The sequence below is a fragment of the Drosophila biarmipes genome, chromosome 2R, assembly GCF_025231255.1.
Source record: "Drosophila biarmipes strain raj3 chromosome 2R, RU_DBia_V1.1, whole genome shotgun sequence".
In the NCBI taxonomy this organism is placed as follows: Eukaryota; Metazoa; Arthropoda; class Insecta; order Diptera; family Drosophilidae; genus Drosophila; species Drosophila biarmipes.
Window position 1 is genome coordinate 85,117 of NC_066615.1, and position 72,089 is coordinate 157,205.

Below are 72,089 nucleotides of genomic sequence, written 5' to 3' on the forward strand. Positions count from 1 at the left end.
TATTTACCTCCCTTGTCCGTCCTATTTTGGAATATTGTTCGTCGGTTTGGAGTCCACAATATCAAGTGCACATCGACCGTATTGAGTCGGTATAAAAAAAATTCTCTTATTTGCCCTGCGTAGTTTGAACTGGGATAAAAACGTAAGGCTACCTTCCTACGAGAGTAGATTACAATTGCTTAATTAACCTATACTTGTAAATCGTAGGACAATGCTTAGTACTATTTTTATACAAAATCTTATAAGAGGTGACATTGATGATTTTAATCCGCCTAACATTCAATGTTCCTGTTAGACTAACACGAATTTTGTATCCTCTAAATTTGCCGCGATGTACATCAAATTTTTGTCTGTACGAGCCTTTTCGCGTTCTATGTAATAACTATAAAAAACTTTATCATTTAATTTGCATTTCAACATCTATCCCGCTATTAAAAAATTATTTTTTAGCTCATTTGCTTAATTCTTAGTTGTGCCTTTTATTTTCATTTGTGTCCCGTCTCTATTTACTCTATGTATATATCTTCCTCGCGAACTCGCGTGTTGCCCAAATTAATAAAAGGGCCCCACGCGTAACAAGCACGGGCTTGTCGTCGTGCCACTTGTTTGTACTGTTCAAACTGCATCAACGTCCATATATAAAAAAAAAATAAAAATAATAAAAATAAATTTGGAGGAATTACCTTTTATAATTTTGTACAAAACTGGACTGATCACAAGCAAAGTGCGAAATAAACTGACGCTCGGTCGAAAAACAACAGCGTAGGTAAAAAGGGAGAGGAATTTTCAGAAATAAAGAGTAACGGCAATTATCGTGTTCTCCTTTTTCCCAGTATCTTTGTTTTTGTATCATCTATCTATCGTCCAGAAGTGTCTGAGAAGATACTTCTTCGATATCGCGACCCTTTTTTTTGTAAAATGTGTGCTATCGTCTAACTATTGTCCAGAAGTGTCTGAAAAGATACTTCTTCGATATCGCGACCCTTTTTGTTTTTGTAAAAAGTGTGCTATCGTCTAATTATCGTCCAGAAGAGTCTGAGAAGATACTTCTTTGAGATCGCGACCCATTTTGCGTTTGTAAAATGTGTACTATCGCCTATCAGTTCAGAAGATAGACGTTACTTCTTTGCGATCGAAATGTGTGCTATCGCCTTTGTAACTTCCAGAAGTGACTTAGAAGTTACTTCTACGCGATATATGTATATTTTGTTTTTGTAAAATGTGTACTATCGCCTTTCTATCTTCTAGAAGTGACTTAGAAGTGACTTCTGAACGATAGGCGACAGAAATATCGCCTTTTTGCTTGCAGGTGGGTGCAAGGGTATACAAAGTTCGGCTTGCCGAAGTCAACTTCCATTCTTGTTTACAATGAATTTATTTTCGATTCCAAGGGAATGACTTTAGTATCCATACACACAACCACTGAAATATAACTTAATATTTATAATATTAAAATATTCATTTTTTTTGCCCTGATTTATTGAGCGTTTACGGCTATATGGTTCCGCATAGTCAATTCCTGTATTAACTGTTTACCTGTACATTTCGATATCTTCCACATGTAACATATTCTCTTAAAAATTTTTTGAAAGAATTTCTTATTTTAAAAATGCAATACATTCTTGAAACTTGATTTTTTATGAGATTAATTCTTGCATGCCAGGTCTATGTGGGAGCCTTTTTAATTATATTTTTTTTTTTATCTAAAATATAAATTATCTAAAATTATTGGGTTTTTAACATGAAACTGATTTTTTGTAGCGCCCTCTCTAAGAATTCCATCTTTGCCTAAGAATGGTGTCAAGCCTAATATTTGACTTGTCGATTCGATTTCATTGCCGCCTCTGAAGCATTTTATTTTCTAAATAAATTGACCCACTTGTTGTTTCGTAATAATCAGTATTCTAGCGTCTTTCATTTGATCAACTGTCATTAAATCTGTATATGAAGCCTTTTTAACTTGAATATCTATAAATTTGAATTCAGAGACTACGGTCCGCTTTAATTTTTGAAAACTTGAATTTCTTTCAAGTAGCTTAGATATGTTTTTATGTGCGGTCGTAGTTACAGCATTAACAACTATGTCTTGGCACATTGCATCAAATTGAACAATCTTTTAACTTGGTGGCACATACGAGTATAAGTCTCATGCTGAATTTCCTGCTTCAAAATCAATACACTGTCTTCTGCTGAATCTTTTTGAATTTTTTGGACAACTTGCCGGCAGAATTATGGAGTTGTTGTCAGAGATGTATCTTATCTTATTGGAACAAAAATTTGATATCTCAAGTTATTATTGTGATCCAGACTTGAACCAGATGGCATATAATCTAATTGTCAGTTGTATTTTTAAAAAAAATCTATTCCCAGTACTCCATCACAAGGAATAGCGAATTGTTAATGTACTATATAAAAATCATGTTGGATTATATATTTAGAAGTTTGTATTTCAATAGAAGTTCTATGTACTTAGTAACGGCTTCAATCATAGTTGAGAAGTTGCTTAACTCTTAAATTGTTTATAGGCGGCCATGCTCACAATTTTTAACCATCGTGGTTAACTTGCTAGCGTGTTTGGCTTGTAGGCCTTTGTTAATGTAGGAATCTTCAAGGATCTTTTGTAAGTTGTCAATTTCTGTTGTAAATTTCTCGGCCGTTTTGCTTTTCTGGCTTGTTTTTGTCATTTTGGCTTTGACTACGTCAGATGTTTTACCGACTATAGTATCTTGCAGTTTTTTAATTATAGCTTCTATTGTTGTTTCGTTTAGGACTCTGTATAATAAAAATCGGACTTCTCTAACATGAAATGGACAGTAATGCTTCTTTCTCTTTATCATTATTTAAAAATAGGGTCACCGGCTTGAGTAGTGCTACTCTTAGAGATTGTAATATTTTATTGCATATTATTTTTAAAGAGAAAAACTTGATGCATAAGCAACTGGGAGCTGTAGTCCATTTTTGTTTTGAGTTGGGACTGCAAACATTAGTTATGTTTTTAAGCATATGAGAAGAATTTGAAGCTGTTATTAAGCCGAATGGTAATCGTGTTAAGCGATTGAGCCATTGCATGTTGAAAAGAAAGTTATATCTCGTAAACTTTTTTCGAGTTCAATTTAATGAAAACCTGACATTAAATTAAGGCATGGAAAATATTTTGGTCTACCTAGTTGATCTAAAATATCTTCAATGCTAGGAAGTGGAAATTTATCTGGTAAGAGTTTTTTATTAATATAACAAATCGTTATTTCTTATTTTCTGAATTGTGAAGTGACTTTTTGGGTACTAATAAAAATGGTGGTTAATGAGTTTTTGGACATGTTTTTGAATTATGAGGATTTTTAGCTTATAAAAATTATTCGTAGTAATCGATTTGGATTCTAGACCGAATACGTCGCTATATTGAGTGCTGAATATTTAATTGTTTTTTTTAAATTGTGGCGGGAAGAATTTATTTCATTTTTTCAGACAACTTGGGATCTTGCTGGCAGGGTTATGGAGTTCTTGCTAGAACTGTGTGTTATTGGATCTTAAATCGGACATTTTGCGGTATTTGGTGTAATTTTAAGCCAGTCTTCAAATGGCTTAAAATTTAATTGGCAGTTGTATTTTTTAATTCGATTCCCAGTATTCCATCACAAGAAATAGCGAATTTTACATTTACTATATGAAAATCTCGTGGTATATCATATTTAGAAGTGATTTGGATGAGATTGATGGTGTGAAATTTAATATGTTTTACTGTTTTGTACTTAAAAGTTGTTGGGAGTTTGCCGAAAAGTTTTGGGCTACTTTAACATTGTTGTTATTATTATTGTTATAACCTCCATTTTGGTGGTTATTTCCTCTATAACTTCCTATATTGTTTTCTCTTTAATTAATGTCATTATCGTTCTATGCGTTGTATATAATATTGTATAATTATTGTTATTGTCCGTTGTTTCGATTATAATTATTATTATATTATTAATTTGATTGTTATATAAATAACCGCGAGCATTGCGTCCACCGCGATAATTAATTCTAAAATTGTTACCGCGACAGTTGTTGCCTGTCTGTGTGTGCAATATTGAGTTGGCGTTGCCTGTTTCCGTACTATATTGTATGTCATTTGTCAGTGTTTAGAAGTTGCTTGCCTCTAAAATTGTTTTTAGGCGGTCATGCTCACAATTTTTAACCATTGTTGTGATGGCTTCCTTCGTGCTCAATTTGTCAGCATGTTCGGCTGGTAGGGCTTCGTCAATGTACGAAGCTTCAAGGAGCTTTCGTAAATTGTCTATTTTCGCCATTTTGGCTTTGACTACGTCAGATGATTCACCAACTATAGTGTCTTGCTATTTTTTTGTGATAGAATTTTATGTTAGCTTATTCTGTACCTTGTATATAACGTAGATCCTATCATTTCGGATTTTATGACTTCCACAAATCTTCAAATATGCCTTAAGTCAAGTTAACCAACTTCAAGGCTGTTACAAATTTTCTCCGTTGAATTTCGTGAAAGCATTCGAAATATCTTTTCTTTATGCCCTTTGGGCTGCTGGATCTGCCACTGTGTTTCCTTTTTTCTTTTTTTGCTTTGTTATAAATGCATAAATTGTTAAATCAAGTTAATCTTTCTTTTTTACACGGTGAGTTCCAAAGTAAATAGGACTTTTATAAAAAAAAAGACAGAACAAATAGTTTTTTCGGCAAAATTAATTTATTTTATAGTCTCCTTCTGCTTTAACACAGCGTTTTGCACGGTCCAAAAGCATTTTGAACGAGTGTTTTAGCTCGTTGTCCGGTATGGCCGCCAGAATGCCGGTGCAAGCCTTTTGAATGGCCTCTACGTCTGCATAACGCATTCCTTTCTTCGGCAAATTCATTTTTCCGAAAAGGTAGAAGTCGCACGGTGCCATATCAGGTGAATACGCGGAGTGGTTGATGGTTAAAATGTGATTTTTGGTCAAATAGTCGGACACAAGCGTCCATCGATGAAACCGCATTATCGTGCAACAAACGTCGCAATGTTCGCAATGTTCGGGCCGAACACGTCGAATACGGTGCACCAAACGCTTCAAAACTCCAAGGTAGAATACCGCATTAACGTTTTGACCGGGTGGATCAAATCCTTTGCGGACAATACCCTTGGAATCATAAAAACAAGTCAGCATTGTCTTCAGTTGTGACTTCTCCAGGTGCGATTTTGTGGGTTTCGGATCGACCGGCGCCTTCCATTCAGCACTCTGGCGTTTCACGTTTCGTCACCAGTCACAATCTTGTAAAGGAAATTCGGGTCATTTTTTTGCCTTTTTAATGATGTCCTTGCTAAAACTCTTTTATTCCCTCTCAATCTCCCTCGCTCTATTTTATGACTGTAACCTGCTCTCTATGCACCCGCTGAATTTCTGGTAGACTTTTTCGGTGCTATTTTCTGCAACTCTCTCTCTTGCCTGATTTACTTTGTATTTCTTCATGTTGAAAGTTGTTAGTGTCGCACAAGCCACGCTCAGTCGATAGAATATTTTTTTCTCTGGTGCTCTCTTACGTTTTTATACATTTTCGCGATCTTGCGCTCTTATTTTTTTTTTGTGTTTTGTGCCTTTGTGATTTTTGAATTTGATCCAAGTGCCAAATTTACTTTGAGATATTTTTGATATTTTATTTTATTTTTCATTTGTTTGTCTTATAATGGCCCTTGTCTGTTCCAAGAAAAACTGCACACTTGCGTCTTCAACGAAAGACCCCTTTATTTTTTGCTGGCTCTGCGTTTCGATGATGCACGTCAAATGTGCAGGATTCACCGGCAGAGTTAAAGATTTTATTGATCTTAACTCTGGTCTTATGTGGTCATGTGGTTCCTGCAAGGAAATGGTGGTTGAGATGAGCGGCTTTATGAAGCACACTCGAGACAGCCTGTTGAATATCTCGGGTGCTTTTAGGCAACTCAATGAGAGGTTCAATACAGTCTGTGCCCTGTTTAATAATAAAAAATTATTAACCGAGTCGCCTAAACGCAAAAAATCCAGCTTAACCGCCGTTAATACCACCAAGAAATCCAACCCAAATCCGAACTTTGTAGCAGCAGTTCCTGCCGACACAGGGGTAAACGAACCAACTGTGCGTATGGATACAGCTAGCTCGAGTGAAGTCCATGTTTCCGGACTAAAAGCTTCTGTACTGGCTAAGCCAAAGAAATCGGTGTCGACCGTTCCTATAGGTACTGCGGGCACAGTTCCTGGATCTCAGCAAAGAGAGGTTCAGACTGCTGCTATTTGTTTCTAGATTCACCCCAGATACCACACCTGAGGATTTTCTGGAATTTATACGTCAAAAATTCCCATCCGAAGATATTGCAGTTGAACAATTTCGATTTTCATATGCTCGTAGGATATCATTTTTAAAATATTTGCTCCCCCTGATGTTTTTAATGTTTTAATTTCTGAAAGCTTTTGGCTTAATAATGGTAATGATAAAGAGTTTGTTCCAAATAAACCGAGAACAAATAACAGGCCCACCACTGTACCAAAAAACTAAAATGTTTAATATTGGCGTATCAAAATGTTAGGGGATTAAACATGAAGCTACCCAAGCTTTATGCTGACTCCTCTGCATTACAGAAGATATTGAATTGAATGAATGAAATTGAATTTCTAAGTCTAAAAGATTCTTTGCAATCTTTATCTGTTTTTTATACATGTTCTTATATTCCACCTGGCTCTGACCTAGTAATTTATGAGCACCATCTGTCTGCAATAAAATCAGTTTTATCCCTTCTTTCTAACAGAGACCTTTTGATTGCCTTAGGTGACTTTAATCTACATGATATTTCTTGGTCTACTGACTCATTTGTCGCTATGCCGTTATCCGCCCATTATTTTGTGGATGGCCTTTTAGAACTATCGTTACAGCAAGTAAGCTTTATAAAAAATTCCTTAAGTAGACAATTGACCTTAAGTTTGTTTCAGACCCGTCTGAAATCACAGTATGTAGAACGGAGTCTCTTGTTGTACCTGAAGACCGATATCATCCAACTATGGAACTGACAATTTGCCTCCCCTGCTCTGATACCCTCTCCCCTTAGTTTCTCCAACTAAACTGAGATGTTTTTGTAAATGTAAATATAATAAACTTAACGATATGATTTCTCATTATAATTGGACAGACTTGTACAATTGTACAGACATTGAAAGTGCCAGTGAACTATTCTATAGAGTCTTAAATACATTTTTTAATGAAGGCGTATCTGATGGGTTTCTTTCAAACCTAAATAGGCCTCCTTCGTTTACCAATGCGCTTCAAAGACTTTAAAACCTTAAATCTAACACTTATAAAAAGTATAAAAAATCGGGTAGACCAGCAGATTTTTACAAGTAGTGGCTCGAACAGATTTTAATGTTCTTAACAGTCATTGCTATTCTATGTATCTAAGTCGATGTAAATCTGAATTTTCAACCGATCCGAAACAGTTTTAAAATTTTGTTAATGCCAAGCGTAAGTCATCGGCGTTGCCTTCATCGGTACGTCTAAACTCAATGGAGGCATCGACGGATTCTGAAATTGCTGATTTATTTGCTGAGTTTTTCCAAACTACTTATAGTTCGACAGCTTGTTCAAATTCTAACTACCCTAATCCCTTAAATAGTGCAAATTGTATTTTTCCTCTGTAATCACCGTAAGCTCTCTCGTAAGAGATTTAGCAACAACAACGCCAACTTGTTCTCGCGGTCCAGATGGACTTCCTGGATGTGTGCTTAAGTTTTGTGCGTCAACCATTTGTCGGCAATTCCTAAAAGATTTGAACGTACTATTACTTCTCATTTGCAACATTTATGTTCCTCGCTTATATCACTGTATCAGCATGGTTTTGTTAAGGGAAGATCGACCACCACCAACCTTCTTGAATTGTCATCTATAGTAATAAATGGGATTAAGAAATAAATGCAGACTGACATTGTATATACAGATTTAGTAAAGCCTTTGACTCCGTTATCCACTTGAGTGATAGGACTCAGAAGGTTATATTCAAGAATGCTGTTTCAAAATTGATCTACGTGACATAGGGTAGTCATTTGGGCCCTTTGCTGTTTACTTTGTTTATTAACGATCTTCCTTATTGATTGTTTTCATGGATGGTGTGAGTTCAACCTTTTAAATTGGAACTGCCTAAAATGCAACGTTATGACTTTTTATAGAGGTACTCCTACGTTTATCAGTTACTTTCTTAAAAATACGCCACTTAATCGTATATATTTAGTTAACGATTTAGGTGTTCTTCTGGACCCTAAACTTAAATTTGACTGCTACATTATGTTCACTGTTAACAAAGCCATTAGTGTTCTTGGGTTTATAGAGCGTTGGTCAAAAGAATTTGATGACCCTTATACGACCAAATTATTATTTACCTCCCTTGTCCGTCCTATTTTGGAATATTGTTCGTCGGTTTGGAGTCCACAATATCAAGTGCACATCGACCGTATTGAGTCGGTATAAAAAAAATTCTCTTATTTTCCCTGCGTAGTTTGAACTGGGATAAAAACGTAAGGCTACCTTCCTACGAGAGTAGATTACAATTGCTTAATTAACCTATACTTGTAAATCGTAGGACAATGCTTAGTACTATTTTTATACAAAATCTTATAAGAGGTGACATTGATGATTTTAATCCGCCTAACATTCAATGTTCCTGTTAGACTAACACGAATTTTGTATCCTCTAAATTTGCCGCGATGTACATCAAATTTTTGTCTGTACGAGCCTTTTCGCGTTCTATGTAATAACTATAAAAAACTTTATCATTTAATTTGCATTTCAACATCTATCCCGCTATTAAAAAATTATTTTTTAGCTCATTTGCTTAATTCTTAGTTGTGCCTTTTATTTTCATTTGTGTCCCGTCTCTATTTACTCTATGTATATATCTTCCTCGCGAACTCGCGTGTTGCCCAAATTAATAAAAGGGCCCCACGCGTAACAAGCACGGGCTTGTCGTCGTGCCACTTGTTTGTACTGTTCAAACTGCATCAACGTCCATATATAAAAAAAAAATAAAAATAATAAAAATAAATTTGGAGGAATTACCTTTTATAATTTTGTACAAAACTGGACTGATCACAAGCAAAGTGCGAAATAAACTGACGCTCGGTCGAAAAACAACAGCGTAGGTAAAAAGGGAGAGGAATTTTCAGAAATAAAGAGTAACGGCAATTATCGTGTTCTCCTTTTTCCCAGTATCTTTGTTTTTGTATCATCTATCTATCGTCCAGAAGTGTCTGAGAAGATACTTCTTCGATATCGCGACCCTTTTTTTTGTAAAATGTGTGCTATCGTCTAACTATTGTCCAGAAGTGTCTGAAAAGATACTTCTTCGATATCGCGACCCTTTTTGTTTTTGTAAAAAGTGTGCTATCGTCTAATTATCGTCCAGAAGAGTCTGAGAAGATACTTCTTTGAGATCGCGACCCATTTTGCGTTTGTAAAATGTGTACTATCGCCTATCAGTTCAGAAGATAGACGTTACTTCTTTGCGATCGAAATGTGTGCTATCGCCTTTGTAACTTCCAGAAGTGACTTAGAAGTTACTTCTACGCGATATATGTATATTTTGTTTTTGTAAAATGTGTACTATCGCCTTTCTATCTTCTAGAAGTGACTTAGAAGTGACTTCTGAACGATAGGCGACAGAAATATCGCCTTTTTGCTTGCAGGTGGGTGCAAGGGTATACAAAGTTCGGCTTGCCGAAGTCAACTTCCATTCTTGTTTACAATGAATTTATTTTCGATTCCAAGGGAATGACTTTAGTATCCATACACACAACCACTGAAATATAACTTAATATTTATAATATTAAAATATTCATTTTTTTTGCCCTGATTTATTGAGCGTTTACGGCTATATGGTTCCGCATAGTCAATTCCTGTATTAACTGTTTACCTGTACATTTCGATATCTTCCACATGTAACATATTCTCTTAAAAATTTTTTGAAAGAATTTCTTATTTTAAAAATGCAATACATTCTTGAAACTTGATTTTTTATGAGATTAATTCTTGCATGCCAGGTCTATGTGGGAGCCTTTTTAATTATATTTTTTTTTTTATCTAAAATATAAATTATCTAAAATTATTGGGTTTTTAACATGAAACTGATTTTTTGTAGCGCCCTCTCTAAGAATTCCATCTTTGCCTAAGAATGGTGTCAAGCCTAATATTTGACTTGTCGATTCGATTTCATTGCCGCCTCTGAAGCATTTTATTTTCTAAATAAATTGACCCACTTGTTGTTTCGTAATAATCAGTATTCTAGCGTCTTTCATTTGATCAACTGTCATTAAATCTGTATATGAAGCCTTTTTAACTTGAATATCTATAAATTTGAATTCAGAGACTACGGTCCGCTTTAATTTTTGAAAACTTGAATTTCTTTCAAGTAGCTTAGATATGTTTTTATGTGCGGTCGTAGTTACAGCATTAACAACTATGTCTTGGCACATTGCATCAAATTGAACAATCTTTTAACTTGGTGGCACATACGAGTATAAGTCTCATGCTGAATTTCCTGCTTCAAAATCAATACACTGTCTTCTGCTGAATCTTTTTGAATTTTTTGGACAACTTGCCGGCAGAATTATGGAGTTGTTGTCAGAGATGTATCTTATCTTATTGGAACAAAAATTTGATATCTCAAGTTATTATTGTGATCCAGACTTGAACCAGATGGCATATAATCTAATTGTCAGTTGTATTTTTAAAAAAAATCTATTCCCAGTACTCCATCACAAGGAATAGCGAATTGTTAATGTACTATATAAAAATCATGTTGGATTATATATTTAGAAGTTTGTATTTCAATAGAAGTTCTATGTACTTAGTAACGGCTTCAATCATAGTTGAGAAGTTGCTTAACTCTTAAATTGTTTATAGGCGGCCATGCTCACAATTTTTAACCATCGTGGTTAACTTGCTAGCGTGTTTGGCTTGTAGGCCTTTGTTAATGTAGGAATCTTCAAGGATCTTTTGTAAGTTGTCAATTTCTGTTGTAAATTTCTCGGCCGTTTTGCTTTTCTGGCTTGTTTTTGTCATTTTGGCTTTGACTACGTCAGATGTTTTACCGACTATAGTATCTTGCAGTTTTTTAATTATAGCTTCTATTGTTGTTTCGTTTAGGACTCTGTATAATAAAAATCGGACTTCTCTAACATGAAATGGACAGTAATGCTTCTTTCTCTTTATCATTATTTAAAAATAGGGTCACCGGCTTGAGTAGTGCTACTCTTAGAGATTGTAATATTTTATTGCATATTATTTTTAAAGAGAAAAACTTGATGCATAAGCAACTGGGAGCTGTAGTCCATTTTTGTTTTGAGTTGGGACTGCAAACATTAGTTATGTTTTTAAGCATATGAGAAGAATTTGAAGCTGTTATTAAGCCGAATGGTAATCGTGTTAAGCGATTGAGCCATTGCATGTTGAAAAGAAAGTTATATCTCGTAAACTTTTTTCGAGTTCAATTTAATGAAAACCTGACATTAAATTAAGGCATGGAAAATATTTTGGTCTACCTAGTTGATCTAAAATATCTTCAATGCTAGGAAGTGGAAATTTATCTGGTAAGAGTTTTTTATTAATATAACAAATCGTTATTTCTTATTTTCTGAATTGTGAAGTGACTTTTTGGGTACTAATAAAAATGGTGGTTAATGAGTTTTTGGACATGTTTTTGAATTATGAGGATTTTTAGCTTATAAAAATTATTCGTAGTAATCGATTTGGATTCTAGACCGAATACGTCGCTATATTGAGTGCTGAATATTTAATTGTTTTTTTTAAATTGTGGCGGGAAGAATTTATTTCATTTTTTCAGACAACTTGGGATCTTGCTGGCAGGGTTATGGAGTTCTTGCTAGAACTGTGTGTTATTGGATCTTAAATCGGACATTTTGCGGTATTTGGTGTAATTTTAAGCCAGTCTTCAAATGGCTTAAAATTTAATTGGCAGTTGTATTTTTTAATTCGATTCCCAGTATTCCATCACAAGAAATAGCGAATTTTACATTTACTATATGAAAATCTCGTGGTATATCATATTTAGAAGTGATTTGGATGAGATTGATGGTGTGAAATTTAATATGTTTTACTGTTTTGTACTTAAAAGTTGTTGGGAGTTTGCCGAAAAGTTTTGGGCTACTTTAACATTGTTGTTATTATTATTGTTATAACCTCCATTTTTGTGGTTATTTCCTCTATAACTTCCTATATTGTTTTCTCTTTAATTAATGTCATTATCGTTCTATGCGTTGTATATAATATTGTATAATTATTGTTATTGTCCGTTGTTTCGATTATAATTATTATTATATTATTAATTTGATTGTTATATAAATAACCGCGAGCATTGCGTCCACCGCGATAATTAATTCTAAAATTGTTACCGCGACAGTTGTTGCCTGTCTGTGTGTGCAATATTGAGTTGGCGTTGCCTGTTTCCGTACTATATTGTATGTCATTTGTCAGTGTTTAGAAGTTGCTTGCCTCTAAAATTGTTTTTAGGCGGTCATGCTCACAATTTTTAACCATTGTTGTGATGGCTTCCTTCGTGCTCAATTTGTCAGCATGTTCGGCTGGTAGGGCTTCGTCAATGTACGAAGCTTCAAGGAGCTTTCGTAAATTGTCTATTTTCGCCATTTTGGCTTTGACTACGTCAGATGATTCACCAACTATAGTGTCTTGCTATTTTTTTGTGATAGAATTTTATGTTAGCTTATTCTGTACCTTGTATATAACGTAGATCCTATCATTTCGGATTTTATGACTTCCACAAATCTTCAAATATGCCTTAAGTCAAGTTAACCAACTTCAAGGCTGTTACAAATTTTCTCCGTTGAATTTCGTGAAAGCATTCGAAATATCTTTTCTTTATGCCCTTTGGGCTGCTGGATCTGCCACTGTGTTTCCTTTTTTCTTTTTTTGCTTTGTTATAAATGCATAAATTGTTAAATCAAGTTAATCTTTCTTTTTTACACGGTGAGTTCCAAAGTAAATAGGACTTTTATAAAAAAAAAGACAGAACAAATAGTTTTTTCGGCAAAATTAATTTATTTTATAGTCTCCTTCTGCTTTAACACAGCGTTTTGCACGGTCCAAAAGCATTTTGAACGAGTGTTTTAGCTCGTTGTCCGGTATGGCCGCCAGAATGCCGGTGCAAGCCTTTTGAATGGCCTCTACGTCTGCATAACGCATTCCTTTCTTCGGCAAATTCATTTTTCCGAAAAGGTAGAAGTCGCACGGTGCCATATCAGGTGAATACGCGGAGTGGTTGATGGTTAAAATGTGATTTTTGGTCAAATAGTCGGACACAAGCGTCCATCGATGAAACCGCATTATCGTGCAACAAACGTCGCAATGTTCGCAATGTTCGGGCCGAACACGTCGAATACGGTGCACCAAACGCTTCAAAACTCCAAGGTAGAATACCGCATTAACGTTTTGACCGGGTGGATCAAATCCTTTGCGGACAATACCCTTGGAATCATAAAAACAAGTCAGCATTGTCTTCAGTTGTGACTTCTCCAGGTGCGATTTTGTGGGTTTCGGATCGACCGGCGCCTTCCATTCAGCACTCTGGCGTTTCACGTTTCGTCACCAGTCACAATCTTGTAAAGGAAATTCGGGTCATTTTTTTTGCCTTTTTAATGATGTCCTTCAAATGTTACATTCTGAGCAATTTTTGGAAGTCAGTCAATTTGTGCGGAACAAACCGTGCACACACCTTTTGTAAGCCCAAATGTTCGGTCAAAATGCGATAAATCGATGTTTTGGAGATGATCAATTCTATTTCCATGAATTTCAATAATGATTTCGGCTGGCGCTACTAAAGGGCGCTAGATTAAAAAAGTCCTGTTTACTTTGGAACTCACCTTGTATTTCAATTCCGTTGCTCAAATTGGAGTCTTAATTTTCCGATAGGTCTATTTCTTGATCTATTGTCAAAGAGGTATTTAAAATTGTCGTTATCGTTATATTTAAATTATTCCTATCTTTGATACTTATTAAATAATACTTTTTTTTTGGTTTATTGTCTTGTAATTTTTAATATAATTATATTATATAATCCTAACATTGGGTTTTTTGCCTATTTCCGAGAAATTGAAATTTCTCACAGTAGACAGTAGTATTGCCTTCTGAGTGCTGTTGTGGGAAAAAAAGGTAAATTTTACCTATCTATACATTCATATTCAAACTCGGAAAATGTTAGAGGTTCTTTTAAGTTCCTCATTATACTAAATGCCCTATTTTCAAAATCTGGTCTCATATCTTACCTAATTCTTAAGCACTCTTGTGTGTTCATTTTTGCTTTATTTATGTATTCAAATTTTTAAAAATTTCTCATATCATATTCAATTTATTTTTATACCTTTGGAGAGGGTGTTATGATTTCAGTCAGATGTTTGAAGTTTGCAAGGCAGTGAAGGAGACCTTTCTGACCTTATAAAGTACATATATTCTTGGTTGTATTCTTGAGACGAGACGATCTAGTCTGCTTGTTAGTCTGTTCGTCCGTTTCTACGCAAACTAGACTAGTTTTTAAGCTATCGGGCTGAAACGTCCCCAAAAGTCTTAATTATTTTATTTTATTAAAGTTGGGCAATGTTATCATATAGCTGCCATAGAAACGATTGGAAAATTAGAAAATAATACGAAACAAAATTTAGCTTGGGCGTTTTTTGACTTATTGTCTTATACTATGACGAATATAATTTTTTGTATTTTTAGGAATTTTGAACTAAATTGAATATGACTTGGACAATTCTTATACGGTCAAAGAAATAATTAATTAATTAATTAACATTTTTTTCCCATATTACTGAAGCTAACAATATTCCTTAAAGTTGGGGCTTTTTGAAATATATTTTCTTATAACTAAGAATTTCGAATTCAGTTTTATAAAAATCGGACTACTCTAATATTTAGATGTCAAGAAAATGGTCTGAAAAAAGAATGAAATAATTGTTTTAATATCACTGAAATCAGCAACAATCCTCAAAAATTTCACATGGTGTTACTAAAGTTGATTATTTCTTCTATCTGCAAGGGTATACAAACTTTGTCTTGCAGAAGTTAATTTCCTTTCCTTATATATCTTTTTTTAATTTTATTTTTTTTTTTTACTTATATATCAAACAAAAACACCCCAGAACGAGGTAAAACATGGAGACGATCGCACTTAATATCATTCCGTAAGCTGTTATTCAATATGCTTGAGTTTAGCTGTATAATTTTCACGTAGCGTGCCGAATGTAAACAAATTTAACTTTTAAATCTGGTAAATGTAGTTATTTTTGTTAAGTAATAACTTTTAAACGGATATTTTTACAATAATGTGTCCTATGCCAAAAGTTGAAGAATTTTATTTTATTTTTTTATTTTTTTTATTTTATTTATTTTTTTTACGTCTTAGTATGCAAATTTTTCCATTTCTTCGTGTATACTCGTATATACTAGTGCCCATCGCACACCCTCCTAGTGCGCTTCGTGACTACGTGAACGTCCTCAGCGATATTTTTTTTTCTTTGAATATATTTTTATGACAATTGTTTGTGCATCTAGTGAATTAGATCTTATCTAGCTTGTCTTACGATCCTTTTTGTTATACACTTATTGTGTAAAATATATGCTTTGTAAAGAATATATGCTCACGTATTTATAGCAATTATCAATAACAATATATTCGTTAAGTTCATTCAATTTTATTAATTACATAAGCAGTGGAGTCCACTATTTTATTAACGTAAAACCCCCTTAAAAGTAACATAATAATTGTACACGAATTTGCTTATAATATTATATTTAATTTATTTCATTATACAAAAAATTGGTTTCCGAAAATTTAAATTTTCGTCTCTATATTTTTACATCATCCTACCTATTTTTTCATATAGCTCTACGGGATGTACTGCTATCGGGCAGAAAGGGTTCCCCTCAATTTTACAAAATTTTCGTTTCCGACCCCATATTCTTGATCAGCATCACCAGACAAGTCGATCCTTTTCTACGCAAACTAGTCTCTCAGTTTAAAAACTATCGGGCTAAAACTTTCCCAAAACTCTTCTTTCTATTGCAGGTAATAAATAAGTCGGAACCAGCCGTATCGGACAACTATATCTTATAGTTCCCATAGAAAAAATAAATGTTTACAAATTATATGTTTGGTGTTTTTTGACATACACCGTTAGACCGTTCTGAGTTTCGAATTTAATTGTATTAAAATCGGACGACTATATCATACGAACAATCAGAAAATTGGTGGGAAAAAAAAGGAAAAACTTATATCTTTGTTGTTTTTTAACATTCAACGCTTGGAAATAACATTTTTTAATTAATTCTGAATTTCAAATTTAATTTTATCAAAATCGGACGACATTACTCCATATCTTTTATAATGTCAAACAATTTTTTTTTTAATTTTTAAATTTAGTTTTCTAAACAATAAACTTTATCCATTTTTACATTTTTTCAGGGTTCTTTACCAGCTATAGAGTTTAAAACCATTTGAAAATAAAGTTTTATTCGTTACAAAGAAGATTAAAAAAAAGAGGGGCCGGACAAAGGTTTTTCGCAATATCGATTTTACGAAGCGCATTCAGCGGTTATTCATACAAAGTCTTCCGCATTCTAAACAGCTTTTTATGTAGTATGCACGCATTTCCTTACCATATTGGTATTGGCTTCTTTAGGGCATTATTTCTCAGCGTGTTTGGTTGATATAAGAAACTTCAAGAAGTTTGGGCAAATTGTCGACATATTCTGTGTAAATTGGGTCGCTACTTTTATAAGCGTTACCGCAGAGTAAAAAGGTATCCCAGATTCGTCGGAAAGTATGTAACAGGTAGAAGGAAGCGTTTCCGTCCGCATACTTTATATACTATATATTCTTGATCAGGATCACAAGCCGAGTCGATCAAGTCCGTCTGTGTTTCTGTCCGTCCGGATAAACGTTGAGATCTTGAAAACTATAAGAGCTTAAACAGTCAGACTTGGCGTGCAGATTCCTGGGCTGCCTGCGCAGCGTAAGTTAGTCGCAAGTTGCCACGCCTACTCCAACGATGAAATTTTGACCTAAACAAAATTTTGCAACCCTTAAATCTGTCTGCCAGCCACAAAACATATACTAAAATAACCGGTAGTTGGGGCTTTATAATATCGCTTTGCTGCTTATATATCTACATTTCCCTTTTGTTCCCTTAAGAGGACTATAGCTTTCATTTTTCTTTCATATTAAAATGTTACGAAAATATATTAGTATGATACAAATTAATATTAATTACAAACTGTTATATGAATCCGTATCATATTGTTCTAAGCTCGTATCAACGAAATATGCTTATTTTATGTTACAAAACAACAAAGATATAATTTTTTTATAACTTTCCGACTTAATTTCCGATTGTTTCTATGGCAGCTATATGATAAAGTCGTTCGATTCTGATTAAATTTGATTATTGCTTTTTTCGATTGTGCGGGTTTCAAACTTTGCTTAACTTAGAACTTAACGCCCGCGAAAAACGTTGTGCGATAGACCAGCTGGTATATGGTATATTCAAGTACGCACCGAAGCAGAGTGCGCTTAAGTATTTAAGAATAATATTTCCTATAATTTTAATAACAATGTTTCAGTCAAATGCTTTCGTTCTTTAAATAAAAAAATAAAAATAAATTTGTAACGGGGAGGATTTGAATCACCAACCCTAAGGCCTATGCATCAAAACGAAGCGCTAGCCCTCTGAACCAAGCATAACATTTTCCTGCAAGCAAAATGCTTGTTTGTGACAAAAGCTTTTTCTTAAAAACTTTTTCCAAGTGGCAAAATTATCTTATTTTAGGATCAATTTTATGTCTTTTGTATCAGAGATTTTTTGACACTCAATGGTATCACATTGAATCGTAAATAATGGCATTATGCTTACGATTTTTTTTGGGTGTAATGAGAAAAATTGTATATTCTTACCTCCTTGATAATGCACAACGACACTTATTTTGATCATTTATAAAATATGATAATAAATATAAAATATCATCACCAAATGACAATGATGTATAAATATGTAGTTGACATATGCTAATTTTATTTTTATAGTACTTAGATTTCATAAGTAAATAAAATTTAAATAAAATATTACTACTTTACTCTATTTTTGTTTCCACACACCAATAAATTAACTAAATTCTCAGATTTAGAAAGTGCACCAAGTGTTAAAGACATAGAAGAAATATGAATTTTATTCATATGGGCAGTTCTCTTACAAAACAAAAAAATTTGGCAAAAACAATTTTTCACATTTTTGATTATCCTGAAACTTTTTTTACGTATACTATTCAGTAAATAAGTAGAATTTTTTTTAGCATTTTTTAAAGTTTGTAAAATAAAACTAGTTTTCAAATAGTCAGAGGGTACTTTTTGAAAACTAGTTTTTTTTTCTTTGCATGTCTTTATGACATAAAATCAACCGGAGAACTACAGATGGAGATATAGACTTGCAAACGATGGTGCTTTTTAATAACAGAGATTTTTTTACAAACTTTAAAAATTTCTAATTAAACAAATATTCTTTTTCGGCAAATCCTGATATGCTTGTTTACTTATTTGTCGAATAGTATATGTAAACAAATTTCACACAAATCAAAAATGTCAACTTAAAAAAGGTGTTGGGTTTGTAAAAGAACAGACCATATACAATGGGCAAATGATTTTTTATTTCTTTAGAACGTTAAAGTAAATGCTAAGCCATTAGTTATATCAACAGACATTTTGTATGATACGTTTCTTAAAACTTCATTACAAACTATTATGCATTTTTCATCCGGTTAAGTAATTTCCTTGATAGTATCTTCCCTGTCTCCCGGACTTAATTTTTTTATTCAGTTCCAATTTAGTAAAGATTATAGAGAATAAGATCTAATTATAGTAAGTCCCTTAAATAAAATTTATGTTTAAGTAGATCCGTAATTAAAGCTCTAAGCGAACAATTTTAATTTCAATCGTACATGTGTTCTTTTTCCTTTCAGAATCATTTCCTCCAATATATTCATTTTCAGTGGAAAATTTTTATCAATCACAGAAATATTTTTATACCCTTACAGAGGGTATAATGATTTCAGTCAGAAGTTTGCAAGGCAGTGAAGGAGACCTTTCCGTCCTTATAAAGTACATATATTCTTGATTGTATTCTTGAGACGAGCCGATCTAGTCTGCCCGTTAGTCTGTTCGTCCGTTTCTACGCAAACAAGACTAGTTTTTAAGCTATCGGGCTAAAACTTTCCCAAGATCTTCGATTGCAGGTAGTATATAAGTCGGAACCAGCCAGATTGGAAAGGGAAGATCGGTGGCAAAACCAAATGAAAAAATTCTTTGGTGTTTTAAACTTTGGCTTGCTGAAGTTTACTTCCTTTCTTGTTTGTTTTTTTAATTATGTATACATTTTTGAAGATTTGTCGGTCTTCGTATCCTATGCTGCATCAGCTGGTCGTCCCTCGGTTGGCGGCTTACCCCTCACACTTGTTGTCTTAGCTACAGATGTCTCGGGCCTATGGGCTCTTGCGGTATTGGTTCCGGTCATCGCACAGATTTTGCGCAAGTGCCCTCTCCAATGGTCCCGGGCAATTTTTTTTCTCTTTTGGAATCTGCTTCGGAGGTGGTGTGTTAGTTTATTTTCACTATTATTTGTTTTAATCACTTAGTGACTTAGATCTATTGGCTTTTTAATTACAAGACTTGAATTAAGAAAATTAAGTTCTTCCTATAGATTTTGGGCTGTTGCCCAGGGCGGCGGTGGTTCCTTTTTAAATAATAGCCACTTTAAGTGAGCTAGTCTTGTTAAAGCCGTTACTCGTAGAGTAAACGGGTATACTGTATTTGTTGGAAAGGCAGAACAGGCAGAACGAATCGTTTTCGATACCACAGCCGAGTCGATCTAATTATGTCCGTCCATTCGTCTGTCCGTATGAATGCTGAGGACTCGGAATACAGAAGTCAGACTTGGCCTGCAGATTCATGGGATTCCTGCGCAAGTTTATTTTAGTAGGGTGCCAGGCCAACTCTAACGCCCTGCATTGCACAGATTTCGTATTATCTTATATGTTTCGGCCAACTGCTACAATGTATTTGTAATGCATAATACTAAGTACAGTATATATTCCATATGTGAACGTATTACAGTGATAAAAACATATTTGAAGTGTTAAAAAATCTATCTATCCGAACGACCGCTTCAAATGCAAGCTACCCTATCGCGGAATCATTCTATCTGCGCAACAGGCTGCTAATTTAGTTCATTATAAAGGTTTTATTACCAGCTAAGAAAATAAATAAACATGATCATCTATCTTAGTACTAAACATGCAGAATTTTATAATTAAAATATGGGTACGATTAAATGAGATAGACTTTGTTTGAAAAGCATCACGAAACTTTAAACTACAATTAAAATCATTACAAAACTGGGCGATAGTTATTCCTTTGTTGTGGCGGAAATACAATTTGAATTACAACCCGATAAAATTAAAAATGCAAGGGATACGAATAAAATAAAAACAAAACATTCATTAAAAAGCCAAAAGGAGAGATCTTGACATCTCGATCTGCCTGATTGCAGTGCATTTGGTTGTGGTGTGATTCAGATTTTTTTCCTTTCTTTATACCGCCTTAAGTTTTCTTATTATCATTTAAATGCAAAAATTGAGGCACTCACCGCTTGCAGGAACATCCATCGATGAACGCGGTTTCGCCAAGACGTTCGCGGCTATCTGCGGGAAATTTAAAGATAATACAAAACAATGCGAACCATACTTAAAACCATTTAAAAATTCCACGACCGAAACGCACCTCTAAAAAAAACTGGACAAAATTTTATCACCTTGCATGAATTTATACTACTTCGCCAGCATCCACTCTTTAAATTTCCATCTTTAAGATTTTACTTAAACTAACTCATATTACATAATAATTTTTCTTTCGTATGTCTTTCACAATTTTCTCATCTGGCCTGAAGGTTATGTCCGAATGTATCCGTTCAAAAAATTTATTAGCAACATTTTTTACCGGGCGGGGTCACAAAAACTGATGGATAACTTTCCGATTCCCCCTTTTCTTTTCTTTTCAAAGTCTTAGTTCAATTTCTAGGCATTTTCACGGCAAATTTAAGCTTCCATGGCAAAACTCCGCCGCGGCTCCGCGACGGACCGACGTCTTACAGCGCGATCAAGCGAATGCTCTCTCACTCTTACCCAAACTAAGAACCAAGCAAAAGCTCTTGATTTAGAACTTAACCAAACGAAATGGATTTGTGCGTCGCCCGAAGGGAAACGCTACTGCCGGGACCCCGAGTGGAGATTTTCCTCTGTTTCTGGACCCAATCTTTCCGGCAGCCTAATAGACTCCGATTAGGGCCAGTAGCCTGCCGAATACGCTTAACGTCACTCTCTAGACCCCAAATATTCCGATCTCTTCAACTCACCCTGATCCGCAGCTAGCTTCCTGACTATATTTCCTTCTTTTCCGGTAACGCCAAACGTAGAACAATCGGTCTTTAGTCACTCGTGCTAAACTTTGCGGATTGGATACTTTTAGAAAAACGTTCACCTCTGTTCGCCTAGGCTGCCAAAACGGAAAAGACCGACTCTGATGCCATAATTCGGGCGGTAACCCAAACCTCGGAGTAAGAGGTGAAAAACTAGGTTGTTTTAGTTGTTTTAAACTATAAAGCTTCCCAATATTTTCGACTTGAATTTATTTAACATTTTTGGCTTTGAAATTATGCAAATATCAAACATTAAGGAGCTATGGAGTATATAAAATGAGTGGTTGAACCAGCCAGAAAACCGGGTGCACTATTCTCATCTGTGGTTATAGATCGCCGTCGAGCAGTACCCACTACCGATAAAAAAAACAGCCGTTGCACATCATATGTCACGGCATCTATTTAAATGATGCCTTTCTCCAAATGGAATTAAATGAAGAATCGAAAAGCATCATGATCGTCAACACACCCCTGGGTCTGTTCCAATATTAGCGACTTCCGTAAAGAATTACTATGGCTACAGCGACCTCTTAAGATTTTAAGAGAAACTTCTAAAAGGACTAGAAGGATGTGGTAACTACTTGATCTTCTACTTTATCATCTTAGCATCTACAAGCGAACAATATCTTAGAGTATCAACCAAGTTCTCAGCATTCTTTAAAAGAACGGTATGAGATGCGAGGGAAAATTATTTTTTTTTCAAGGATGAAATCGAGTGTTTATAACGAAGGACCAGTTCACGAGGGATTCTTCCAGACAACTAAGGCTTGAAGGCTGTTAAACTGTTACGCCCTCATATTTGTAACAATTGAAAGCATTCACGGCTAAAATTAATTACCATTAAAACTTTATACTCCTATTCTCAGTTGGCAGCTCCTCTGAACCAGCTTGGTAGAAAAAACGTAGCAGACTTTTTTGGTTCGCTAAAATAGCAGTCATGTGCAGCTCTGAAATCTCATATCACCAACGCTACCCACCTGTCAAAGGATGCATCTCTTTTGGCATAGGTGTAGTACTTTCACACATCCAACCAGCTGGGAAGAAGATACCTATTGTTTTCGCTTGATAAACACCTGGCTAAATTAAGATAAATTGGAAAATAGGGACTTTCTATCATATTCGGAGTCCAACGTTTCCACCATGGCCTATTATTTTGTTATTCAATATTCATTCACATGTTCATGGCAACGCAGATTCCGGCTTTTGACATATAAGAAGAAGCTTGTCAAAACTGTCTGTCAAATTCGCAGTCACAAAAAAAAACCTCAATGACGGGATACCAGTCCGAGTAGCAGTAACGTAATATCTTTATTCTAAAACTCACAAGGAGGAAATTCTCCTGCAGAATTGATTCATGGTCCGCGCATACTTAATTTTGCGAGCAGCGTCTGAAAGTCAAACATTCAGTTACCAAGTAATTCCCAAATCAAATGGTCTGCAGCCGTAACCATTCAAGAAGAGAAAAGTGGATTGAAGGCATAAACGTCCGTCCCATTGGAAAAATGCTTTTTATCGTTCGCACCACATATGGCTATGCCTAGCGCCGTTATAATCAGCTAAAAGCAAAGTTCTTATCAAGTACTTCCACCGAAAACCATTCTGAGTTTAAATGGGTCCTTGAAATCCTACAATCAGCTTCCAGTCAACCAACACATAGAATAGAAACTCTACCTGCTGTTTAGCAACGTGAAAAAGCTCTGCATTATCTACCCAGCAACCGAGGTAAGCCCAACCAACACGACTGTCATCCGGCATACCTGTGCTCCAAACATCAACATCAAGGAAAATTTAATTTTCTTACACATCCGGCTTTTATCCAGAATTGAGCTCCTTAGTTAAAGCATCCAGCACGCTTTCAATTTTTTTTTGTCAATCTTGAAAAATTAATAAATAACAGCATATAAACACCATGAAACCTAAAATAAACCTAGATATTGTAATGCACAAAATTAACGAACTAAATAAGACGACCTTTCTTACAATTCCTTACACAAAACACAGCACAAGTTATTAATACTAGTAGACATAAACAAAGTAAATATCATTCTGATAAATCTCCATTTTATTAGTTTTGTGTTGAGTGCTTTATAACTTATTTAATTTTTATCTAAGCATCTACGCAATCTAACACATTTTGACATCACCTAGAGTATTTAAAATCTCTGCATCAACGTCAAAAAAAGAGCAAAAAGAACCACAAGACCGCAGTAGACATTGTGAAAACGCATACTGGAGCAGATGGGCTTGTACGCGCACTAAAACTAATGATGTCTACTAGAGAGATGACCCAGTCCATCACCAAGTTAGCTGTACTGCCTAATCCAACCTAACCAAGTCTCAGCCGTTTTTATACCCTTTCAGAGTGTATAATTATTTCAGAAGTTTGCAACGCAGAGAAGGAGACGTTTCTAGCCCCGTCTGTCTATGCATCCGTCTGTCCGTCCGTTTTTACGCAAGCTAGTCTCTCATTTTTAAAGTTTCTTTCTTTTGCAGGTAGAGTATAAAGCCGAACTAGCCTTTTATTAAAATAAACGACTATATCATATAGCTGCCATACGAATCGGAAATTTGGTGGGAAAATAATATGAAAACAAGAAAGGAAGTTCACTTCGGCAAGCCGAAGTTTGTATACCCTTGCATTTATAAGAAATAATCAACTTTAGTAACACCATGATTGTTGCTGACTTCAGTGATATTAAAAAAAAAATATTTCATTCTTTTTTTCAGACCATTTTTTTTTTGTGACATGTATATGTTAGAGTAGTCCGATTTTTATTAAATTGAATTCGAAATTCTTAAAAATATAAAAAGTTATATTCCCAATACTATAAGATAATATGTCAAATGGGCCCAAAGCTTTAATTTGTTTCATATTATTTTCGCACCTTATATTATGATATAGTCGTCCGATTTTAAAACAATTTAATTCGAAATTCAGAACTAATTAAAAAATGTTACTTCCAAGCTTAGAAGGTTATATGTTAAAAAACGAATTTTCCGATTGTTTTTATGGTAGCTTTTAATTTAATTCAAAATTCAGAACTAATTAAAAAATTGTATTTCCAAGCGTAGGAGGTTATATGTTAAAAAACACCGAAGATATATATTTTTTAAATTTTTTCCGCTATAGTTCCTATGGGAGCTATAAGATATAGTTGTCCGATCCGGCTGGTTCCGTCTTATATATTACCTGCAATAGAAAGAAGACTTTTGGGAAAGTTTCAGCCCGATAGCTATAAAAACTGAGAGACTAGCTTGCGTAGAAACGGACAGACAGACGTTCAGACGGACATGGCTAGATCGACTCGTCTAGTGAAGCCGATCAAGAATAAATGTACTTTATGGGTTCGGAAACGTCTCCTTCACTGCGTTGCAAACTTCTGAATGAAATTATTATACCCTCTGCAAGGGTATACAAATTATATCTTTGGTGTCATATAACCTTCTACGCTTGGATATAGCATATTTTAATAAGTTCTGAATTTCGAATTTAGTTTTATCAAAATCGGACGACGATATCATACAGCTGTCATAGGAACGACCGGAAAACGGGTGGGAAAATTATGGCTTTGGCGTTTTTTGACCTATAAACTATACTACTAAGGTAGTACTTTAACCTTAGGTCACGGCACAACATCTTGCATTTAAGGAAACACTTACCTAATTTTATCATTTTTAAAAAATATCACGCCATAACAAGGTCTGGCCGAAGGTTGTCTCTCCGAGCGCTGAGGGTAGGCAGATTATAAGACACAGAAAAATTTCTGAATATCTGCCTGTCTGTGTTGCAAACCGCTTTTGTCGGCACTCTTCCACGATGCGCCAACTTATCTGCTCACGTCAATAGCGGCACAGTGTTTTTGGCACCAAAACAGAATTTTTTCCGCCTGACAAATCACTGCGCACCTACTGCAAAACTAAAAAAGAGTTTTAGGCGCCAAAAAAAAAATCTTTCTGCCGTCTCACATGTCACTTTAAGTCTTCTGCAGAACTAAAGGGTAACCCCCACTCAAAAAGATACGCTATGGTAACGAGGCACTCGACTTTAGCGTTATACGAGAACTGCTATTTATGTTCCTGGCCTAGATCATAAACATTTTCGTGGAATCATATTTTACAATTTTCGATTAGGGTCCATCGAAGAACTTAAAAAATTTGTATATCGATAAAGCACCCTCCTATAATACTATAACACCATCCGAATGGTATTTAACGGAATAAATCACAAGATATCCGTTAATCAATTATTAATGCTATAAATCGATTTTAATGCCGTTAAGGCACAGGGTTTTCTAAAAATCTATTTTTTCCCTTTATGGACAGTTATAAGTAGCATGTTTACGAGTGCCTCGACTATCAGATACCCGTTACTCAGCCTAAGGGAGTATAAGGGAAATTGATATATAAGCAGCGGTATTTAAAGCGCCACCTACGCGCTATTTCAGTATATTTTATGTGGACGGAAGACAGATTTACGCGTTTTAACCGTTTATGGGTGTTAGAGTGGGCGTGGCAAAATTTTGTTAGGTCAATCTATAGTTATTAATGAGGAATAAAAATTTTCTATCATGAAAACTGTGGTTAGCACAGTTTTAGGCGGTTTGTGGGCGTTAGAGTGGAGGTGGCACATTTTTTTTTAGGTCAGTAAATAGGTATTGATGCGACAAATACATTTCAGTTAAATTTTTTTTGTCTATCATTAAAACAGTAGGCGCTACAGATTTGCGCGGATTGTGGGCGTTAGAGTGGGCTGAAACAAACTTGCGCTGCGCAGGAAGCCCGAAAATCTGCATGCCAAGTCTGACTGATCTAGCTCTTATAGATTTCGAGATCTCAGTGAGCAACTGGGAGAAACAAGCGCTATGATCGTTAGAATAAGCGCGGCAAACTTTTTTGTCCGATATGTAGGTATTGACAAAACAAATAAATTTCTGCAAAATTTTTTTATAGCGCGGTAAACTGTGCAGACATAATTTTGGGCGGTTTGTAGGCGTCAGAGTGGGCTTGGCATTAGAAAACACCTTGCCCTGACGATCTAAAAAGACTAGATCGATTCGACTGGTGATCCTCATAAAGAAACGCTTCCTTTAAACAATAGTTAAGCTCAAAATGAATGGCTTGGTTGTTTCAATTATTTTTATTTGGCTTCTATTGTTAGACTTACACTTATACTATTTGTAAGTACAAATTATTTGAGTCCAATGCGTCGGATATAATGACAGTTCCTCGAATCTATATATCGGCGTAAGCGAAGCTTTTACTTTATCGTCACACTACATGTAGATATCCACTACCATCGCTAAACTAAATTCATCTCTAACTATTAAATTTGAGCAATATTTATTTGATACATACATGCTTATACTTATGTACATAAGGGCGGACTCTTGTTGCACGACAATTTTATGGTCATTTTGTCACCCATAAAGAAAAAGTTTGCAAAACTAGTTTTAGACAAAAGGCAATGGCTTTCAAAGTTTTAATGTATATTTTATATTTGTCTTGATCCTTTAGACTTTATTTTTCACTTCGAAATTTTTTTTGTGTTAGCCTTAGCCTAAAACTTTAAAATGCAAATTGCTTTATGCTGACATAGCTCTCGATCTTTAAAATGATAAAATGCTATTGATATTTCAATGTAAATACCACCAAATTTATTTAAGTCTCCAGTATACTCAATATTATAAACGTAGGCAAACAAAATCAATTGCTCGAGTCCTTTTGGGTTCAGACACAGAAGCTACTTGGAACGGATTTAACTCATGGAATAAGCTACATTTTAGTTCCCTCACTCGATTAGTTGTTCACAATAAAGTTGAAAAATTAAGAATGGAAAAAAGTATTTTTATATGTTGAGTGTTTACTAAAAGTTTGAGGCCTTTGCGTACCGCCAAAACTTTAAAATCAATTTTTTGTGTTTTCGCATTTACTTATTTTGTACGGAAAACTACTACCAGATATTGTGCTTGTTTCACCACAAAAAAGTCCACCCAGGTGTACATACCAGGTGTGTTCAAAAAGTAAGGTGACTTTGTATTTTCAAGAAAAACTATTAATTTATTTATCAATATTAATATTGTCTCCTTCAAAGCAATCCCCCTCAGATACAATACACTTATGCCAACGGTTTTTCCAATCCTCAAAGCACTTCCCATAATCACTTTTCGGTATAGCCTTGAGCTCTTCCAGCGATGCAGTCTTTATCTCTTCAATCGTTGCAAATCTCCTTCCTTTCATAGGTCTCTTTAGTTTTGGGAACAAGAAAAAGTCACATTGGGCCAAATCCGGTGAATATGGTGGCTGAGGCATTATTGTGGTGTTGTTTTTGGCCAAAAAATCTCGCCCAAGCAAAGATGAGTGAGCAGGGGCATTATCGTGATGCAAAAGCCATGAATTGTTTTTCCACAATTCTGGACGTTTCTTTCGTATTGCTTCTCGCAAACGGCGCATAACTTCCAGATAATACTGTTTATTGACCGTACGACCATATGGTAAGAACTCCTGATGCACCACGCCATGGTAATCGAAGAATACAGTGATCAAAACTTTGACATTTGATCGAACTTGGCGTGCTTTTTTCGGTCTTGGCTCACCTGGGCTCTTCCATTGTGACGATTGGGCTTTGGTTTCGATATCATAGCCATATACCCATGATTCGTCACCAGTTATGACCCTTTTGAGCAAATCTGGGTCGTCATCCAACAGCTCTTGAGCGATGCTCATGCGACGGTTCTTTTGGTCAAAATTCAGCAATTTTGGAACAAACTTCGCTGACACACGACTCATGCCCAAAACGTTTGAAAAAATTTCATGGCACGAGCCAAGCGATATACCGACATCTTCAGCAACTTCTCTGATAGTGATTCGACGATTTTCCAAAACAATTTTCTTCACTCCTTGAACGTTTTCATCAGTTGTTGACGTGCTTGGGCGTCTAAAGCGAGGCTCGTCAATGGCATCTTCCCGGCCATCTTGGAAGAGTTTGTACCACTTGTAAACATTTTTTTACTCAGAACAGTTTCACCGTATGCCACTGTCAACACAGTGTTTCGGAGCACTTAATTTTATTTTTTACACAAAATTTGATGCAAATCCTTTGATCCATATTTTTCGATAACAAAAAATCGCTGAGCACGCAAAACAACTTGTTACCTTTACGCCTCTCACAACTAAACAAAAAAGGGGATTCAATTGAAACTTGGTACAGAGGTTAGGGAAGAGTGTACCAACATAACAAAACAAAAAAATCGATAATCGAAAATATGATGCCCGCGAAATTTGAAAAGTCACCTTACTTTTTGAACACACCTCGTATATCCTCATTGTGGTGTCCCAGAAATAGTTTTGAGCAAATTTGCGGGAACCTTTTATTTATGCTTTTCTATATGTTCCCGAATTTCACCCGGAAACCATTCTGTGATACATACATGTACATACATACATATATACAAAATGTTGTAATCTTTTCATATATTATTACTATATGTTAACAATATTTATGTGCCTAAATAAGTAAACAATAAAGACTCTAGTCCATATTTACAAAAGAGCGGTGGATTTTAAGAAACAACATCGGAGACAAGTACCAACCGTGAGGTGCTGTCTATAGCCTATAAGCAACTACAAAAATATACAATTCAATGTCCCGTCAGCTTATTAAATAGTAAGCCTTTCGATACGTATTCAATCGGTTTTTTGAGTGCCATGCTAATTTTCGACTGGATTTCTATACAACGGGTCAATACCATTCAAGAGTTCTTCATGTCGGGATCTTGACTAGGACAAACGTGGTGTAAAGTGGCATGTAGGTTTGATGCGGAAGTTTAATGCAGCGCTGGGTTCTTTTGCCAATATCATTTTCTTTACTTTTCCTCTGAGCATCAGTTAGTCAATGTTAAGTGGCGGGGTGCTATTAGGGCCGCCCAATATGAACGAACTAGGACTGTTCACGGAAATGCTGTCAAGGTCTAAGGAGCCCTCGACCTTTTCCAGCATCCCACTGCCATCCTGCTTCATCATCATGCGGCGCCATTTGGCTCTGGCATTTTGAAACCAGACCTATATAAAGAAAAATAATAATCATTATAATGGCATCATCTGGAATGGTCCAGACTAGTTGGCTTTACTCACCTGCAGGACTCTCTTTGGTAAACCGGTTTTTTGCGATAACTGCTTCAAATCCTTGGCATCAGGGTTGTGATTAATGGCGAAGTAGGACTTCATGGTACGTAACTGGTGATGCTTGAATGAGGTTCGCATTCGTTTGGTGCGCGAGGAGGAGCTTAAGTGCGAGCCCCGACCAAAGTCTACGTACTCAGTGTTGAGATCTAAAATCAATCCAAAAAATCATCTTACTTTTTTATTATACCACTTCTTGAATTTTATGAGGCAACCATATATAATCGACTGCCGTCGAATATTTAATGGTGCTAGTATCCAGATATTGTGTTATGTTTAGATCTGCTGTGGCCATAAAATGCCAGTCCGCGTGATGGCACTTTTATGGTTGGTAGCCTGATCTCCAAAAAAGCTTGGAATGAACAAACTACCTATGTTTGCGGTGAACGCCTCAATGTCCTTGGGCTTGCGCTTGCGCGGCCTGCCTTTCTGCCGAGTCGGCTGCGGCAGTCCGGTAATAACGTGAGACGCGGGAACAAAGATGCCCGTAGGAACAATACTCCGACTAGGGTCCGAGTGCGGGCTCGAGGAGTCGTTGTGCGGCGAGCCATACTGGGCGCTGTACGAGTGGTTGGCGCTTATGCTGGACGAGGCGGCATCGCCTTCCCTCGCTATATTGTAGTGGGTCCTAAAGGTTATCGTTAGAAGTGGCATATACTGTAAAAATTAGGTTGTGGCTTACCTGCAGTATATGAGCGCATCGATTATACCGTACTGATCTCCCTTTGTCAGTGGCGTATGGCAGATTGTGCAGCAAAAGCAGTTAATGTGAAATACAAGGTTCCGGGCACGCATCACCAACTCGTTGGAGCTAATCGAAGCCAGGCACCGGGAGCAGCGGCGAGTACCAAAAAAACTGTGGACAACAAAATGAAATGACTACTGTCATTTAAGTTCTATGAAGTTGTGAACCAGCAGCATAATCGATAATACTGTACGACCACTGAACACATGTAATTATATTGCGCAGCTCTAACCCACAGAAGCAGTAATCATATGTTTGGCAGGAAGCTGCGCTTAATAATCAAGGCCCATCGACGGTTAAGACCCAACACAATGAGCACATAAACGCCTACTCATCGTAATTTTCATAGTCATCCCTTTGTCTTGCTATGGTTTCGATGCATCGCCGGCTACTGTTTTCACATTCGTAAATGACAGCTCAAAGATTATCAGAATCCATCCGTAATCACTAGGGAGTAGCTGCTTTCGTGTCAGAAATGAGTCAGTAGCAGTTCGGGTGGAACTCCGAAGATCGGAGAAGGAGAAGACCAACATCAAATGCGCAAGACACGCGATTTCTTTGACATTAATCAAAATAATTGGCGCATTTCGTTTCAGATTTAACGACGCTCCACAGACTCATTCTTACATTTTGCAGCCAACTGCAAACACCAAGCCACTTTTAATTCCCCACGAATTCATCATATTCATACAAAAAGCATTCCGAAAGGCATTTTTATCTTATTTCCTTTCTATCCCTATCCAAGTTCCCGTTACGCATCTGTGTTTTGATTTTTTCAATAATTATTCGGGAAGTGACACTGACATTTGTGTAACGTCTCTTCTTTTTGATACACGTATTGGTGCGGCTATGGTGATCACTCACTTAAGCCCCGTCTCCAGAAACGCCCTTCAGATGAATGTATGTACTTATGTTCGTCTGTACGAAGATGTACGTACCTTGTGTTGTTGCCCCATAAATAATTTTAAACATGTATTCTGAGGACGGCGATGCGGTCGCAGCTACCAACTCATAAAACTGTCCCAGACCGCTGTTTTGGTGAAGTTTAGTACATTTCGAGCCACATCCACTGCCATGACACGCCCCTTCTTCAGAGAGCGATGAGGGGAGGGCGAGAAAAATGAATTATGATTATTGCCATGTAAAATAGCAAGAGAAATGTCAAAGTGACAACGTATAATAAATGATTGTGTTTTCGATGCCTTGAAATTTGATACTTTCGTGCATATACTGAGCTTTTTTTTTTTGCTCTTTGTGTTTCTCCAAATTACTTTCACTCTCATCACTTCTAGGCTCCAGTCTAAATCTCCTATCCAACGTAGCTTTTGTAACCAGCTTACCAACTTTTTAGCTTTACTTACTTGCTGACTTAGAAGCAAGAAACCTTCTTAACAAGGTGAAACGTGGCGCCTGGTGGTCAATACAAAAAATCTTGTACAACATTTTGAGACAAAAAAATTATATAGAAAACGACTACACTACGAAAATTGTGTCATATAATAAATGAATGATAATAGTGATACTAAAAAAATTTTCATTATTTCTTTGACCTTTTCTTTGACAGCTTTATTTTAGAGTCAACCGATTTTTAATAAAATAAATTCAAAAGTCTTAAAGATATAAAAAATGATATTCTCAATATTATAAGATAATGTGCCAAAAAACTGCGAAGCTTAATTTGTGTCATATTGTTTTTCCACTAATTTTCCGATCATTCCTGTGGCAGCTATATGATACAGTCTCCCGATTTTTATAAAATTATATCGGAAATTCAGAACTAATTAAAAAATGTTTTTTTCTAAGCGTAGGAGGTTATATGTTAAAAAAAGACCAAAGATAAGATATAATAATATATATTATAGACGAGTCCATATTAGTCGCTATAATCGCTATCCCTCGACTATGAGATACCCGTTACTCAGGTTAAGAAGGCAAACGTGTGCGGCACACAGATTTAAGCGTTTAAACCGCCTGTAGGCGTGGGAAAATTTTTGTTTTGTTGATGAACGAATACATTTTAGATAAAAATAATTTTCCAGCAAGAAAACTGTAGCTACCACAGTTTTGGCTGTTTGTAGGCGTTAGAGTGGACGTGGCAAAATTTTTCGTTAGGTCAATCGATAGGTATTGATGAGACAAATTCATTTCAGTTACAATTTTGATTCTACCATAAAAACTGTAGGCGTTGCACCCCGCTGAAACAAACTTGCGTTGCGCAAGAAGCCCAGAAATCTGCATGCCAATTCTGACTTTTTTGGCTTCTATAGATTCCGACATCTTGCGTTCATACAGACAGACGGACAGGGTAAAAGGGTATACTAGATTCGTCCGTCGGAAAGTATGTAACAGTCAGAAGAAAGCGTTTCCGACCCCATAAAGTATATATTCATAATCAGGAATGATCGCTATGAACGCTGAGATCTCGGAAACTATAAGAGTTAGAGGAGTCCGATTCAATACCAAACAAATGGCCACGCCCACCCTAACGCCCACTAATGGTTAAAACGCTTAAGTCAGTCTGCCGTATACTCAAATAGCTATTTTTATATACCGTTCGGACATTTAATGTTAATGTTTCGGTAAAAGGCTGTTATAATTATAATGTAACATTTTCTTAAAATTGATGTAATTAGTTTTTAGTGTATTAATAATCGGAAAGCTCTGTGCATACCCTAGCATATTATTGCTCCTACAGGAACGACCTGCAAGGGTTATATATACTTTGGCTTGCTGAAATTAGCTGTTTTTGCTTAATTTAATGTAGATTTTCTTATGAGTGTATGTTAAAATCCATAAACATCATCAATGCCCTACTGGATAGTGCTGAAGGGAAGCGGCGCTCCACTCGAACTACTCACTACCCCGGCTAAAATTTCGAGACGTTACACAGGTCTGGCTGAGCTCTGTTTTGAGGGCGAGTGAGCTGCGTTGTGAATACTGAAGTGGATGCCGACGTGCGGCCTGTCTGGACGCGGGCATAAATCCGGGAACAGGGCGGCCACGTTTTGTAATGTGAGAGCATTTTTAACGCGTTGAGGGATTGCAGGATGATGCTTCAAGAGTCACCCGCTGGGATCTGCTCTCCCTATTACACATGTATAAATTAACAACAACAGCGGATTTCCCAGATTTGCCACGCCACGAACGACAGCAGCGGTTTTCCTCCCCGTTCGTCAGTTATCGTGAGATCATTTTGCCGTACTCCTGCCTCGTGTTCCTTACCCTACAATTCCCCCCTTATGACATCCCGTTGCGATAATTCTATTCTAGGACACCGGCGCCAAGCTGCCTAAATAATAATCATTTGAATTTATGTTTTGTGTGCTTGCTGTCGTTTTGACTGGAACTGGAAGCTCTAAAGTTGATTAAGGATTAATTTTTTTTTAAGTTGAATGCATTCGAAAATTATATTTTATTTTTTAATTTAATCTGTTAATTAAATTTAATCTGACTTTCTTTATTTGCATTTTTAAGAGTGTCTTTCTTTCGGCTTTCAAGAAGCGCGAGCCCACGCTAAATAAATATGCGTTTTTAGTTATATGTAGTTAAACTGATTAAGGAGCAACCCATCATTCACTAACGTGAATCGGATCTGCTGTTCTCTGCTTGTATTTTTCTTTTTTATTCGGGAATGAGCGTAATCATTTATTATGATGGACATTAAAAATTTTAATTATCGAGCGAACTAACCACAAGTTTTTGTTTTCTCTTGCTCCCAAGTGAATAACCTGCAAAGAAGCGGAGGGGGTGCGGAAGTGATAGAGTCTCTAAAGCGCAGTCACTAAAAGATTCAAATAAACGAAATTGAAGTCACGTAGATAATTTTAACAATTCAATAACAGTGTGCTGATTTGTATGGTCCCAAATAATAAATCGTAGAGGGAAACGTAATTTTATGCAATTTTGTCTAAGAGACTATGTCTGGAATGAATTCAGTAGCCTTGCATTGGGAACATTAGTTTTTTCCTAGCATGTTCGCCTACCAGTCTTGCCCTGAAATCTCAACCATCTAGATCTTATAGTTTTCGAGATCAATGCGTTCAACGGACGGACGGACATGGAGAAATTTCAATTGCTTTGGGAGAAAAAACGGTGAATGTGTAAAAGTGAAAATTAAGAAAATTTGAGCTGCTACCTTATGCATCGCCTATTAGGATATTGAGCTACTGAACGGCATGACGTGCCCATAAAATATAAATATGGTGCTCTTTTTATAATTTTTTTATGGATTGAGAGTGTAAATTTTGGGGGTCTTATTTCCAATTGCTTCATCAGCAAATTCAATTCTAACCCAGTTATTTGATGGCATTTTAGTCTCATGCGGTTGGAGACAACCGTTTGGAAAATTGCAGGACGTTGACTAGAATATAGAGTCCATTTTAGATTGAATCATTAGCTAATCTGGGCGTGTTGTTAGCTCTAGCTTAGTTTTTGATCGAATTTTAATTTCTTGACGCAAACTCTGTAGTGGCGGCGTTCCAAAACATGAATGCTTTTCTTAGGTTTTTTCCTCCTCTCTTTGAGAGCTAGAGAAAATACTTTATTGCATAACCCACGACAGCAGAAAGGCCATAAATTAAGTGGTCGAGTCTTCTGATTTTACTTACCACAACGAAATGGTCGCGCTTCGGTGACTTTTCAAATTTTAAGCATTATAAGCTAACGTATTCCATTCGCTTGCATAGTTTTCCGCTCACTGAAGTCAACCCATTTTAAAGAGTTTTATGACGTGTAGACAGAACGTAAGCCCTTCTCTTAACATTTTAACGACCTCTAGATCTGCACTTTGGCATGGCAAGAGCAGACTATACACTATATGTCTTACGAAATAAAAATTATGACTGCTTTTATCAAACACCACCCTGCACTATGGGGACTTTAACCCGTTTTTTGGCATAAATTTGTTAATTTTATTTTCTAGTAGTAGGAACACCCTTAGATAACGCAAAAATCTAATTATTATTATTTTGGTTTTTTATTTACATTTTAATTCATTTTATAAAAAAAAAATCAAGCCTGTCTTTTTTGCAGTAAGCACTGCCTGAATTGTTATACCCCTGCAGTGGGTATAATGATTTCAGTCAGAAGTTTGGAACGCAGTGAAGTCTGTCATAGGAACGATCGGAAAATTGATGGAAAAATAATATGAAAGAAATTATAGCTTTGGAGCTTTTTGACATATTATCTTATAATATTGGGGATATAATTTCGAATTCAGTTTAATAAAAATCGGACTACTCTAATAAATAGATGTTAAAAAAATGGTCTGAAAAAGAATGAAATAATTTTTTTAATATCACTGAAATCAGCAACAATCCTCAAAAATTTCACATGGTGTTACTAAAGTTGATTATTTCTTATAACTGCAAGGGTAAACAAACTTCGGCTTGCCGAAGTTAACTTCCTTTTTTGTTTTATATAAAACTGGTATTTTTATTGATATTTTTGTAAGATCAATATTATTCAGTTTTGTTTTGGTTTTTTATAAAAAGCAGTGTAAGTTCGATTACAAATTTTATTTTATACATATTTGCAGGTCAAATATAAGCTTTGCATCAGCGTAAGGCAGTCTTTCTCGGATAGTGGCCAGCCATTTGACCTTGCTTAGCGCTGTCACCAACACTTAGCAATTCGACACTAAAAAATTTTTTTTTCGGTGCAGATAAGGAATTTAAATCTCAACTCTCCAGCTCTTTTAGTTTCCGAGTTCACAGCGCTCACAAGAATAGACGCACAGGCCGACGGGCTAGATCGATTCGATTGGTGATTCGGACAAAAAATATAATTTAAGAGGTCGGAAATACGTGCGTGAAATTTTTTTCTCCGATAGTTCCTATGGGAGCTATAAGAAATAGTTGTCCGATCCGTCTGGTTCCAAACTATATACTACCTGCAATAGAAAGAAGACCTTTGGGTAAGTTTCAGCCTGATAGCTTTAACACTGAGGGACTAGTTTGCGTAGAAACGGACAGACAGACGGACAGAGGAACAGACGGTCGGACAGACGGACATGGCTAGATCGACTAATCTAGTGACGCTGATGAAGAATATCCGAAACGTCTCTTTCACTGCGTTGCAAACTTCCGAGTTAAATCAGAAAGGCTATAAATGTAATAAATAAAATAAAAAGAGTACCTTATAGTCTTTTTAGTTTCGTTTGACCCAGCGGCACTTAAAATCCGTAAAAACAAGGTCTCGCACTCTGTATAAGATCGTCTGCGCTAGTCCCCGCTGCCCCAATTGGGGATGTCATAACATCTGCAGAAAATAAATTAACGTCGAATGAGGGGACTCTGCAGGGTGATTCGCAGGTTCAAAGTCACCAGAATGATTGTGCATGATATGATCAAGGCGCCCCTGTCCTCATATTTCACAAGATCCGACCCCAACTTACTGTTTTTGAGATTGTAAGTGGCGCGCTGCAGACGCTCTGCTGAAATTCAAAAATCGGGTCTACATTTATTCAGATTGTACGACCTCAAATCTCCCCGGCCTCGTAGCCAGTCTCGGACTCGGGCGCAACTGCGACTCCCAATCCAGCAGTGGATCTTTTGAAATATGGAGCGGTAATAAATGTCTCATGAATCGTTTGAGAGGTTATATGATTAACAAGCGTGATTCGCTTGTCACTTTCTTATGAATTGAACAATTATTTTGTGGAGTAGAATAGCTCACATTCTATCATTCGCTACAAAGTAGTTTTGAAGAAAACTTAAAAAAAAAATCCTTTATTCGTGTTCCTCGACTATCAGAGATCTGTTACTTAGTTAAAGGGAGCAAAAGGACTAAAATGTATTGTTGTCGACAATACCTATCGCTTGAACATTTGCCACGCCCACTCTAACGTTCACAAACCGCATGTGGCGGCCACAGTTTTCCTGATAGAAAAATTGTTTTTATTGAAATGTACCAGTATTAATACCTATCGCCACTCCCAATCTAACACCCACAAATGGGTATATTGAGCGCCTTTTAAAACGCTTTGCTTACGAATCTCCATTTCCGTTTTCTTACACTCAGGGAAAAACACCGTGCTAAAAACAAGTACAAACAGCCTTGATTTAAGAACAAGAAAGGAAGTTTACTTTGGCAAGCCAAAGTTTCTAAACCCTTGCAGTTATAAGAAATAATCAACTTTAGTAACACCTTGTAAAATTCTTAAGGGTTACTGGTTAATTACTGATATTAAAAAAAAATTATTTCATTCTTTTTTTCGGACCATTTTTTTTACATCTATATGCTAAGTAGTCCGATTTTTATTAAATTGAATTCAAAATTCTTAAAAATACAAAAAATCATATTCCCAATATTATAAGATAATATGTCGAAAAATACCGAAGCTATATTTGTTTAATATCATTTTCCCACCCATTTTCGAATCGTTCCTACGACAGCTATATCATATAGTCGTCCGATTTTGATAAAATTTAATTCCAAATTCAGAAATAATGAAATATTTTTATATTCAGGCTTAGAAGATTATATGTCAAAAAACACCAAATCTATAATTTGTTTCATATAATTTTACAACCAATCTTTGATCGTTCCTATGACAGCTATATGATATAGTCGTCCAAAGATATAATTTTTTAAAATTTTTTTCGATAGTTCCTATGGGAACTTTAAGATATACATAGTTTTCCGGTCCGGCTGGTTCCGAGTTATATATTACCTGCAATAGAAAGACTTATAGCCTGATAGCTCTAAAACTGAGAGACTAGTTTGCGTAGAATCGGACAGACAGACGGACAGACAGACAGACGGACGGACAGACGGACAGGCTAGATCGACTCGTCTAGTAACGCTGATCAAGAAAATATATTCTTTATGGGGTCGGAAAGGTCTCCTTTACTGCGTTGCAAACTTCTGACTGAAATCATTATACCCTCTGCAAGGGTATACAAATTGCATGTTTACTATTTAAGAACGTGCTCAATAAGTTCTTACATTGAGCACTTTTTACAATTGCCGCATGTCTACAATTACAATGTCTGCCAGCTCTAATAATTCCCAACTGTTTATTGTCAATGTGATCGATATATAAGGGTCATAAATTGCACAATGTTAATGCCCGTGAGCGGCAAGTCATAAGTAACTTAAAATACTACTATTATTATACATAAATAACATTTATTATATATAATATTAATTATATATATATATATAATACGTCATTTATTTCGTTTCAGTTTCCAATACTCATTTCTATATTTCTAGCGTATAATAAAAACACAGTTTAATATTTGTATATAAATGTAAGAACTATTCGTCCATAAATCATGCCTAAACCTTCTTACTTTATTATTAAATCTTTCTAATTTTTATCCCAAATATACTATATTTAAGAATTATTCATTCTTTATTGAAGACCGAAAGGTTTTTTAAGTATTTTCAAACTCAAAAATTCGTGCCCAAGAGCAGTATTTTGTTCTTGGGTTCTATATTTTCCATGCTTGGCGAAGTTTTAGCACCGAAAACAATTTGTTCAAGCACGGAAAACTTGATAGTCGAAGCACTGTACTATAGCGTACTTCCTTGTTTTCTATTATAATGTTTCTATTACATTTATCTAAGTCCGTCATTCTTATAGCTGCTGTGCGCTGCTGTAGCATTCTCAATTGGCGGATGAGTGTGGTGAGCGGAGACGAGTCGATGAGAAGCGAAACCCACCAGTACTATCAACGTTAGTGGAGCCTATAGTCCTATTTTTCGTCCTCGCGGGATCGAGGCGTGATCAGTTGAGTGGAGCGCTTTTGAGAATGAAAAGCAAACAACAAAACACTTGCAGGTCCCCTTCAGCCCTAGGAGGGATAGCGAGACGAGCGGATGGTCGCAAGTAAGTTCGTTGCGGTCTGCTTCCACTCGCGAATTTGCGATCGCGTTTGTCTCCCGCTCTGTCTTGGAATAGTTGCCCTAAAACAATGACTGGTTTCTGATCTTAAGGCATCCGCGTGCACAGAAACTTGCGTGCTTGGAAATACTTTTCTAGTCAATGTCTTGGCATGCAGTCCGGGCTTTATCTGATTAATCAAACCCAAGAAACTCGCCCCTTCGTAACCGCTTCCCAGAAACTGCTAGCCGCAGATTCAACCGCTGGTCCCAATGGCTTAGCGACTTACCTATAATAATCACTTTTGCAATAAATGTTGCCATCTCGTGAGTAGCATGAGGACTCCCGTTCCAATGGTTGCCGACAAGCGTAGCACTGTAAACAGCTGGCGTGCCATCTTTTTTCCACAGCGGAGAGGTAGAATCGATCCTAGAAATATGACAGAAAATTATTGGTAAATATCATATCGACTATCAGATACCCGTTACTCAGCTTAAGGGAGCAAAAAGTATGTATAACAAGAAAAGAAGTTAACTTCGCAAGCCGAAGTTTATATACGCTTGCAGTTATAAAAAATTAGTAACACCATTTTAAATTTTTAGGGATTGTTGCTAGCTTCAGTGATATTAAAAAAAAAACAATTTTATTATTTATATGACCGTTTCTTTGACAGCTATATATTAGAGTCGTCCAATTTTTCTTAAAATAATTCGAAAGTCTTAAAAATATATAACATGATATTTCCAATATTATAACATAATATGCCAAAATAACTCCGAAGCTATAATTTGTTTCACATTATTTTTCCACCAATTTTCCGAACGGTCCTATAACCGCTATATGATAAAGTCGTCCGATTTTGATAAAATTAAATTCGAAATTCAGAACTAATTAAAAAATAGTATTTCCAAGCGTTGAAACACCAAAGATATAATTTTTTTATATTATTTATCCACCAATGGCAGCTATATATCATATAAATTAAAATTTTATCCAAGTCCGATGACTCTATCATATAGCTGCCATAGGAACGATCGGAAAATTGGAGGGAAAAAAATATGAACAAAATTATAGCTTTTGGGCTTTTTGACATACTAACTTAAATATAATTTTTTTTTATTTTTAAGAATTTCGAATTCAATTTAATAAAAATCGGACTACTCCAACATATAGATGTCAAGGAGAATAGTCTGAAAAAAATAATTTTTTTTTAATATCACTGAAATCAGCAACAATCCTTAAAAATTTCAAGTGGTGTTACTTAAGTTGATTATTTCTGATAACTGCAAGGGTATACAAACTTTGGCTTGCCGAAGTTAACTTTCTTTCTGAATATATATATAACGGGTGTTTTTTTTAGAGGTATAGAACTTTAAGTTGCATTAAAACAACGATGGATTATTCGATTGACATGAATTTGTTTTATTAGAAAGATAATCTTGTAGCATTACATTTTATATATTAATTCTGGCATATGACAGCCACGGCTGTCTTCCGATTTTGATAAAATTTAATTCGAAATTTAGAACTAATTAAAAAATGTTCTTTCCAAGCTTAGAAGGTTATTTGTTAAAAAAAAACGGATCGGACTACTATATCAAATAGCTCCCATACATACATTATAAGCTTAGAAATAATATTTCTTAATTAGTTCTGAATTTTGAATTAAATTTTTATCAAAATCGGACGAATACTTCATAAAGCTGTCATAGAAACATGAAACAAATTATAGCTTTGGTGCTTTCTGACAAATAACTATCAAAGTTTGGAAATAAAATATTTTAATTAGTTCTGAATTTAGAATCAAATTTAATCAAAATCGAACGACTTTATCATATAGCTGCCATAGAAACAATCGGAAATTAAGTAAATTATTAAAAAATTATATCTTTGTTGTTTTTTAACATAAAATAAGCATATTTCGTTGATACGAGCTTAGAACAATATGATACGGATTCATATAACCATTTGTAATTAATATTAATTTGTATCATACTAATATATTGTAGTAACATTTTAATATGAAAGAAAAATTAAAGCTATAGTCCTCTTAAGGGAACAAAAGGAATATGTAGATATATAAGCAGCAAAGCGATATTATAAAGCCCCAACTACCGGTTATTTTATCATATTTAATGTCGGCGGCAGACATATTTAAGCGTTTAAACCGTTTGTGGGCGTGGCAAGATTTTGTTTAGGTCAAAATTTCATCGTTGGAGTAGGCGTGGCAACTTGCGACTAACTTACGCTGCGCAGGCAGCCCAGGAATCTGCACGCCAAGTCTGACTGTTTAAGCTCTTATAGTTTTCAAGATCTCAACGTTTATCCGGACGGACAGAAACACAGACGGACTTGATCGACTCGGCTTGTGATCCTGATCAAGAATATATAGTATATAAAGTATGCGGACGGAAACGCTTCCTTCTACCTGTTACATACTTTCCGACGAATCTGGGATACCTTTTTACTCTGCGGTAACGCTTATAAAAGTAGCGACCCAATTTACACAGAATATGTCGACAATTTGCCCAAACTTCTTGAAGTTTCTTATATCAACCAAACACGCTGAGAAATAATGCCCTAAAGAAGCCAATACCAATATGGTAAGGAAATGCGTGCATACTACATAAAAAGCTGTTTAGAATGCGGAAGACTTTGTATGAATAACCGCTGAATGCGCTTCGTAAAATCGATATTGCGAAAAACCTTTGTCCGGCCCCTCTTTTTTTTAATCTTCTTTGTAACGAATAAAACTTTATTTTCAAATGGTTTTAAACTCTATAGCTGGTAAAGAACCCTGAAAAAATGTAAAAATGGATAAAGTTTATTGTTTAGAAAACTAAATTTAAAAATTAAAAAAAAAATTGTTTGACATTATAAAAGATATGGAGTAATGTCGTCCGATTTTGATAAAATTAAATTTGAAATTCAGAATTAATTAAAAAATGTTATTTCCAAGCGTTGAATGTTAAAAAACAACAAAGATATAAGTTTTTCCTTTTTTTTCCCACCAATTTTCTGATTGTTCGTATGATATAGTCGTCCGATTTTAATACAATTAAATTCGAAACTCAGAACGGTCTAACGGTGTATGTCAAAAAACACCAAACATATAATTTGTAAACATTTATTTTTTCTATGGGAACTATAAGATATAGTTGTCCGATACGGCTGGTTCCGACTTATTTATTACCTGCAATAGAAAGAAGCGTTTTGGGAAAGTTTCACCCCGATAGCTTTAAAACTGAGAGCCTAGTTTGCGTAGGTCGACTCGTCTAGTGATGCTGATCAAGATACCCACTGCAAGGGTTTAAAAAGGGAGCAAGCGATATATAAGCAGCAAAGCGATTTTTTTAACGCCTCTCGATATTTTAGAACCAATTTTCGCAATTTGTTCGTTGGTCGTTTTTAATAAGACCGTTCGATTTTGGTACATAATCGTTTTTTTTTTTTTGGCTGTGGCAGAGGGCGGCAAAAAGATTAAGCGTTATGAGCTAATGTGTGTGTTATAGTGAGTATGAACATATTTTTTAAGGTCAATCGATGGGCTTAATATTAGTTATTTGTCAGGGAAAAGGTTACTCTTGTAGTACAATAAAATTGTTCAAGACACGAGACAAAAACTTCACTTTTAACAATTAAAAGAGCAAATGACGAGAAATGCAAGTGACGCTTTTTTGCATGTTTATATTTATCCTTTTTCCATTTGTGTATCAAGAGTAAATCGGGTTTCATTCTTATACTCGTTAGTCGTCGAAAGGCTGTAGCGCCTGCACCTTTTATGGCCAAACGGCCAAAACGCTTAAATCTGTCTGCCGCCCACATTGCCATTCGTTCCCGAATTTTCGTTTGGGCATGAATCTAGGTTCACTATTTTGAAAACATCCGGACTGCCCGGCGGTGCATTGCAACTGGCACGCACATTTGCCTTTGAAAATTTGCATGCGTGTTTTGTGCTGCTTAAAAAAATGGGACCCAGATCTATTTCTTTTTGGAATGCCTTCCCAAATGTTTCACTAGATGGGGTCAATTTGGGTAAAACACATAGATTTTAAACTACTAACACAGGAGGGCTGAGTACTCAGGTGCCTACCTAGCAGAGGTATAGCGCCACCTAGTGCAACACAGAAGCACCAAGCCTATAGCCCCAACTAGGGGCGCCTCCAGCGGCATATTGGGTTAAAAAGGTAATTTCTGCTAGTGGTATTATCTCATTTGAACTCGCACAAAATAAATTATTTTTGGTTAGTCTAATCATCCGATTTTTACATTTTCTAATGTACTTGGATAATAATAATAAGAACACAATCTTATTTAAAGTTTTTAAAAATACTACAAATTGGACCCTTGATGGGTTCTGGACTTATTGGCCTTTTCGGGGAATTAGATTGGACGTGGCACCGTGTTGAAACAAAAAAGAATATATATATATTTTTTTGCATCGGAAACGCTACCGTCCACCAGTTACATATGTACTTTCCGACCAATATAATATCACTGTGGACGGAGGTCCACGCAGTGACGAAGCTCACCATGAAGGTGTGCGAAGGCGACTACAGGAAGAAATGGAAATCTTTGTTCGATTGCTACGTGTAATATGTCAATCAATTGCATACTACGAATTATAATTTAATATAAATTTGGGAAAAAGAGCGATTAAGGCTTAAATTCGAAAATTTAAAAAATTTGATGTGTTCATAAAAATAAATCCAGGTTAAAAGCACCTTAAAGCCCGGCAAAAAAATAAAACGCAAAACACCATTTTGAAGAAAATGTTGTTTTTATACCCTTGCAGAGGGAATAATGTTTTCAGTTAGAAGTTTGCAACGCAATGAAGAAGACGTTTCCGACAAAAAGTATATATATTCTTAATCAGCATCACTAGACGAGTTGATCTAGCCATGTACGTCTGTCCGTCCGTTTATACGCAAAGTAGTCTCTCAGTTTTAAAACTATCGGGCTAAAACTTTCCCAAAACGCTTCTTTCTATTGCAGGTAATAAATAAGTCGGAACCAGCCGTATCGGAGTCTATAAGTATATAAATCGAAACCAGCCGGATCGGACAGCTCCCATAGGAATAATCGGGAAAACAATTTCGTAAAAATTAAACCTTTAGGGTTTTTTAACATGTAAGCTCCTAAGTTAAGAAATAAGGTTTTTTAATTATTTCTGAATTTCGAAGTAAATTTTATTATAATTGGACGACTATATTTAATATATTTAATATCCAATGCCATACGAACAATCGGAAAATTGGTTGGAAAATAGTATGAAAAATGTATATTTTTGGTGTTTTTTAACATATAACCTCCTACCCTCGGAAATTGAATTGAACATCTCCAAAACATCGATTTATCGCATTTTGACCGAACATTTGGGCTTACAAAAGGTGTGTGCACGGTTTGTTCCGCACAAATTGACTGACGTTCAAAAATTGCTCAGAATTCAACATTCGAAGGACATCATTTAAGAGACAAAAAACACCCGAACTTCCTTTAGAAGACTGTGACTAGTGACGAAACGTGGTGTTTTCAATATGATCCCGAAACGAAACGCCAGAGTGCTGAATGGAAGGTGCCGGACAAGCCAAAACCCAAAAAAACGCGCCTGGAGAAGTCAAAAGTGAAGACAATGCTGATTTGTTTTAATGATTCCAAGGGTATTGTCCAAAAAAAATTTGTTCCACCCGGCCACAACCTTAATGCGGTATTCTACCTTGGAGCATTGAAGCGTTTGGTGGACCGTATTCGACGTGTTCGACCCGAACATCGCGAAGATGGAAGTTGGCGTTTGGCCACTCCGCGTATTCACCTGATATGGCACCGTGCGACTTCTACCTTTTCGGAAAAATGAACTTGCCGATGAAAGGTAAGCGTTATGCAGACGTAGAGGCCATTCAAAAGGCTTGCATTCTGGCGGCCATACGGGGCAACGATCTAAAACACTCGTTCCACATGCTTTTGGACCGTGCAAAACGTGTATTAAAGCAGAAGGAGACTATTTTTAATAATATAAATTGATTTTGCCGATTTTGTTCTCTCTTTTTTTTTAAGTCCTGTTTACTTTGGAACTCCCCTTGTAGCTTCGCTGTTTTTTGACATATTATTCTATAATATTGGGAATATAATTCTTTGTATTTTTAAGAATTTTAACATATATCTGTCAAAGAAACGGTCAGAGAAATAATAAATTAATTTTTTTTTAATATCACAGAAGCCAGCAAATTTAATATGGTGTTACTAACGTTGATTATTTCTTATAACTGCAAGGGTATACAAACTTTGGCTTGCTAAAGTTAACTTCTAATTAAAAAACGTTATTTCCACTCTTATAAGGTTCTGGAGTTAAAGGACCAAAGCTATTATTTTCACACCAATTTTCCGATCGTTCCTATGACAGCTATATGATATAGCCGTTCGGTTTTGATAAACTAATTAAAAAAACTTATTTCCAAGCCTAGAAGGTTATATGCTAAAAAACACTAAAGATATAAATTTTTTTTCTTCGATAGTTTATATGGGAGCTATAAGGTAAAGTTGTCCGATCCGGCTGGTTCCGACTTATATACTACCTGCAATAGAAAGGAGACCTTTGGGAAAGTTTCAGTTCGATAGCTTTCAAACTGAGAGACTAGTTTGTGTAGAAACGGACGAACAGACGGACGGGCAGAGGGACGGACGGACAGACGGATAGACAGACGGACATGGCTAGATCGACTCGTCTAGTGACGCTGATCAAGAATATATATTTATGGGAGAAGAAACGTCTCCTTTACTGCGTTGCAAGCTTCTGACCCAAAACATTATACCCTCTGCAAGGGTATAAAAACGGACAAATATGGATCAGATGCGTTTTCCTAAACATTTTCAAAAAATTATAAAAGATACAAGGAAAATGATTTTTAAAAAATTGTTTTTGCTGTTGCCATTAGTTTTGTTAGGAGTAACTTTTTGAATCAAAAAGTTTAAGTTTTCAAAGCAAGGAAAAAATTTAAAAAGTAGATTTCACACACTCTGTACTCTACGGGTATAATTCATTATTATTCTGACCATTTCTTTGAAAGCTATATGTTAGAGGCGTCCGATTTTAATTAAATTTAATTTGAAATTCTTAAAAATATAAAGAATGATATCTTAATATTAAAAGATAATATGTCAAAAAACACCGTCGGTGTAATTTGTTTCGTATTATTTTCCCACCAATTTTCCGATCGTTCCTATGACAGCTTTATGATATAGTCGCCCGATTTTGATAAAATTAAAAACTCAGAACTAATAAAAAAATGTTATTTTCAAGCGTAAAAGGTTGTGTGCTAAAAAACTTTGGTGATATAATTAAAAAAAAATTGTTTCCGATTATTCCTATGGGAGCTATAAGATATAGCTATCTGATCCGGCTGGTTCCGACTTATTTAATACCTGCAAAAGAAGGAACGTTTTAGCCCAATAACTTTAAAACTGACAGACTAGATTGCGCAGAAACGGACGGCCAGACGGAAAGATAGAAAGACGGCCACGCCCATTCCTACGCCCACAAACGCCCATAGCGAGAACATCTGACCAATATAATTCAGTTAAAATATTTTACTAGCGTAACACTTACGCTGCGTGCCAGAACAAGGAATCTAGATCTGAAATCTCAACTCTCAAGCTCATATACATTTCGAGATTTAAACGGTCACATGGCCAGACGGAAACACGGACATGGCTGGATCGACTTGGCTAGTGATGTTGATCAAGAATATTACATATATTTATAATGGGAACGAAGACTCTTCCTTCTACATGTTAAATACTTTTTCCCGAATAAAATTCATCCTTTTACTGCCGTATTTGATAATATATCAGAGATGTTGTAGCCTAAAAGTGCGATCGCTTCGAAAAATATTCTGATTAAGTGAGGTTTTTGTTTGGTTAAATGTTTATCGTAAGCTAAGACACATAATAAATTATTAAAAAATAATATTTGTGAAATCGAAATAGAGCAAGTATACCTGAATTTGTCGCCCACAACCAGAGCAGTCGTGAAGGTAGCGTGCAATTTTGTAATCGTTGGTGGACTCGGGGCTGCTGGGTGGTCCGAAGGGTTCAGTTTTAAATGTTATGCCCGAAGTCGTTTCGTCGCTCACCTCCGTTCGATCTGTACGATTGCGGCTGATCGAGAATTTGGCCGCGGACTCCTCAAGGGTAGCGCGTTCCGCTGTTTCAAAGCTGCAGAATTACGTTTAATTGTAAGGGATATTTATTGTCGAAAAAAAGTAACTTTACCTTTTAAATGACACAGTGTCGAAAGCATTGCCAAATGGCTTTGTACTATGATCACAAATATCTCGACACAAGGATAAGGTGCATGACCGGAACAATGGGTTGTTGTTATTTGCACCTGCAGCACTGCCACAATGAATGCTCCCTTGATGTGCTACAGGTGGTGTTGGACTTTTCTCCCTTGCGCCGGGCCCAAGAAATCTTGCGCTCTGCTGCTACATTTATCGGAAAAATAAAAAGATATATATGTAGATACACATTAAACAAGAAAGGAAGTTAACTTCGGCAAGCCGAAGTTTGTATACCCTTGCAGTTACAAAAAATAATCAATAATTTTATTAAATTGAATTCGAAATTCTTAAAAATATAAAGATGTATAATTCCAATATTATAAGATAATATGTCAAAAAGCCCCAAAGCTTTAATCTGTTTCATATTATTTTCTCACCAATTTTCCGATCGTTCCTATGACAGCTATATGATATAGTCGTCCGATTTTAATAAAATGTAATTTGAAATTCAAAACTAAATAAAAAATGTTATTTTCAAGCTTAGAAGGTTATATATTAAAAAATACTAAAGATATAATTTTTATTTTATGCTTTCCGACCAGTTTTCCGGTCGTTCCTATGGCAGCTATATATGATATAGTCGTCCGATTTTGATAAAACTCAAATCGAAATTCAACACCAAAAAAAAAAATGTTACTTTCAAGCCTAGGAGGTTATATGTTAAAAAACACCGAAAATATAATTTTTCCATATTATTTTGCCACTAATTTTCCGATTGTTCCTATGGGAGCTATATAATATAGTCGTCCGATTTCGATAAAATTTTAGTCGAAATTCAGAACTAATTTAAAAATGTTATATCCAAGCTTAGAAAGGTATATCGACTCGTCTTGTGACGCTGATCAAAAATATATATATATAACGACTCCTTCACTGTGTTGCAAACTTCTGACTGAAATCATTATACCCTCTGCAAGGGTATAAAAATGTAGACGGTAATTCTATAACCTAATAACGGATTGTCTGCATTCCGATTGGTTAAAAAATTTAGTTATTACTGCAGACCAACAAAAGGCTTGGCTGTTCCCCAAAAATAAATGGAACAAAACAATGTTTGCTTCAATAAAAAAAAGAAAAGTTATTTTCCGCTTTCCGAGAAAGCACGGCGCGACATTTAAGAATCCTCAGCATATGAGAGACACCCAGCTGGTCTTGCACCATCAATTTAAGCCTGAGGCTGCCTCCACGAAACGTCGATGCTCCAGTTGACATATTTTTCATTAATTAGTGGAATAGAAATATTAAATGTTAGAGTACACGTCCCCAACTATCAACTTTTGGGAAACGGGTTTTATTGTCAGTAGAATTTATGACCATTTCCATTTTTGTGAAATTAAAAAATAATTTTTTGTTTGCGTATTGGCTCACGAATTTTAGTTTAGTTTAACATTTACTTTATCTATAAGTATTTTGACCAAACAAAAATTACTCATAATTTAAACATACTTTTTTTAGCTTTTGGCATCAATGGAAAGGTAATTTAACACCGTTTGAATGATACAATACTTATTTAACCTATTTGGTACTTATTAAAAATTTAGAATTTGTGTGAAAATCTACTTCTTTTTTTTTTCCTAGTCATAAAAATTTATTTTTTTTTATGCAAAAATGTTTCTTCAAACAAAAACATTTCAAAACTTATTTTCCCTATATTTTTTATGATTTTTTGGAGGTGACAAGGTCGGAAAGAGTTAGTTTTAAAAAGAGGAAAATATGGCTCATATGCACATTTCTAAACATTTTCAAAAAAGCTTAAAATATATGACCAAAATTTTTTTTAGAAAATTCTTTTTGTTTGGATAAACTGTATTAAAAATATATCTATAAGGGAAAAAGCAGATGTACAATGTTCCTAAAAAATCTCTGACTCAAAGAACATGTAAAAATGGGATTTTTTTTGGTGTCAAAAAGACACTACAAATTGTCATTCTTTTGTAAGATTATGTAGTCACATTGATAGTATTACTCAATAATGTAATAGTGACTTGGGAAATAAGAAGGCCCATTTTTGTGTCGAATTGATATGATTTAAGTATCGAAAAGAACACATTTTCATTTCAAAATTTCGTTTGCAATTTTTATTTTTTAAAACTATTTTTTTTCAAAATAAAGTTAAAATTATGCAATTTCTTTGTTTTTCATTTTTACGATTTTACCTCATAGGCGAGAAAGATAGGAAAAAGGGTAAACGTCTTAACGGATCGTGTATGTATGCGGGATAAAATTCTATTCTAGAACCTATGAGAGAGTTTTAATTAACCCACCTTTTACAACATCTAAAGTAAATTTAAAAAGACACATGCACACTTAAGCCTCGGCAAAATGCTTCTACCAGGCATAATATGATATACATTTAATTAAAAAAATATGAGAAGATTGTTGAAATATATATCAATAAAAATTAAAAGTTTCGTTTTAATAAAAAATTGTTTCCTTCCCAAAAAAAAAAAATCAAAAATCAATTTTTGTTAAGCTTTCAAAGCAGGTTCTCCCTTAAGATATTACAACCGATGTCGTGTATCGCAGATCGAAAGATACACATTTCTGCATAAATATGTAAGCATGTAACCGCCAATTACGTTTTTAATATACACACATATGTATATTAATGTGCCTTTTTCTAAGAATTGCATTAAACCATTAATATATTAATTCCTATGGCAACTACTCACCTGAGTTAACGACCACTAATACTGAAACTTTTAATATTATTCAGTTCGAATTCCGAAAATGACCCTGGATTTGGTTTAAATAACACTTATTTGGATCAAAAACGACTTTTATATTCAATGAAGTATACTTTTGCCACTCACTTAGGTTCAAATTAATCCCAAAAATATGTTCTTTCTCTTTCTTTTAAAATATTTAATAGATAGTAAGAATAATTAGCTAAAAACTCACGAAACTTGGAGCTTAGTCCATGAATGACTTAAAATTAAGGATTCAATAGCAATAACATTTTTAAAATTGCTAAGAAAGTATATTATATGTTTCCTAAAAATTTTTGACTTGTTATACCCTTGCAGAGGGTATAATGATTTCAGTCAGAAGTTTGCAACGCAGTGAAGGAGACGTTTCCCACCACATAAAGGGTATATATTCTTGATCAGCGTCACTAGCCCAGTCGATCTAGCCATGTCTGTCTCACCGTCTGTCCGTCCGTCCCTCTGCCCGTCCATCTGTTTGTCCGTTTCAACACAAACTACTCTCTCAGTTTTGAAGCTATCGGGCTGAAACTTTCCCAAAAGTGTTCTTTCTATTGCAGGTAATACATAAGTCGGAACCAGCCGGATCGGACAACTATATCTTAAAGCTCTCACAGGAACTAACGGGGAAAAAATTAAAACACTACTATATTTTCGGTGTTTTTTAAAATATCACCTGCTAAGCTAGGAAATAATATTTTTTAATTAGTTCTGAATTTCGAATTAAATTTTATCAAAATCGGACTACCATATCTATAGCTGCCATATGAACAATCGGAAAATTAGTGATAAAATAATATGAAAAAATTATATCTAATTAAAAAATGTTATTTTCAATTCAATATTATATGCTAAAAACACCAAAGACATAATTTTAATACCCCTGCAGAACGTATAATGATTTCAGTCAGAAGTTTGCAACGCAGTGAAGGAGACGTTTCCGACCCCATAAAGTACGAGTATATGAATTCTTGATCAGCGTCACAAGACGAGTCGATCTAGCCTTGTCCGTCTGTTTGTCCGTATGTCCGTCCGTTTCTACGCAAACTAGTCTCTCAGTTTTGAAGCTATCGGGTTAAATCTTTCCCAAAAGTCTTCTTTCTATTGAAGGTAGTATATAAGTCGGAACCAGCCGGATCGGACCGCTATGTCTTATAGCTCCCATAGGAACTATCGGGAAAGCTTGGAAATAACATTTGTTATTTTGTTCTGAATTTTGAATTAAATTTTATCAAAATGAACGATCGGAAAATTGGAAAGTTATATGTTAAAAAACACCGGATATCATTTGTTTTTAATTTTTTCCTTAATAGTTCCTATGGGAGCTATAAGATATAGTTACCCGATCTGGCTGGTTCCGACTTATATACTACCTGCAATAGAAAAAAGACTTTTGGAAAAGGTTTAGCCCGATAGATTTAAAACTGAGAGTCAATTTGCGTAGAAACGGACGGAAGGAGGGACATGGCTATATCGACTCGGCTAGTGACGCTGATCAATAATTTATACACTTTATGTGGTGGGAAACGTCTTCATCACTGCGTTGCAAACTTCTGACTGGAATCATTATACCCTCTGCAAGGGTATATAGACGGTAATTCTTCAACCTAATAACGGATTGGCTGTATTCTGATTGGTTAAACAAAATTTAGTTATTACTGCAGACCAACAAAAGGCTTACTGCTATAGAAACGATCGGAAAATTAGTTGGAAAATATGAAAAAAATATCTTTGGTGCTCCTTAACATATAACCTTCTAAGCTAAGAAATAACATTTTTTAAATTTTTAACAATTTCGAATTCAATTAAATAAAAATCGGACTACTCTAACATATTGATTTCAAAAATGGTCTAATAAAAGTGTGAAATAATTTATTTTTAATATCACTGAAATCAACCACAGTCCTGAAAAATTTTACATGGTGTTACTAAAGTTGATTATTTCTTAAGACTGCAAGGGTATATACATATTTGTATTCACTATCAAAAAACAAATGCAATAAATAATTGTTATTACTATCATGAGAAATCATTTAACATTTTGTTCAAAAATACCATTTGGCATATATGGCCAAAAATATTAAATTTATTAATATTACTGCTCAATTCGTGACCTAAAAAGTGTGTGTAACCTAAAAGTCCATAAATAATTTTTAAGGTCATGCGTGCCCTAAAATGTGGTCCACCTTTTATTCTGGTTGGAATGGAAAAGCATATTGAATTAATTTAGTGACATATGGCACGAGTTGTTTAGTTGACTTTAATTATTTAGAAACTATAATCTTTTAAAATCTTACTATTATATATACATAATATATATTCTCGAATCCAATCTGATTTTTCGAAACCGGATCTAAAAACTGTTTTTAAAATTATAATTAAAAACAACATTTTTACACATTAAAAAAATACAGTATTTTGTGCCTGAATCAAACATTTTCGGTATCAAAACTTCGCTAAGCATGAAAAACACAGAACCCGAGATCAAAATACTGCTTCAAACACGCGTTTTCAAGACCAAAAATAATAGTTTTAAAAGTCTTTCGATCTTTAATCAAGAATGAATAATTCTTAAATATAGTTATATTTGGACCAAAAAGAAGAAGGACGAATAATTCTTAAATCAATATACAAATGTTATTTAATTAAATAAATTTGTTCTATCACTTTGGACGGTAGTACACGTAGTGGCGAAGCGCGCGAGAGCGTGCGAAGACTACTACTATATATAGCCGCAGAATTAAAAATCTGCTGTGATGGTCCAATCGTAACGAGTGATACACCAATCGAAAGGTATTGCAACAAATAATAAGATTGCAGAAATTTGAATTAGTTTTGGAGAAAAAGCGGTGAAAGTGTAAAAGTGAAAATTTAGAAAATTTAAACTGGACACGGTGGGGATAAACGCCCCGGCTTTTTCCGATGTACCATTTAAAAGTAAGTTCAAAAACAAGATTTTCTTGAAAGTGAAAAATGAATGATTGAAAATATTTGTCCCTTTGTGGATTGTATGCATCCCATCTAAGTTTTAGGGTTTTGATATATAACACTTTTTGTCATAAAAATTACGGTTTGGAAGATATTAGAAGATAAATAGAGCAACCTCATTTCTCAGCTTCTATATATAAGTTTTTCATTGACTAAGCCTCCAAAAAACTTATTAAAGTTGAAAAATTGTTGTTATGCTATTACCAATGGGATCCCATTTAATAATGGATTTTGAAAAAAAAGGAAGGAACCAATCTAGAGCCAGCCGACGTTTTTATACCCTTGCAGGTGTTTGCGTGGAAGAATTGTAAGTCGAGAGCTTTCCAATCGTATAAGTCCCTTTAGTCACGAAAGTTGATATAAAAAACTTTGGTTTGTTAAAGATGCGATCCTCACTAGATTTTTAAGTCTTTACTAGGGGGTTTTGTTTGATATGTTACACACGTACAATTTCACAGGACTTTCATTAGAACTTACCCAATGCATCACAGGGCGCTCCTCGGTGCAGACGCCCATGTGCGTCTTTTGGAATGACTCGAGGTCTATTTCCAAGGATGATTCCTGTCGAGAGTGGTATGATTGTTTAGGCTGTACTTTGGGTTTTGCAGACCTATTCCGTAGTTCTACGTTTCTTCTGGCTAATCCTATGGCCCTGGCCTTGATATGCGAAGATCTTTTGACACTTGAAGGGTTTGAGCCGATTTGGTCTGAATATAAGCATCACTTAATCGTTTTTTTTACAGATTAGAACCTCTTGTGAAAGCATTTATACTACATTTACTGCTGCTTGTTTAACTTCTTCAGCAGCAAGTTAATTTAAGGAACTTAGGGTCACACATAAGCCTATACGAGACACTCACTAAAACACTTTACTTAGCGACAGGTAAGATAAAAAGTTCCGCTTGATATCGTTTTTGGACATCGGCCGCACTGGGTGAGATATGGGAGATATGGCCACACTCTTCACAAACAAGATTTACTTTTATGTGCGAAACTACCTTTTCTTTTAATACTTTAGACGTTAATTATTAGCTCAAAAAGCTGCTAAGGTCTTTAGTCCCTTGGAAACTTTGTTCGGTCCATCCGAAACCCGAGGCCAATTTGTATAATCATAAAATCCGGATCCGCGATAACACTTCCAATATTGATATTCGTTCTCTCGCGGGTGCCGTTTAAAATAAAAACCGACTTGCACTTCGATTACCGGTTAAAGCAACCGATCTGCTCAGGGGCGCGAGACAACCAGTCGGCACAGTTGAGAAACTGGGAATGTTTGAACTCAACGCGGGCGCAAATCCAGAAGCCGAAACACCACACCGCCCCATTCGCCTGTGCGTGTGACGAGCGCGCTGGTGTGAGTAAATGAGAACGCGATGTCGTGCGAGTGTTTTCGGCCTGCTTACACGCACGCTTAGCGGGCAGCTCTACGCAGTAGCAAATGGCGTCGCTCTCAACTGATTGCGTCAGTAGTTCTCTCCCACTCTAGCGCACCGCTATTGCCAGAGAGGGCGTGGTGTGCTGGCGGCGCTCTCGCCAGACCGCCACCCCATGTGCTCCGCCCATCACTCCGGTTTGAGCCGTTGGCCGGCCGCCAGACTTAAATATTTCAGCGACAGCATTCAGGTGGAGTAGAAACTGAGCGGCAAAATTCAGAAAAATTTGGACTCGCAAAGAAAAAGAAAAAGAAAAAGAAAAATTTGGACTAACACATAGGGAAATAATTTCCTGTCACTAGTGCTTTTTCGGTTCTGGTTTTTAATAATGTTGCTTTTACGTCTTGTTTGACATCCCCAAAACCTTTACCTAATGAAAGGCGGAAAGTTAAAAACATTGACCAGTTCTAACTTATTTAATTAAATTATAATATTTTCTTAAGATGCGAATTACATTTTTCCTTGGTTTATTGTTCGTCTTACTTTATGTTCGCCTGTTGGTGTGGTTGGTTTGCTGGGGGAGAGGAAACAGAATTGCCTTGCCGATCATGCGCGGATCCGCAAGGACATTTGGGGAACACTTTTCACTCCCGTAAAAAGTGAAAGGAAATGTGGAATTCAAAAAGTATTCAACAAACAATTTTGTATAGGAATGGTACAGCAACTATATAAGAAATGTAAATAAAATAATCAATTTTTTTTTTCTTTGACATAATAAAACTCACCAAGGATTGTCTTTAATATATGTAATGTTTTATAGGGCTACAGTTTTCTAGAGATTTATTAGTTTAAAGCAAGGAAATTAGATTAGTTTGATGGCCTACTAAATTACTTTTCAATATTTCCGGCAATTTTTTAATTGGTCAGTTGAGCTGTGTTGCTTTACTACTTTGCACCAAAAAGAAATCTTTGAATGTTAATTTGATAAGTTTGGGTAAAAATTACACAACAGCTTGTATACAATTTGTTTGATCAATTTAAACCTAAATGAATGTCAAAAGTATACTACATTGTATGAAAAATTCAAAATAAAGATTTGTGTATAGGTAAGTTTTTTATATTTATTGTAAAATATAATTTTTAATATGGACTTACTCAAATTCCGTTTTCTCTTCAAATTAAAAATGTGAATGAAAAAAACAAATTGAATTAAGAAATTACAAGCGATGTCATCGTCAGTGCTTACATTATTCTATACATATATATGTGCAGTGTCTATCTCAGATCGAAGTAACGAAAGATACACATTCCTGCATAAATATGTATGTATGTAACCACCAATTGCGTTCTTAATATAGTATTATTTCCTATGGCAATTACTCGCCTGATTTAACGAACACTAATACTGAAATTTTTAATATTATTCACATTCGTCTTATTTTCACAATGTCGAGCTAACAATGATATATCGATACAGAATAGTATACGTAACAATGTTTCATGAAAATCAAAAATGTCAAGCCAGAGTCTTCCATGTGAGAGTCCGATGCCTTATATATGATTTCAAGTCCATCTGGTAAGGCGTCGTCTGCCTCTGATTCGAGAGATCACCGGTTTGGATACCGGCAAGGGCAAGACAAAGTTTTTAGGAAACGAATTACATATATCCTTATCAATTTTAAAAATATTGTGTTAAAAAGTATGTCATATTGAAAATAATATCAGATTTACTTTTCACCCAAAAAAAAGCCTTTGAGTGTCATTCTGATAAGTGAGGGTGAAAATGAATACACCTACTATAAAATTTTTCGGATCAATTTGATCTTTAATGAGCGTCAAAAGTACACTAAGGGAAAAACACCGTGCTAAAAACGTGCTAAATTAAAATATTAATATTATCATGGACGGCAGTCTACGTAGTGACGAAGCGCACCATAAGGGTGAGCGAAGGCGACTTCTGTATATACATACACAAAGAAATGAAAATCTACAGTAATCATCCGATTGTTTCGAGTGACACATTAATCGAAAGGTATCGCAAAAACGAAAGAAATTGCATACCAATACATTAAAAAATCAGTTGGTGTGGGAGAAAAAGTGCTGAAAGTAAAATTTGGAAAAATTGATCTGTTGTGGCCGGTAAGGATAGTTTCCCCCCCCTACAAACCTAGTTGTATTCGCTCTTTAAAATACGCGTCGAATAATTTAATGACTCATCTACCAAAATCGGATTCTCCGTTCAAAAGTAGTACGCAAAACAAGATTTTCAAGGTCCTCTCAAATCGAAAACTTTATCTTGTTTGTCAGTTTGTACCAAAACGTTATTTTAGACGATGTTAAACTAGCTAGATTGGCTAGAAAACAGCTATAAATAATTACATTTGTATACCCGTAACTTTTCATATCAAACAAAAACACCTATTAACGAGGTTAAAATATAGTGACGACCGCACCTTCAACAATCAAAAGTTCTGATATCAACTTCTGTTACGAAATTGTAATACACAAAAAAAAAATCGCCCTTAATTCGAGAAATTCGTTAAACCAATAAAATCGCCTATGATTTTCATCCACAGGCGACTCGCCTTTATTTTAAGTAAATAATTTTTTTGAATGTACGGTTTGCCATTTCTGGAAATAATGACAAATTTTTCTTAATGTACGGTAAAAAACCGTAAAGTTAAGGAAAATTTTCGTAAAATAAAAAACAAATTGTGTTGGTTTTGTATACTAATTATTACACGGGAATATAGTCTATAAATTTTTATTTTCCAGAATTTATTAAAGATTTTATATAAACACTTTTTATATTATATAAATAAAAAATGAAAGAATTCAGACAACCCCGGTGTGAACTCAAACCCGCGACTGCTCACACCGTAGCCAGACGTCTTAACCACTCAGCCAAGCGTGCTTCTTGTCATGCAATGACTGAAGAGAGCTATGTATTTTTGTTTCAGCTTTATGCATATCAGTAAAATTTATTTTAATTAATTGAACCTTTTTGAGCAATTTGGCAAATAGAAAATTGAAACTAATAAGAATAAAAATTAACTAAATTAAAAAAAGGAAAAAATACACAAAGCGTTCCCTTGCCGTGGTGTGAACCCGAACCAGTACTTTTTTACAATTGCTTATTTACCGGACGTATCTACCATCTAGACCACAAAAATGACTTTTCCCTTAAAATATGGGTACTTAATTTAATGAAGAATTTACTTTTATTTTAAGAAAATAAATAAAAAAAAATCGCAATAAGTTAAAGAACTTTTGGAGAATAAATACAACTCTTCTTCTTTGCAGAAAAAAAAATCATGCCGATTGTATATATTCTTGATCAGAATCACTAGCCGAATTTATCTAGCCATGTCCGTCTGTCCGTCCGTTTCTACGCAAACTAGACTCTCAGTTTTAAAGGTATTGGGCTAAAACTTTCCCAAAAGTCGTTTTTCTTTTGCTGGTAGTATGTAAGTCGGAACCAGCCGGTTCCCATAGGAACTATCGGGGAAAAAAATTAAAAGAAAATTATATCTTTGGTGTTTTTATACCCGTTATTCGTAGAGTAAAAGGGTATACTAGATTCGTCGGAAAGTATGTAACAGGTAGAAGGAAGCGTTAAAGTATATATATTATTGATCAGGATTACTAGCCGAGTTGATCTAGCCATGTCCGTCCGTCCGTCCGTATGAATGCTGAAATCTATATACAGGAGCTAGAATATTCATACTTGGCATGCAGATTCCTGGGCTTCCTACGCAGTGGAAGTTTGTTTCAGACGGGTTTCGTCCAATCCGCGAAAATCTCTAGTGCCTACAGTTTTTATGATAGAAGCAAACTCTTAACTGAAATGTATTTTTCTCATCTATACCTATTAACTCAACAAAAAAAAGGTTGCACGCCCACTCTAACGCTCACAAATCGCCGAAACGCTTAAAGCTGTCTGCCGCCCACAAATTAAGCTGAGTAACGGGTATCTGATAGTCGAGGCACTCGACTAAAGCGTTCTTTCTTGTTTAACATATAACCTCCTACTCTTGGAAATAACATTTTTTTGTTGATTTTGAATTTCGAATTAAATGGCATAATAAATGCCATGATGAATGATCGGAAAATTAGTGGTAAAATAATATGAAAAAATTATACCTTCGGTGTTTTTTAACATATAACCTTTTTCGTTTGGAAATAACATTTTTTAATTGAATTTTTATTTTTTTAATTAAATTTTATCAAAATCGGACGAATGGATCAGATAGCTGTTATAGGAACAATCGGAAAATTGGTGGGAAAAGAAATAACAAATTTTCGTTAGTTCTGAATTTCGAATTAAATGTTTCAAAATCGGACGACTATAGCATATAGTTGCAATAAACGAAACGAACGATCGGAAAATTGGTTGGAAAATACATAATTTCCGACGAATTTAGTATACCCTTTTACTCTACGATTAATGGGTATAATTATGGATTTTTTTTTTCTTAGAAACAATATAAATGTATTTAAATACACCATAAAATGATTAAAATCTGACGATATACCTAAAGGTAAGATCCAAATATATTCAATATTTTGCAAAGTCAATTTAGCTTATAGCAGCTTTCACTAATACGCCGCTAGCCGATAGAGGCGGCACTGGTTGGTGCATTATACTTAATGGCGTTAGATGCCGCTAGCAAGAAAAAGATTTCCTGGAAACTCCATCCCTCTAGCACTCCTTTTAGGTAAGCTAGGAGAATCTAATAATCGATGAAATCGACTATAGCTTTTTTATACCCTTGCAGAGGGTATAATGATTTCAATCATAAGTTTGTAGCGCAGTGAAGGATACGTTTCCGACCCCATAAAGTATATATACTTTTGGTCAGCGTCACTACACAAGTCGATCGATTTCCGTCTGTCCGTCCGTTTCTACACAAACAAGTCTCTCACTTTTAAAGCTATCCGGCTCTTTCTATTGCAGGTAGTATATAAGTCGGAACCAGCTCCTATAGGAACTATCGGGGAAAAAATAAGAACAAAATTATATCTTCGGTGTTTTTTAACATGTAACTTTCTAAGCTTGGAAATAATATGTTTTATTTTGTTCTGAATTTCGAATTAAATTTTATCAAAATCGGACGACTATATCATATAGCTGCCATAGAAACAATCGGAAAACTAGTGGTAAAATAATATGAAAAAATTATATCTTGGGCTCTGTTTTTAACATATAACCTTCTAGGCTTGGCAAAAAAGTTTAAAAAATTATATTTTCGGTGTTTTTAAACATATAACCTTCTAAGCTTGGAAATAACATTTTTTAGTTAGTTCTGAATTTCGAATTAAATTTTATCAAAATCGGACGATTATATCATATAGCTGTCATAGGAACAATCGGGAAATTAGTGGGAAAATTGTTGATTATTTCTTATAACTGCAAGGGTATACAAACTTCGGCTTGCCGAAGTCAACTTCCTTGCTTACTTAAGCTGAGTGTTGCGGCGTAGCGGCTTGATCGCTTTAAATATAGAAAAGTTCTGATTAAAAAGGCTACAAAATACTCGGGAATACTTTTCGTGCGGGCGTGTTTCCAAATTTGAACTACTTAAAACTAGCTTCACCTAAGCGCTCCAGAGCGGAACGGTGTCCTATGGGAGAAATTGAGAGGAAGAGCAGAGTGACGTGCGAGCGATCGAGATGGAGACATCTGGAGAAATAGCTGCTTTACACTGCCTTCGGAGCTTAGACGCCCTTAAGGCATGAGCACTGAGTCACGGGTATTTTCGTTTTTTCTTGTTTTCTTGAGATTATACCCTAATAATAATATTAAACAATACAATTTTTATATAGTTATCCAACATCAATATATATAACAAATATATTCATCTTAAAAGGTTTTTTATTGATATTTAATGCTTAGCTAAAAGTATATATTTTTAAGGCCCACTATGACTTTTTAGGCGGTGTTTGACCTAAAAATGAATGTTTAGCCCATTTTTAAATTTTTATGTCATGCGTGACCCAATCTGTTTTCTGGATAGATGTTGGATAGCCAAATATTAATTGAACTGGTTGTTATTATTATTGATTAATAAATTAATTAATTGTTTTCTGGATGGATGTTGGATAGCCAAATATTAGTTGAACTGGTTATTATTATAATTGATTAATAAATTAATTAATTATAATAATAAAAATAATTATATTATTTGAGCCATAATATTACCAAATTTACATTTAAAAATATGATAAACATTTACTAACGATAGTAATACAAATTATTTAATTTATTTATAAGTTTATATTGTATATATTAAAAAAACACGGTAATTTTTATTTTGTCCGTGGTGGGTATCGAAACTGTGTCTTCTTCTATCATAAAAACTGAAGGCACTACAGATTTTCGCGGATTGTGGGTGTGGCACCCCGCTGATACAAACTTGTGCTGCGCAGGAAGCCCAGGAATCTGCATGCCAAGTTTGGCTGTTTTAGCTTTTACAGTTTCAGAGATCTCCGCGTTCATACGGACAGACGGGCATGGCTAGATCGACTCGGCTAGTGATCCTAATCAAGAATATGTGTACTTTATATGGTCGGAAGCGCTTTCATCTATCTGTTGCATACTTTCTAACGAATTTAGTATACCCTTTTACTCTACGAGTAACGGGTATAAAAATACATTAATTGTGTTTTGGACAGAACTTAAACTGTGTACCCCGAAAACAAAATAGTTTCGGGGCGCACCACTTGTTCCCCTGAGCAAAGTCCAAGTGATTCCATTTCAAAACCAAATGCCTCGACTATTAGATACCCGTTACTCAGCCTTCATATAAGCAGCAAAGCGAAATTGTGAAGCGTCAGTTAGGTAGCGATAGGTATAGATGAGACACATACATTTCAGCTAAAAATTTTGTTCTAGTATGAAAACTGTGGCCACTAAAGATTTGGCGGTTTGTGGGCGGGCATATTTTTTTAAGTCCCCCGCTGAAATAAACTTGCGCTGCGCAGGAAGCCTAGGATTCTGCAAGCCAAGTCGGAATCTTCTTTCTTTTATAGGTTCCGAGATCTCAGTGTACATACAGCCAGACAGGCAGACAGACATGGCTAGATCGACTCGGCTAGTGATCCTGATCAAAAATATACATACGTTGTGGGATCGGAAACGTCTTCGTCACTGCGTTTCAAACTTCTGACTGAAATCATAATACCCTCTAAAAGAGTATAAAAACACAGAGATACACACTTTTAAAAGTCAAAATCATGGGTAAGGAATGAACAACTTAAGTTGTTGCTCATATTTTCCTCTTATTTAATACACATCTGTATATTAACACTTAGCACATAACATTTGAAACATTACAGCAGCAGCATTACAAAGGATTTGCATCAAATTTTGTGTAAAAAATAAAATTAAGTGCTCCGAAACACTGTGTTGACAGTGGCATACGGTGAAACTGTTCTGAGTAAAAAAATGTTTACAAGTGGTACAAACTCTTCCAAGATGGCCGGGAAGATGCCATTGACGAGCCTCGCTTTAGACGCCCAAGCACGTCAACAACTGATGAAAACGTTTAAGGAGTGAAGAAAATTGTTTTGGAAAATCGTCGAATCACTATCAGAGAAGTTGCTGAAGATGTCGGTATATCGCTTGGCTCGTGCCATGAAATTTTTTCAAACGTTTTGGGCATGAGTCGTGTGTCAGCGAAGTTTGTTCCAAAATTGCTGAATTTTGACCAAAAGAACCGTCGCATGAGCATCGCTCAAGAGCTGTTGGATGACGACCCAGATTTGCTCAAAAGGGTCATAATTGGTGACGAATCATGGGTATATGGTTATGATATCGAAACCAAAGCCCAATCGTCACAATGGAAGAGACCAGGTGAGCCAAGACCGAAAAAAGCACGCCAAGTTCGATCAAATGTCAAAGTTTTGATCACTGTATTCTTTGATTACCATGGCGTGGTGCATCAGGAGTTCTTACCATATGGTCCTACGGTCAATAAACAGTATTATCTGGAAGTTATGCGCCGTTTGCGAGAAGCAATACGAAAGAAACGTCCAGAATTGTGGAAAAACAATTCATGGCTTTTGCATCACGATAATGCCCCTGCTCACTCATCTTTGCTTGTGCGAGATTTTTTGGCCAAAACCAACACCACAATAATGCCTCAGCCACCATATTCACCGGATTTGGCCCAATGTGACTTTTTCTTGTTCCCAAAACTAAAGAGACCTATGAAAGGACGGACATTTGCAACGATTGAAGAGATAAAGACTGCATCGCTGGAAGAGCTCAAGGCTATACCGAAAAGTGATTATGGGAAGTGCTTTGAGGATTGGAAAAACCGCTGGCATAAGTGTATTGTATCTGAGGGGGATTACTTTGAAGGGGACAACATTAATATTGATAAATAAATTAATAGTTTTTCTTGAAAATACAAAGTCACCTTACTTTTTGAACACACCTCGTACTTACTTTTACTTTTTATTTACTTTTGACGAGTCTTGAATTCCGAGAATTCCCGGTCACCAAAAAACGAATTATTTTTTAACTCATATACCCGGAGATACCCAGGTAATTTAAGGTTAAGGTTACAATACTGAATTCACCGGTTTAACAACAAGTTAACAAGACTAATAAAACAAGAAAGAAAGTTAACTTCAGGAAGCCGAAGTTTGTATGCCCTTGCAGTTACAAGAAATTATCAAATTAATAACACCAAGTTCAATTTTTAAGGATTGTTGCTAGTGACTATTCAGTGATATTACAAAAAAAAGTTTTTTTTTAATAATAATTTTATTATTTCTTTGACAGCTATATGTTAGAGTCATCCTTTCTTTAAAATGCAAAAAAAGATATTCCTAATATTATAAGACAATATGTCAAAAAACACCGAGGCTATAATTTGTTTCAAATTATCCTACCACCAATTTTCGTTCCTATTAAATTAATTTCGAAACTCATAACTAATTTAAAAATGTTTTTTCCAAGCGTAGGAGGTTATATGTTGAAAAACACCAAATATATAATAAAAAAAATTTTCCGATAATTCCTATGGGATCTATAAGATATAGTTGTGCGATCCGGCTGTTTCCGACTTATATACTACCTGCAAAAGAAAGAAGACTTTTAGAAAAGTTTCAGATCAATAGCTTTATAACTGAGAGACTAGTTTGCGTAGAAACGGATAGACAGACGGACTGATGGACGGTTTTTTTGTATTTTTGATGCATTCCTGGGTACATGTTACCGGTGCATTAGAAAAAAGTGCAACCAGAATGTGCTTAGTTTGTTGCATGTAGGTGCATTCCTTGGTACATGTTACAGGTGCCTTTTTGTCCCGCATAAAAGAAATGGGCAAATTCATGACTTCCTAGAACACCTTTTTGATGTCATTTCATAAAGAAAGTAAGTATTTTAAAAATCGGAAAGCTCAGTACACAGCTATGTACAATGTTTCCATGGGAATTTCCTGCAAGGATCTAGAAATTTTGGCTTGCCGAAGTAATCAACCTTACTAAAGAACAATGTATATTAATTTTAGATTATATTAGACTTTACCAGAATTTTAAGTCTGCAGTTTTCAATCGTTAAAATAAATATTTAAGCCTATTATTAAGTTTTTATATCCTTGCAAAGGGTATAGTGATTTCAGTCAGAAGTTTTCAACGCAGTGAAGGAGACGTTTCCGACCCCATAAAGTATATATATTCCTGATCACAAGACGAGTCGAGTAGCCATGTCCGTCCGTTTTTCTATTGCAGGTAGTATATAAGTCGGAACCAGCCGGATCGGACAACTATATTTTATAGCTCCCATAGGAACTATAGTGGGAAAAATTAAAAAAAATTATACCTTTTGTGTGTTTTAACATATGCTTTTCTAAGCTTGGATATAACTTTTTTAAATTAGTTCTGTATTTCGAATTAAATTTTATCAAAATCGGACGACTATATCATATAGCTCCCATAGGAACACTCTGAAAATTAGTGATAAAATAATATTGAAAAATTATATCTTCGGTGTTTTTTCACTTATAACCTCCTACGCTTGGAAATAACATTTTTTATTTGGTTTTGAATTTTGAATTAAGTTTTATGATAATTTGACGACTATATCATATAGGCACAATCGGAAAATTAGTCGGAAAACATGAAATAAAAATTTGTCTTTAGTGTTTTTTTTGTTTATCATATAGCTGTCATAGGAACAATCGAATAATTGGTGGGAAATAATGTGAAACAAATTATAGCTTTGGACATATTATCTTATAATATTGGGAATATAAATTTTTATACTTTTAAGAATTTCGAATTCAATCAATAAAATTATTGATTATTTTTTATATCTGCAAGGGTATACAAACTTCGGCTTGCCAAAGTTAACTTCCTTTCTTGTTCCTTATTAAATATTAGTCTTAAAATTTGCTTCATTATGTTCCTCTACACTCAGGGAACACACAGTGCTAAAAGCAAGAAAAATCTGTCTTGATAAAAAACAATTTCATGCTTACCATTTTAAAAACGTTTGTCCTCAAAACGTTCTCAGATTAAGCACAATCACAACAGTTTATTTTGAAAGTAGTTAATGTATAAAAAGCATAAAGTTCACAGTGGTACTGCCCGTGAGCGGCAAGTCGTAAGTAAACTTAAATATAAATATTACGTATGTATATCTCATTTATATTGTTTCACTTTCCAATACATATTTTCCTTACTAGCATATAATAAAAACACAGTTTAATAACATTATATTGATTTAAGAATTATTTGTCCCTTAATCATGTCCCTTAAACTGTTTACTATATTATTAAATCGTTCTTGTTTTTATCCCAAATATCACTATATTTAAGAATTGATACTACTTAATTGAAGACCGAAATGTTAGGTAATATAAGGTTTAACTATTATTTTCAGTGTTGAAAATGCGTGTTTAAAGCAGTATTTTTTTTCGGCCCATGTATTTTCCATGCTAGGCGAACTTTTGACACCAAAAATATTACTAGGCGTCCCTAACGGTAAGAACATTTACTTGCTGCACGTGGAGTGCAATATCAGCTGTCTTTACAAAATATTTAATACTATTATTTTATTTTAATAAATCGTCCAATTTTAATTTTTCGGCAAATATTAAATATTTTACTGCGCAGCCCAAGACTCTGCAGGCCAAATTCCCAAATTCTGATCATGAATATATGCATATACGTTATGGAGAAGCTCGATTCACTTTTAAGTTTAATTCATAATAATTAATATACCGTTTTTTTGGTCGGTCATTTTAAACATATATCTTACCATACAACAGTACCAATAGTAAAATTTTAATTGTACATAACTATTTTGCGAAATTTAAACCAAAAAAAATGTAACGGTTACGGTTTACGGTTGTTCAGTTTTTTTTTTTCATTTTGGTGCCGCCCTATCATCCCTTATATTCCAACTCATATATCCACCCTCAAATAAAAATGCCAAGAACAGCCCTTCTTTAATGCGCCAGGGATCCTTGGCGCTCAGACGGCAATGGAGTCGAAGTCCCCTGGCCCAGTAGCCCAGCCTTTTATCAATTACGGCTAGCGACGCATGCTATTTGCCTGTCCGGCTATTTGTCAATAATGCTAGGCAACGAATTAAAAATCCAAGCTTACAAAATGATGTAAAATTTTCTGTCTATTTAACTTTTATGGACGTGTACCCAGATGAAGGTGCTAGAGAAAACTCCACGACCTGGCCTGCGGGTGAAAAGAAGTCGCCCAGATAAAGAAACAAAAACCCCTTCGTTCTAAAATACAGAAAAAAAAAAACTGCGTTGACAATGATCCCACCCCTCCCTTATTCGCTCGCAGCTCCGTTATGTTTGTGCAAAGGTTACGTTTCACGTCGAGGTGCTGCAGGAGCTATGTGAAGGAAAAGGAGATTGGGCGAAGCATTATGTGGGGTGTGGGTGAGGCGGCGGTTGTTTTTAGGGTTGTGGTGATGCAAAAAACATACAAAGGCAACACAAACTACTGCGTCGGCGAAGGCAACGGTGGCTCAGTGACTGGTTTTACTTCGGTGGGTGTGAGGTGAACCGCAGTTACCTAAATAAAAAAATCCGATATTACGTTTCCATTCGTCGGGCCTCACGGCGGTGTGTGCTTGCTTGTTAGACAAGTACTACGTTTTGGCACTGTACTCAAAGAACGAAATCAGCTGAAGAGAAAATGCAGGAGCATCCCTGAATGCAAAAACCAAAGCACCCGCTTGAAATTCTTTTACAAAAACACTACAACCGAATAGAGAAAATGACATTACCACAAACATTTAAGCGACATACTAAACAGAAAAGATAAGAAAATGTAAGCTTCGAGGACAGTGCGTGGGAGGGTGAATATAAATTGGGAAAAAGTGTAAGTGGAAGAATATATTTTGATCCATACAACTGCCACACCCAATTCAAAACTTACCAGGTACATTCTGTTTTTAAATATTTGTTTCTTTTTTTAGTCTTTTTTATTTCCTTATGTTCTTTGTTGAGTTTATGAAACGATTTAATGTTTCACATTTTGTACGGGCGTTCGAGTACTGAAATTTTACAATGAACAGACAGAAAGAGAGCCAAAAGTCCAGCTCTAAGTCCACTGAGTGGTCTTGGCCCAAACGAAAGGGGCTGCCACTCGTTTAACGTAACATTTATTCCTTTTTGGGGTGACGATGGAAATATAATTTTTGATCTACGAATTCTGGGGGATCGCGAAAGGATATGCCAACTGAAAAGTAGCCTGTCTGCAGTCCTCCTTCCGTGGTTCTTCTTCCCCGGGTACTGAAAGTGGATGGCTGTAATGACCTTCGTTTCCATTTTTGAAGAAGTGCTTTTCGCGTTGAGTGTGTTAATTCTTTTGCTTCCCTTAACACTTATTGGCATATTTCTGTTGTTTGTTTACTCATCTTTCTAGTTGGTGTTGGAGGGCGTGTTTGGAATGTCCACTTTTTCTTTGCATTTCCCAATTTAACCCTTCAGCGCACTCCATATTTGATGAATATACCGTAAATGAACTTTGTTTTTTTGGGAGCTAATAATAATAATAATAATTGAGGATTTCTCCAATTGTCTATTTTCGTACCGTATATTGTAAAGTAATCTCTCTGACCTGAAGTTAATTTTCGAAATGCCCTCGAAATGCTCTTGTGCGATACGAGTAGATTTAATTGATATTAGTTGTTGTTAAATTTATCACGAACAAAAATTTAATCGGTTAATATTTCACTGTATGGAATACCTTGGATGGTATCTCATTGTTGCTTATTGACTTTTTATTTTCCATCCATAAGAAGGTTTAATAGCACAGCACACGACCAGTTCTACTGGCGACTGTTGCTTGTGGCAGTAGTAGCGAACTTATGGTAACACTTTTATAACGCATTGTTATGTATGCGGTCTCTTCATATTAGCCAGGTTTAGAGTATAGTTTGTGAAGTACGCTGTTTTTCTTAGGAAAAGTCTTACGTCCCTAATTGATTTTGGCATTGGTGCATTCGGTTTCAATACCAGTCTCTTAAGTATATGTAACGTATTCTTTAAGGTCTTTTTAACATCTTCTACCATTCGCATAGATACATTTTTGGCCAAAACATTGTTAGGCTGATCACGGCACGTATAGGTTGTGATGACGTTATCAGTGCAGCTCGCAAATCTTTCCAAATTGTATATGATTTTGATGCCATATGGAGCCTCTGTGTCTAGTTTAACTGCCACACTCTTTCTATTGATTCCTGACGTGTTCAAAGTATTACATCAATTCTAATAATATTAATAGCTGCAATCATTATTAATATTTACAAAAGGTTTATTTAAAGATTAAACATTCTAACAAAAAGAAACATTAAAACAAGGAAAAAAGCTATCAGCAAAAGGAATATTGTGATATACAACGGCAAAAAAAGATTGTAAAACGCCACCGACCCTTTATTTCAATAAAATATAATGTGGGACTAATGCGGGAAACCTTTTTTAAGGTCATGCTATTTTCACTGTTTCGCCACCAAGGCGCTTGAGGCGACGCTAGCTTGTGATATACAAGGTGAGTTCCAAAGTGAACAGGACTTTTTTATTCTAGCGCCCTCTAGTGGCGACATCTATATGACAACTGTTGCGTTAGAATCTGCTATCGTTTATCGACTTCCAGTAAAAAGTTCATAACATTTCATCTATTGGAAGTGAGGTTATTGCGTTTTAAGTGTCAGTATGTTTTGTCATCGGTGCGAAAAAAAACGGTAAAACTTTTACCGAAACGTTTCAATTGATGAAACAAGTTTATGGCGATGATTGTCTATCCCGGAGCAGAGTGCACGAGTGATTTCAACGTTTTCAAAGTGGTCGTAACCAAAATCCGTGATCACCGAAAATTCCATCGAAACTGTGCGTGAATTCATAAAAAATCAGCCGAAATCATCATTAAAATTCATGGATCGATTTATCGCATTTTGACCGAACATTTGGGCTTGCAAAAGGTTTACGGTACAAATTGACTGACGTCCAAAAATTGCTCAGAATTCAACATTCGAAGGACATTATTAAAGAGGCAAAAAACACCCGAACTTCCTTTAGAAGACTGTGACTAGTGACGAAACGTGGTGTTTTCAATATGAAACGCCAGAGTGCTGAATGGAAGGCGTCGGATGAGCCGAAACCCACAAAATCGCACCTGGAAAAGTCAAATGTGAAGACAATGCTGATTTGTTTTTATGATTTCAAGGGATTTGATCCACCCGGCCAAAACGTTAATGCGGTATTCTACCTTGGAGTTTTGAAGCGTTTGGTGCACCGTATTCGACGTGTTCGTCCCGAACATCGCGAAGATGGAAGTTGGCGTTTGTTGCACGATAATGCGCCGGTTTCATAGATGGACGCTTGTGTCCGACTATTTGACCAAAAATCACATTTTAACCATCAACCACTCCCCGTATTCACCTGATATGGCATCGTGCGACTTCTACCTCTAAAGGAAAGCGTTATGCAGACGTAGAGGCCATTCAAAAGGCTTGCACCGGCATACTGGTGGCCGTACCGGGCAACGAGCTAAAACACTCGCTCGACATGCTTTTGGACCGTGCAAAACGATGTATAAAGCAGAAGCAGACTATTTTGAATAAAATAAATTGATTTTGCCGAAAAAACTATTTGTTCTGTCTTTTTTAAAAGTCCTATTTACTTTGGAACTCACTTTGTAGACTATAGATGACGCCATAGGTGTGCTTGTGAGAAAAGCAAAAAGGATGGAAGCATATTTTATTCCTCTCGCACTCCCTTTTCATAAGTTACAGCAACTTCAGCGTCTTCTTATGATTTCATTTATATATAATTTTAATATAGAATTTTATTTATTCACTGAATTTATATTATTTACAACCCAAGTTAGGAATCGGGAGCTAAGCCACGTAAGGGAATAAGCTCGATCTCCAATTTTCTTATGAGCACATTATATCAATTAAAGTAAAACCTTCTTTGTTTAATGAAAAACAAGCAACTTATTGATACAAGGCCGAGAACGGCTTCAATTTTTTAGGATTTAATGTATGATTTTTAAAACTTATTTTACCAATTTACAATTGTATTCTGGAGATCATCACTCGCCTAGGTTCAAAAGAAAAAAGGCTGGTCAATACATTAGCTTTTGGGTCTTTGAATAATTTACTAATGGAAAGAATTTTAAACACTTTAAGTATGCTCTTCTTCCAGGTCGGAGTCTTGCTGTTCTTACTTTGTATACATATGCTCTTTGAAAAAGTTCGACCGTTTCTGCTGCCTGTTGACATAACAGAGTATGCGAGAACTTCGTGCAACACTGGCATCGCCCATCCGAAAATTCCTAGAACTCAGCATTTCATAATCGGGTGCTGGTCCGCTGACGGAAACAGCCCTTAAACGTATGGTTTCAGACCGATTTGTTTGTGTAATGCGAGACGGAGTCCTAAAGGTGCCTAATCCAATCTATTGGGCTGCAACTGGTTTGGCTCCAACTGGTTATTCGAATTGAAAGAACTTATTTACAACTGAGTTGGGGCCATACTCTCGACCACCAGTGGCAATACAGTAGAGTGAGGAAGAAATAGATCGCCTTTGCGCACTGCATCCATAGAGCGCATGTAAATATTCACAAAATTATGCTTATCAGCAGTTTTGTAGTCGACGACCGGTCCGCAAAGATCAAAATCATATCCAAACACCTGAGAGCTTTCAAAGTAACAATGCTGCAAATCGGAATATCATGAGCTCAAGAAATATTTCAGAGCTCAGATTTCAGATGAAATCGTTGTCATGGAAAATCTGTCGGTCGGGGTACAAGAAGTTGTAGTCCGTCTCGCCCAAGAAACCGTATCCGCACATTTATGTTTACTTTGCAGCACATTTTTAAGGCGAAGTTTTCTTTTTAGTCGTTCTTTTCTATTTCAAGTGGATCGAGATTGGCGTGGTCAAATCAACATCAGATGCCTGTGGCATCACATTTCTTCGACAGCTATTTACCATTTTCAGAAAGAGCTTACTTCATACAACGGAACGGCTTCTACATCCGACGAATTTAAGACATTTGTAGGCAGTAACCGCGTGTGAAATATTCGATTAGCACCATTCGATGAACACCATTCGATAGTCGTTATTCTTTGGAGGGGTGATCTCATGGGCTGTCTTTACAGATGACAGCCTTATTAGTTTCCGTGTGACTGGACCCACGAACAGGGCTGCGAACACTTTCAGACGTGGTAACAAAACAGACGAGATGCTTTTATTTGCTGCTTGCTTCATTGGACAGTTGGCGGGGCAATCTGTATTTTAAGTAGGCCGATAGGTATTTCGTCGGAAAGTATGTAAAAGGTAAAAAGCGCATTTCCGACCCCATTAAGTATATATATTCTTGATCAGGATCTCTAGAAGAGTCGATCTAGCCATCTCCGTCCGTCCATATGAACTCTAAGATCTCGGAACTATAAGAGCTAGAGCAGTGGGACTTGGTATGCAGATTCCTGGGCTTCCTGCGAAGCGCAAGTTTGTTTCAGCAGGGTGCCACACTCCCTCTTGCGCCCACAATCAGCGATTGTGCTTTACAATATCGCTTTACTGATTATATATCTTCCCTAAGCTGAGTTTCGGGTATCTGATTATCGAGGTACTCGACTATAGCGTTCTCCTTTGTAGTCTCCTCTTGTAGTCCTAAAGAAGTCACTAACACTTTTATACGCTGATGTTAAGTTGTGCCAGTTTAATATAATAAGCTCGCGTAAAGACCCGTTTTAGAGTTTAGTTTAATTTAAGATAACACATGCTGTCACCACAAACATAAATTTTGGCAGAATGGCATGGATCCCAAAAATCAATTTTCTAATCACATTACTACCGTGGTGAATGAAGCCAGGGATATGCTTGGATTTCTTAAAA

General features: G+C 35.5%; 1 protein-coding gene across 4 annotated transcripts; it reads right to left on the minus strand.

Moving 5' to 3' along the window:
• Window positions 1-28,864: 28,864 nt before the first annotated feature.
• On the minus strand, window positions 28,865-54,838 carry LOC108027536 (protein apterous). 4 transcript variants are annotated; one of them, XM_017098992.3, is made up of 8 exons: window positions 53,808-54,838; window positions 47,570-47,778; window positions 47,296-47,512; window positions 39,591-39,730; window positions 30,409-30,582; window positions 30,098-30,354; window positions 29,679-29,875; window positions 28,865-29,606 (listed from the first exon to the last, which is right to left on the minus strand). In XM_017098992.3, the coding sequence occupies exons 1-8, from the start codon at window positions 53,844-53,846 to the stop codon at window positions 29,433-29,435; spliced, it is 1,407 nt and encodes a 468-aa protein (XP_016954481.1). In that variant the 5' UTR covers window positions 53,847-54,838; the 3' UTR covers window positions 28,865-29,432. The 4 variants fall into 4 exon arrangements, with proteins under 4 accessions (XP_016954481.1, XP_016954472.1, XP_050743142.1 ...); XM_017098983.3 differs by having other exon boundaries at window positions 47,570-47,781; window positions 53,808-54,835; XM_050887185.1 differs by lacking the exons at window positions 39,591-39,730; window positions 47,296-47,512; window positions 47,570-47,778; window positions 53,808-54,838 and adding an exon at window positions 31,410-31,650.
• Between the last annotated feature and the right edge of the window lie 17,251 nt (window positions 54,839-72,089).

What these genes read in the sequence shown, in the direction of transcription:
- LOC108027536 (XM_017098983.3), bottom strand. Translation starts at nt 53,846, where the DNA reads ATGGGCGTCTGCACCGAGGAGCGCCCTGTGATGCATTGG. An exon ending in GACACTGTGTCATTTAAAAG is followed by an intron (nt 47,513 to 47,569) that starts GTAAAGTTACTT and finishes GTAATTCTGCAG; the next exon opens with CTTTGAAACAGCGGAACGCG. An exon ending in GTTGTGGGCGACAAATTCAG is followed by an intron (nt 39,731 to 47,295) that starts GTATACTTGCTC and finishes TCATATTTCTAG; the next exon opens with GATCGATTCTACCTCTCCGC.